Source organism: Nicotiana sylvestris, chromosome 11, assembly GCF_000393655.2.
Source record: "Nicotiana sylvestris chromosome 11, ASM39365v2, whole genome shotgun sequence".
In the NCBI taxonomy this organism is placed as follows: Eukaryota; Viridiplantae; Streptophyta; class Magnoliopsida; order Solanales; family Solanaceae; genus Nicotiana; species Nicotiana sylvestris.
Window position 1 is genome coordinate 153,596,306 of NC_091067.1, and position 72,089 is coordinate 153,668,394.

General features: G+C 37.7%; 2 protein-coding genes across 5 annotated transcripts; one reads left to right on the forward strand and one right to left on the reverse strand.

The window, feature by feature from the left end:
- Nucleotides 1-10,856: 10,856 nt before the first annotated feature.
- On the forward strand, nt 10,857-11,617 carry LOC138881874 (uncharacterized). The gene is made up of 3 exons (XM_070162162.1): nt 10,857-11,098; nt 11,143-11,209; nt 11,297-11,617. Exons 1-3 carry the CDS (start codon nt 10,857-10,859, stop codon nt 11,615-11,617), a joined length of 630 nt encoding a protein of 209 aa, XP_070018263.1.
- Nucleotides 11,618-31,188: 19,571 nt separating this feature from the next.
- LOC104217451 (uncharacterized) lies at nt 31,189-41,139 on the reverse strand. Of its 4 annotated transcripts, none has more exons than XM_009767709.2 (24): nt 38,769-41,139; nt 38,324-38,524; nt 37,507-37,611; nt 37,336-37,401; nt 37,085-37,249; nt 36,710-36,784; nt 36,456-36,626; nt 36,106-36,172; nt 35,887-35,969; nt 35,742-35,798; nt 35,010-35,195; nt 34,795-34,887; nt 34,594-34,679; nt 34,450-34,516; nt 34,296-34,362; nt 34,056-34,192; nt 33,705-33,821; nt 33,516-33,597; nt 33,199-33,314; nt 32,893-33,030; nt 32,505-32,596; nt 32,176-32,202; nt 32,013-32,079; nt 31,189-31,591 (listed from the first exon to the last, which is right to left on the reverse strand). In XM_009767709.2, exons 1-24 carry the CDS (start codon nt 40,806-40,808, stop codon nt 31,427-31,429), a joined length of 4,470 nt encoding a protein of 1,489 aa, XP_009766011.1. In that variant the 5' UTR covers nt 40,809-41,139; the 3' UTR covers nt 31,189-31,426. The 4 variants fall into 4 exon arrangements, with proteins under 4 accessions (XP_009766011.1, XP_009766009.1, XP_009766013.1 ...); XM_009767707.2 differs by having other exon boundaries at nt 35,887-36,014; XM_009767711.2 differs by lacking the exon at nt 32,893-33,030 and having other exon boundaries at nt 35,887-36,014.
- Nucleotides 41,140-72,089: the final 30,950 nt, after the last annotated feature.

A 72,089-nucleotide genomic window follows, 5' to 3' on the forward strand; every position in this document is an offset into this window, starting at 1 on the left:
CAAGAAAGATGAGCAGATAAGAGTTTTAAAAGAAGACATAGGAAAGGTAAAGCATGAACTAGACAGAACTTGCAAATGGAATTAGGTTTCTGATACACTATCCCGGCTACAAGACCATCACAGTAGCAACAAGAGAGGACTTGGCTATGGGGTACAAGCACCTATGTGGGATCCCAAAAGCAAGTACCTCACTCTTTCTGAAACAAAATCTGCACGCACTATGGCAAGACTGGTCATTACAAAAATGAATGTAGTGCAAAAGAAAAGGGCAGTCAAAAGAACAAAGCTTTTGTTCAAGAGAAAAATAGGCTGCCTGGGTGGGCTAAAAGGAATTTGATTTACCCTTTTGCCTATAGGAAGGGACCCAAACTAGTTTGGGTTCCTAAGACTAACCCCTAATTTCTGTTTGCAGGTCCAAGTGAAGGGAAGTAGCCAAATTTAGTACATGGATAGTGGCTGCTCAAAACATATGACTGGAAGCAAGAACCAGTTCCTTTCACTTGAGGACTTAAAAGGAGGTAATGTCTCCTTTGGAAATAGGAAGAAAGGTGAGATTATTGGGGTTGGAAAGGTAGGTAAGACAGACTCACACTCCATTGAGAATGTCTACTTGATAGATGGCTTGAAATATAGCCTAATTAGTGTATCACAACTGTGTGATAGATGTAATCTTGAAGCATTTACCTCTACCAAAATGCTTTGTGATTAACCTTACCACTGACAAGATTGTTTTGCAGGGAAAAAGATTTAACAATTTACATTGTAGATTTGTCCGCTCTTTTAGAAAATGAACTCACTTGCTTGAGTGTGTTGGGCAATGATCCCCTCCTGTGGCACAAAAGACTTGGTTATGCAAGTCTGAATCAACTCAATAAATTAGTCTCTACGGACTTGGTGATAAGGCTACCTAACATCAAGTTCAAGGAATACAATGTTTGTAAGGCCTGTGCAATGGGGAAGCAGGTAAGATCATCCTTTAAAAGCAAGAAAATGGTAAGTACGACCAGGACATTGGAACTGGTTCATATGGATCTCTGTGGTCCAATGAGAACATTGACCAGAAGTGGTAAGAAATATGTGATGGTACTTATTGATGATTATTTTAGGTTTACCTGGCTACTATTCTTAACATCTAAGGATGAAGCATTTGACATGTTTACTGCCTTTGTTAGAAAAACTCAGAAACAACTAGGTAATCAACTTGCATCTATAAGGTCTGATCATGGAACTAAATTTGAAAATGATAAGTTTGCTAAATTTTGTGATGAGCATGGTATAGATCATAACTTCTCTACCCAAGGACTCCTCAACAAAATGGAGTAGTTGAAAAGAAGAATAGGACTCTTGAAGATATGTCTAGGACTATGCTTCTTTCTAGTAAACTGCCTCTTAGCTTCTAGGCAGAGGCTGTCAACACTGCATGTTATTTCATAAATAGATGCATAACTAGACCTCTTGTAGATAAGACTCCCTATGAGTTACTTAAAGGAAGAAAACCAAATATATCCCATCTTAGGGCATTTGGATGCAAGTGCTTTATGCACAATAATGGAAAGGACTCTCTAGGTAAGTTTGATCCCAAAAGTGATAAGGGAGTATTCTTGGGATATTCTTCACATAGCAAAGCATATAAAGTGTTCAACAAAAGAACTTTGTATGTAGAAGAAAGTGTACATGTAGTGTTTGATGAAACTAACATTCTTTCTGAGAGACATGAACATGAAGTTGAAGCTATTGGGCTAGTAAAATATTTGAGTGAAGTCTCAGCTCAAACTAAATTGGCTCCAAAAAAAGAAACAGGTGATAGAACGGGTTCTTCCACCCAGGGCAACCTGATAGGGGGAACTAATCAAAGAGGAACTGAAACCAATCCCCTAAAGGAACCTGTTTATGACCCTGTTCCTCAGCAACAGAACATGGGAGAAACATCAAGAAGAAATCAGTTGGTTGTCAAACCTCACAAGTATCAAATTTCACTTCCTATTGAGAACATAATTACTGATCCAACCTCTGGAGTCAAAACTAGATCACAATTAAAGAATCTGTGTGCTTTTGATGCTTTCCTATATCTTATTGAACCTAAAAATGTTCTTTAGGCTTTATAGGATGCAGACTGGGTAAATGTAATGCAAGATGAACTCAATCAGTTCGAGAGAAGTCAAGTTTGGCATCTAGTTCCAAAACCCAAGGATAGATCAGTGATTGGCACAAAATGGGTCTTCAGAAAAAAGCTTGATGAAAATGGAACAGTTACAAGAAACAAGGCAAGACTGGTGGTCCAAGATTATAGTCAAGAGGAGGGTATAGATTATGATGAGACTTTTGCTCCAGTTGCAAGACTGGAAGCAATAAGACTTCTCATAGTTTTTGCAGCACACATGGAATTCACTCTTCATCAGATGGATGTCAAGAGTGCCTTCCTGAATGGCTACCTAAAAGAAGTGTTTGTTAAACAACCTTCGAGGTTTGACAGCAAGGAATGTCCTGAACATGTGTATAAATTAGATAAGGCTCTCTATGAACTCAAGCAGGCTCCTAGAGCATGGTATGAACAATTGTCCAAATTCCTGCTTGAGCATGGCTACAAAAGAGGTAAAATTGGCAGTACTCTATTCTTGAGGGAAAAAGGTAAGGATCTTCATGTGGTACAAATATATGTTGATGACATAATTTTTGGGGCAACAACTGACAAACTAAGTAAGGATTTTGCCAAATTAATGGTGAGTGAGTTTAACTTTTTCTTAGGCTTACAGATCAAATAAAGCCCAAATGGAACCATGATCCATCAGCATAAATATGCAAAGGAGCTAATCAAAAAGCTTAAAATGGATGAATCAAAGGAAATAGACACCCCTATTGCAACTGCCACTAGATTAGACATAGATGAACCTGGTTCATCGGTTGATCAGAAGTTGTATAGGGGTATGATTGGTTCACTTTTTATCTTACTGCCAGTAGACCTGACATAGTCTTTAGTGTAGGGCTTTGTGCTCGCTTTCAGGCTAATCCAAAGGAATCTCACTTGACTGTTGTCTAGAGGATACTGAGATATTTGAAAGGCACTACTGATCTGTGTCTTTGGTGCCCTAAAAGTAGTAATTTCAATCTAGTAGGGTATGTTGATATTGATTATGTAGGTTTCCCTGTGGATAGGAAAATCACCTCAGGTATGGCTCATTTTCTGGGTTCATGTCTTGTATCATGGGCCACTAAAAAGCAAAATTCAGTGGCCTTATCCACTGCTGAGGCTGAATATGTTGTTGCTGCCTCTTATTGTGCTCAATTGCTATGGATCAAATAGCAGCTGGTAGATTTTATCATTGAAGTTGGTTGCATTCCTGTCTTTTCTGATAACACTAGTGCTATAAGTATGAAAAAGAACCATGTTCATCATAAGAGGACTAAGCACATAGATGTTAGACACCACTTTCTAAGAGATAACTACGAGAAAGGATTGATCTTCGTAGAATTTTGTGCTATTGATAAACAAATTGCTGACATCTTCACTAAAGCACTGAGTAGAGAAAACTTTGGGAGGAACAGGTTAGAATTAGGTATGATTAAGATCACCTAATAGGACCAGCTCAGAATGCAAAAAAATGAAAAAATTGAAAAGGAAAAATTCTTTTGGCTAGGAAAACTGAACTTGTTTAAATATCTAGATTAATTTTTACTCAGCTTCATACTATAATTAGTATACTCATGTGATATGTGTTAATATGACTCACTGATCTCTTACAGAATTTTCTCTATTATAGCAAATTGAGACATGTTCGAGAGAATTCTAAATGAAGAACCTGATTCATCAGTATGGGTTCATCTGAAAGCTAAGGTATGTTTTCTATACTCTGCACAATTAGAAAATTAAATATTTAAATCATGAGTAGAAGTCCTACAATTGTTCAATTCCTTAGGAAATTATATCCGTTGGCTTTGAACCAGTTCCGTCAACCTTAGAACTCTAAACCACAAAAATTGCCTAAAATCTAGAGAAGCTTAACCGATCATTCAAACCTGCAATTTCAGGTTGATTAGACCTCTAATTGACCACTGTTAAAGCTGCCATTAAATGTGTATTTCTCTTTAAATACACATCATTAACTCCTGCCATCTCTATAATTCTAACCCTCAAAAATCCCTATTCACTTTCATTTGATTTCTTCTCCAAAACTCTAACTCACCAATTCTCTCAAGAAACTGGCTATCATGACAAACCCACAAGACAATCTTAGAACTCCTCCACCACCCACTCCCTCTAATTTATCTACCCCTCCTCTACCCAGTACATCTCCCAAACCCAGGCTGAGAAGGGTGAAAATGCTTGCTAGGAAAACAGTAGCGTCTGGGGCTCTCAAGAAGAAATTAAATGAGAAATTAAAGGCAAGCCAAGTCCAAGACTCTGACTCCAACTCTGATTCTGAGTCATTCAATTCTGCTAGTGGGGGGAAGGACCTGGATCTTCTGACTCTAAAAAGACTCAAGAATCCCCTTCTAAGGTAAGTTCTTCTGTGTTTGAAAATCTAGAAACTAGGTTTGTTCTGGTTAGGCCTATTAAGGATGTAGAATTACCTGAGTTACGAAGGAGTGGAGGTAAAAAAATCTGAAAAAGAAAAAGAGAGAGAGGGTGAATGTGGTGAAGAGAGGGGAAATGGGAAAAGAGTGGTTGATCATTCACCCACTACTGATTTGTCTGTGCTTGCTATCTATGGTGTTGAACAAGATAAGGTAGAAGAGGGTGGCAAAAAATGAGAGGGAAGTGGTTCTGATGAAGCTGCTGGAGGGTTAGTTCATCTAATCACACAAGAAGATGAACCTGGTTCATCTACTGAAGAGACCCTAGCAGACCTGTTGAAAAAGGTTGGGGCAAGTTATGATCCAAAAAAATGAAGAACTCCCACACCAAAAGCCCCCAGTGCTCCTAAACCCTCCAAGAAAAGAAAGGCTTCATCCCCAACAACTACTGAAATGTCATTGCTAAAGGGAAGAGCTACAAGAAACAGGGTGAAGCAGAGTGAGAGTGATCTCCAAAAGGCTCTAGCTAAGAGTAAGAAGAAAAGGATGGCTAAAGGAAAAGGGAAGGTTGTAGAGTCCTCAGAGGTTGTGGAGGTTGAGGAGATGGAACAGGTCCATCAGGAGGAAGTTCAAACAGTGGAGGTTCAGACCCTCAAGCCCAAAAAGTCCAAGACTTCTTCCAAGAAGTCTTCCTCTGTGTCTAAGGCTGATGAACCTTCATTAGCCAAGAGGACAAGGTCTGCAGTGAAAAGTAAACAAGTAAGAATTTGTAAAGATAAGGAATGGAGTGGAGAAGAAGAAGATGATGAGTCTAATGGTGAACAAGACAAGCTTGCCATGTTTGGCAAAAGAAAGATTTTGAAGGGAAGACTGCTGAAAGACCTGGTGGAACCAGGAATGATGAGACTGGTGGATGCCTTAGCTGCTCAGGGGTGGAAGGACATGGTCCTTCAGATGGATGGTAGGCTAGCCAGGAATGAGATCATTGAGTTCATGCCCAATGAAGAGGTTAAGGATGGCAAGGTTAGCAGCCTGGTGAAAGGAGTTCAAGTGTCCTTTGATGCAGAAAAACTGGGAGAGATCCTTGATATACCCTCTGAAGGGTTTGATGATTATACAAGGCAAATGTGGCCTTATCTGGACTCCCTTCCTATTGGCCTTGACATTACTAGGAGGTTCTGTGATGCTGAAGATGTGAATGAGGCTAGGGCTATTCAGAAAAGTGAAATGAGGCCTTAACACAAGGTCTTATTTGAACTTGTTAATAAGTGTCTATTGCCCAGACAAGACAGAAGGCATATTGCAAATTATATGGACCTAGTTCTTATGGAGTGCCTGGAAAGTGGAAAGCAAATTAATTGGCATGCCTTCATCATCAAGGATCATTTTGGCATTAACACTCTGATTGCTTGTGACTATTTGGTCAATGCCATCCCAAATGAACCTGGTTCATCCAAGAAGACTTCTATCAACAGTAAAATCAGGGCTCTTGTTTAGGAATGTAAAGATAAGAATGATGAGATAGCTAGGCTCAAGGCTCGTGTGGTAGAGGTGGAATCTGAGAGGGATGCTCTCAGAACTGAGCTTGCCAAGGAAAAGGAGAAGAATTATGGAATTTTTCATAATATGTTGAATCTTCTCCAAGCCCAAAACCAACCCTCTAGCTCCCCCAAGCCTTAGGAATTCTAGCTTTTATCTCCTGGACCTGTCTAGTACCTTCAGTGACCCGAATTAGGGATTTTTCTATCTTTTGCTCATGTTTTAAATGTTTTTGCTTTCTGGTTGTGGATTGTGGTAGCAACGTAACTTCTATAAATGATATTTACTGTTTTTGCTCTTGTTCAATGTTAATCTTTCCTTGATAGTTTAAATATGTTTGCTTGATTACTGATGATTAAACCATGATTGCACTTGCAGTTGCCCCATTCTGAATTAAGTGATATTTATAACCTAATTAACCTGGTCCTTGATGATAAGTGAATTTTCTAAACTTTGAATTGATAGTTAAGCTGAGTTCTAACAGGATCCAAGTAAGTAAAAAGCATAGAGTTTGTCATCATCAAAAAGGGGGATTTGTTGGCCCAAGAACAGGTAAAGTTTTGAAGATTGACAAAAGAACTCAGACATGGACCAGGTCCATCTTGCGAAGCACAAACATGCTCAATCTATACATGTGAGATGTACGTGAAGGAGATAAATATAACTGATCAATAAGAAATATCTCCTGATCTGATCGAAAAGGTTGCATTTTGGATAAGGAGCGAAAGACTCCTTACATGAAGAGAACACAGTTTAGGAAGAAGATAGTGTTAGAGTTTGAGATCACCGTGAACTCTTCTACGATAAAAGAGTAGTAATTGAATCCCAGTCAAACTATGATTACTAACCTATTAAATGTCAGTGTTGTTCTCTTTTACAGGCAATGCACATAAGAAGGAGTTAAACTTAAATTGAGAGCAAAAGAGCAAGGCGATTTTGCAAGAAATTTATGTGTGATTTGAGTGTGAAATCCTAAAGCTACTTGAATGATATAGAAGAACCAGTTCCATGTGTCTATCTTTTATTCTAGTTCAATTGTAGTATATGATTTTACATTGTACCTTTTAGCTTTCATAGAAGCAATTGTATTAGGTATATAGAGTATTCAAGTTAGAGTTAACTTGAAGTTGTCGCAACAGTTGAGTTTGTGTTCCACAACGGGATTAGAGTTATTCCTTAGGTATACAAAGAGTTTTGTAAATGCTATTTTGGCTCAGTGAATTTAGTAGAAGTTTGGGAAAATCCTACTGAGTAGTAGGTCATGATTTTTTTTTACCTTTTGAGCTAGGTGTTTTTCTCGTGAAAATCTCTGTGTTCTTTATTTTCTATATTTATTATTCCGCAAATAGTAGTAGTTAGAACACTTAGATGAACTAGGTTCTTCTATAGTTCAGTTAAGCGAAAATTGGGTACCACACAAATCACCCCCGCCCCTGTGTGGTATTGACGTTTAAAACAACAAAGGAAGAAAGAGATAGGGGAAGTGATGGTAGCCCAAAGACCAAAATCTCCACTCACATGCCAAACAGCTCCACCCACATACCATCCTTCACCTTACAAATATCCTCAACCCGCTACCGCCTACCATAGTTATAACACCCAACCAGCCTATTATCATTCACCTCCAACCCGTCAAAACTATCAAAAACCCAGACCCAATTTTGATCGCAGGCCGCCCAAACAATACACCTCTATTGCTGAGCCCATCGACCAACTATATGAAAGACTAAAATTTGCCGGATATGTCACCCTTATTCCCACTGTCACCATGGAAAACTCTTCCCAATGGGTCAACCCAAACAAAACATGTGCACACCATTCCAGCATGAAAGGGCATACTATTGATGAATTCTGCACTCTGAAAAACAAGATTTAGACCATGACTGATACCAAAGTTATACAAGCAAAGGAAGTCACACCCAATGTCCGCAACAATCCCCTCCTAGATCATAGGAGTTAAGGAGTAAATGTGATAGAAATTGATGAAGAATGGGATCCTGAAGGGTCAATTGAACTTATTTGGGAAGGTGACAACCCTAAGAAACCTGCAGCCACACTTACTCCTATTATGGTACAAATACAGCCACCGATCGAAGTTGAGGTAGCCGCATCAGCTCCATTTGAAATTGAAGTGAAAACACCTACAACTACACCTACTCCATTTGAAGTAGAAATAGCCACACCCTTCACTATGACGGTGGAATCTACACCACCCTTCAGTTCCAAAGTCGTACCTTGGGTTTATGTTGTTGAAGCTACGAGAAAAGGGAAAGGAAAAATGGAAGAGTCTGGTACTACACAAGGGATGACCAGAACTGGAAGAATCTATACACCTGAAAATTTGGGAGGAACAACCAAGGAAGTTATTGTCAAACAACCCATCATTGGTCAAGATGATCTCTGAAGGAAAGTACAGGCAAGAGAATACTCTGTTGTTGATCATCTGAACAAAACACCCGCCCAGATATCCATTTTGTCGCCGCTACAAAATTCAGAGGCGCATAGGAATGCTCTGATGAAAGTGTTGAATGAAGCGTACCTGCCCAACAATATCACCAACGAAGAAATGGCCAACATGGTGGGGCAAGTGTTGGAGAGCCACAAGATCACTTTTCATGAAGACGAGTTGTCGCCTAAGAGATTGAGCCACAACAGAGCACTGCATATCACAGTGCAATGTGAGGATAAGTTCATTGCCAGGGTTTTGATAAACGGAGGGTCAAGCCTCAATATCTATATGCTGATAACTCTGAAAAGGTTGGGCTAGGGTTTACATGAAATATGAGCAGGAACTATGAATGTGAAGGCGTTCGATGTGTCACAAAGAGCCACGATTGGGGAAACCAATTTATGTTTGCAGATGGGTCCTACTTGGTTTGATGTCAAATTTTAGGTGCTAGACATATCCGCCTCCTATAATCTGTTGTTGGGACGACCTTGGATACATGCCGCTAGGGTTGTCGCATCCACTTTGCACCAAGCTGTGAAATTTGAATGGAATCATCAAGAGGTAATCATTCATGGAGATGGGAGCAACCCCATCTACACCAATTAAATCGTTCCGGTCATAGAGAATAGAAGGAAGTTGGGTGGAGAAACTTATTACCACATCGAGCATGTCAATACAATTGAGAAAGATAAATGGCGGAGCAGCAAAATAGAAAGCATACTGGCATGGTCAGGTATGAACCCGACAAAGGGCTTTGGAAGAAACTCCAGGGCATTACCAAACCAATACAGCTAAAACGTCATGGTACGAATTTTGGGCTTAGATATCTGTATACATGGAAAGAATATAATGATTGGTCACCACCATAACATGGTCCCTATTACCCTCTTGAGTAGACAGTTCCACATCTGAGTCAGACTTTTCATCAGGCCGATACAATATGGGGATCCGAAGAAGAAGAAGCTTTGGATAGGCTAAAGAATCTGGTCTTAGAAGACGAAGATATGGATTGCAACGTGATAGTTGAGGAGGAGGAGGAAGAAGGCCTTATCATTCAGACGGTGGAGAAGGGAGTATTTCTCAGGAATTGGACTGTCATACCATCCAGGGCCAGACGAGTCCCGAGGTAGCATGGCTACTAATGTTATTTGAAAGACAAGTCTTTTGATCATTTTGTTTTAAAAACATCTTCCTTTTAGTATTTTGTTTTGGAAAACATTGTTTTGAAGTCATCTAGACGATATTTTGTTTAACATTTCAGCATTTGTCAAATAATTTGATGTTTTATTATCGTTATCTTTCATATTTTTATTTCTACAGCATTACTAGTTCTTATCATGATGAACCAACGACTGTGACATGTAATGAGGAAACGCAACATAAAGATAGTGACTCGGAAAAAGAAGATGTGATACCTAAGGAAGTTATTAGAGAAGTTTAGAATTTTGAGAATAAGCCCAAGTCCAACCTAGACGAAACCGAGATAGTCAATTTGGGAGATTATGAAACCATCAAAGAAACTCACATAAGTATTCACCTGTCACCGTCAGAGAAGGAAGAATACACTCGTTTCCTGAAAGAATATGAGGATATTTTTGTGTGGTCATATGATGACATGATTGGTCTAAGCACATCCATAGTGGCTCATAAATTGCCTACCAATCCAATGTGCAGGGTAGCTGAGTACCCAATCTGGTTATCCAACATTGTACCGGTTCCAAAGAAAGATGAGAAAGTCTAGGTGTGTGTTGACTATTGGGATTTAAACAGAGCAAGTCCCATGGACGATTTCTCACTACCAAATATACACATTCTGATCAACAATTGCACCAAGTACGAACTCTAATCCTTTGTAGATTGCTTCACGGGTTATCATCATATTTGGATGGACGAAGAAGACGCAAAGAAAATAGCTTGCATTACACCAATGGGATTGTATTACTATAAAATGATGTCATTCGGTTTGAAGAAATGTTGGGGCCACCTTTATGAGGGCCATGACGATCATTTCCATTATATGATACGTAAGGAAATAGAGGTATATGTTGATGATGTCATCATAAAATTCAAGAAAACCACAGATCACATAGCAGACTTGAGGAAGTTCTTTGACTGGCTATGGAAGTACAATTTAAAACTGAACCCCGCAAAATGCGCATTCGGAGTTCTTGCTGGAAGATTGTTGGGATTCATCATCAGCCTCCGAGGAATCGAGTTGGACTCGTCAAAGGTTAAATCTATCCAAGAGTTACCATCATCGAAGAACAAAAAGGACTTGATGAGTTTCCTGGGATGCCTTAATTACATCAGCCGCTTCATAGCATAGTCCACGGTAATATGTGAACCAATTTTCAAAATGCTGAAGAAGGATGCTGCAACCAGTTGGACCGAGGATTGTCAGAAGGCTTTTGACAAAATCAAGGAATACATGTCCACACCGCCAGTCCTAATCCCGTCAGAGCCTGGTAGACCACTGCTACTCTACCTCTCTGTATTATATGGGGCTTTCAGTTATGGTTTGGGACAACATGATGAGACGGGAAGAAAGGAGCAAGCCATATATTACTTGAGTAAGAAGTTCACTCCTTATGAAGCACGGTACTCTCTTTTGGAACGTACTTGCTGTGCTCTGACATGGATAGCTCAGAAATTGAGGAACTACTTCTGTGCCTATACCACATACCTCATATCAGGGATGGATCCTCTGAAGTACATCTTTTAGAAGCCTCTGCCTACCGGGAATCTGGCCAAGTGGAAAATATTCTGAGTGAGTTTGATATCATCTATGTAACATAGAAGACAATCAAAGGACAAGTGTTGGCAGATCATCTTGCTGAAAATCTTGTAGGAGGAGAACACGAACCACTAAAAACGTATTTTCCTGACGAAGAAGTGTCATTCATAGGAGAGGACATTGCTGAAGCCTACGACGATTGGAGATTGTTTTTCGATGGAGCTACAAATTTCAAGGGAGTCGGTATCGGATCCATCTTGGTATCGAAAACCAGTCAGCACTACCCGGTGTCCGCAAAACTCAGGTTTCCTTGCACCAATAATATGGCTGAGTATGATGCCTGCATATTAGGGTTCAATTTTGCCATTGACATGAATGTTTAGGAACTGCTGGTAATCAGTAACTCAGACCTGCTGGTGCATCAGGTACAAGGAGAGTGGGCTACGAAAAACACAAAGATACTACCATATCTACATCACGTACAAGAGATGATAAAAAGGATCACAAAGATAGAGTTCTGGCATGTCCCTAGAATCCAAAATGAATTTGCAACGCATTGGCCACCATGTCCTCAATGATACAACATTCAGACAAGAATTTCATCGATCCTATTCCGGTGAGGATCCATAATCAGTCGGCATACTGTGCTCATGTCGAATAAGAAGCCGATGGAAATCCGTGGTTCCACGACATCAACGAATATTTGGATAAAGGAGAGTACCCAAAGCAGGAAAACCATACTCAGAAACGTACACTGCGGAGGCTATCCAATTATTCTTCCAAAGCGGAGGAATTTTGTATAGAAAAATACCTGATCTAGGACTATTAAGGTCTGTTGACGCCAAAGAAACTTCAAAATTTCTCGAGGAAATACATGCTAGGAATCTGCCCTATCTCAATTCCTGCATGAGGCTAAGTCATGCCTCCCTATTCGCATAAGGCTAAGCATTGCCTTCTCTTTGCATGAGACTAAACCCTGTCTCGATTCCTTCATGAGGCTAACCCCTTCCTCCCTGTTTGCATAAGGCTAAGCATTGCCTTTTATTTTCATGGGACTAAGCCCTGTCCCAATTTCTACATGAGGTTAAGCACTACCTCTCCATTTGCATAAGTCTAAGCACTGCATTCTCATGATACTAAGCACTATCTCCCTTTGCATAAGTGTTGCTCTATTCCAAACCTTGCATTGTCCTCTTCTCTGGGGGCTAAGCTCTGCTCTCAAACAAGACTAAGCTTTATCTTGTTATTACCTCTAGCATCATGTCTTTGCACTTCATGGGTTGATGTATAGCCAACTTGTCCAAAGGCATCATAGTCCGAAGGCATCATCTTCATAGCCAGAAGACACCATGCCATCGCCTGAGGATCTCTTAATCTTGCTCATCATTATTCAAAGGCGTCATAATTCGGAGGCACCATCTTCATGGTCGAGAACATCATTTCATAGCCTGTGAATCCTTTACAGTATAATTCATGGCCCGGGACATCATGTTCTAAGGACATCATCCTCACCGTCCAAAGATAGTCTTCATGGTCCAAAGGGAATTTGCATCATGTCTAAATTTACGCAATAATCTATACATACTTGCATACAGTCATATTTTTGAGTTTGTAGGTAGTCTCAGGAGAAACCGTTCTCCTAAAAGGAGCAATCTTCACTCCAGTTTCCATCCGACGTTCATATTCTTCAAATTACTTCAAACGTAACCGATCGTAATCCGTTACCAGTCTCATTTACCCATAATCGTTTCAAACCCCAATTAATCCTATTTGGAACATCTTGTCCGTTCTTACAATAACTCCATTGGCTTACTCCACCGTTGGATCCAGAACTACACACGGCATGATTCCTGTAAACCAGGGATATGTAGGCAGCTAAGAAGCTAGATGCGGACTATATCTTCCAAATCATCCTATTCGGTCAAAATTGATCATCATTTCTTTACCCGACAACTCTTTCATCCTTCCCGGGTAAAAAGGGGCAGCTGTTGATACCCACTGTTTCCCTCATATAATTCAAATATGCATATATACTTTCACAATAGTGCATGAACATCATCAAGTATTTTTCCTAATTTTTCCATAATTTTAAAAGATTTTTTAATCAATTTATTCCCATATTTTATTGTATAAATAATCATTAATTGCATCACAAATCATTTTTATGATGATTCTATCATCTAACTTCATCATTTATATCCATATTAAGCCTTAAATATTTTTGATTTATTTATTATAATTATATTTGTATTTTTGGCTAAAATTGTATATTTTGCAATAATAGCCCTTATATACTTATGATTACTTTATTTATGCAAAAAAATAACTTTTTATGCTTTTATAGTAATAACTAACTGTTGTTAACCGTGTTTATGAACAAATAATATCTTTACTATTTTATTTATCATTTTTTACAAATTATTTTATTAATTAAATTGGGTATTTAACTAATAGCCCTAAATTCCCGTATTCCGACTTAGGCTACCCAAACCAGCCCAAATTACCTAGCCCAATACCCTAGACCAAACCAAACAACCCCTTTACCCAACCCGATCGTGACCCGCCTAAATAAACCCGACCCAACTCCCTTTAATCGTGGTCGTTGATCTCTGAGATCAACGGTCCATATCTAACCCCTCCTTTTTAACTAACCCAAACCCCTAACCCTAATCCCATTTTTGCTGAGCATCCTTAATTGTGTTTATTGCACTAGCATGAGCACTAGTGGGAAAAAAATAGGGACGTTATAGTTAAGGTTGCTTTTGAGGCTTGATGTCGAGGCACCATCGTTTCTTGGTAGCGGTGGTGAGCCAATTGAGCGCATGTCTTCATCTGCACTCTCTTGAATGTCATCATCAGTAGAATCTTCAATCCCGCATTTCTCCTCTTCATCCTCCTCATGTTGTTCATCCCATCTTCTTGATTTGCTAACAATGTCTCTCAAGGATGGTTGTACAACTGAACTGTTAAAACCAGATGTTAACATGATCTGCCCAGGTTCACCTTCAAGTTCACCACATGATTTCTCTAATTGAGATGGTACTTCAAACACGGAAGTGTTTAAAGTAACCAATGGTTGCTTTACCAGTATTGGACTCAACATCATTGCTTTCTGTGTTTCTTTGATTATTTCTTCTATGTATGGACTGCAAAATTGCAGCGTAGGTGCATTTGAACTGTGTGCTTGTGCAGCATATTGTGTACCTACCTCTGTTGGTACTACAGTTCTTCTGCCTATATCATTTGTGCTAACCAACTGATGATCTTGCTCACTGTGTAAAGCTTCAAATGAGTTAGAAAACTCATTTTGCTTCGATTGTATGATTTGCTCTTTAAGCCCATGTGATCTCCTATTTTTAGGTGATCGATGCTTGGGTGTTTGGTGTTGATTCTGTCGCTTATTTGTAGAACTTAAGCGTTGTTGTTGCTTCAACACTTTTGGAGTTACATTCTGCCTTGTAGGTGATCTCACTACCATTGTCTAATCATCTAGTGTTGTTGGGACTGTATCTGCAATTGGGACAATCCCAGCATTACCTATCATAGACTGATGCAACTGGGACTGGACCTGCTGCCCCTTAAGTTGTTCAACCACTAGAGTAGTTGTTGCTGATCCTTCTACTGATTTAAAAGGTGAAACAACACCTAAATAAGTGAAAACCATAGGTGCGGTGGGTTAGACCGTAAAAGCGGGACCACAGAAGCAGGAAATGACTGCATGTGAGGAAACCCTGGGTCAGAAGGTATATATTTCACCCTTTGCAATTTTTGGCCATTTTTATTAATATTTCATTCGGGGTGAAGCTTTTGGGAGCCATTTCAAGCGATATTTTCAGAGGGATTCATTGAGGTAAGGTCCTTGGTTCATAAGTTCGTTATTATGGTGATTTTTATCATTGTAAGCAAGAAATTTGAAGGAAAATCAGTGGTAAATTGAGGGTTAGGGCTTGGTTACTTTGAGAGCTTTGAGTGGTGATTTGAAGAACCATTTGAGGTTTGATTTTAATACTTCTGGTATGACTGAACTTGTGAGAGTGTGAGGATTCCGAATTACCCAATTCCGAGATGTAGGCCTGGGGGACATTTTGGTTATTTTTCCTAATTTCGAGTATTAGCTTAGAATTAATTAGTGGGATCAGTTACTTGAAGTTATATTTACATTATGCAATTGATTTGAATAGATTTGGGTCATTTGGAGTCGAGTACTCGTGGCAAGAGCGTGGTTTCGGGTTGATTTTGAGCTGGTTCGAGGTAAGTGGCTTGCCTAACCTTGTGTGGGAGAACTCCCCTTAGGATTTAGTATTGTTGATATTTGAAATGCCTTGTACATGAGGTGACGAGTGCGTACTTATGCTAATTGTTGAAAAATCCCGTTTTCATTAATTAACTATAATTGTGTTTCTTTTCCTGTCTATACTACTTGCAATGTAAGCTTATTGTTAGCTTAGGGAAGCATGCCTAATTGAGTTAATTGTTTTATCTGGTCAAACTGCCTTATTTGGATTTTGTGCAGCATGCTAGATTAAAAATACCTATTTTACTTGGTATGAAATTTGAATTGAATTGAGTGTTCTTCGTGTTGCTGCTGCGTGTTTACTTTGGGACTACAGGATGGTATCCCGGGAGATCCCCCTGCATGTTTACATTGGGATTACGGATTTGTATTCCGGGAGATCCTCTGCACTTTTATATTGGAACGATAGGACTGCACCTGGTAGATTCCCCCAGCATTGGATATATACATTTGGGACTACGGATCGGTATTCCGGGAGATCCCCGCGCATTATGAGTTGGACTACGGGACGATATCCCGGGAGATTCACTGGATATTTATATTTGGGACTACAGGACAGTATCATGGGAGATCCCCGGTTGTTACCTCTGTGTTGAGCTGTATTCCTTTCTGTGATTATTTTGTCTCTGTTGTAGTTGTTGTTGTTCTTTCTATCATGTGTTACTTCTTACTGTTGCACTTAATTATACTGTTTTATTCTATACTGTTATACCTTGTTTTTCATTTAAACTCAGTAGGGCCCTGACCTTCCTCGTCACTACTCGACCGAGGTTAGTCTTGGCACTTACTGAGTACCGTTGTGGTGTACTCATGCCCTTTCTGCGCATGTTTTTCATGTGCAGATCCAGGTACTTTGACTCAGCGCTATTACCCTTGAGGCGAGGCGATTCTCCGGAGACTTCGAGGTATATCTGCCGTGTCCGCAGATCGAGGATTCCCTTTTCCATTCTCTCTTAAAGTATTAGCCTTCTATATTTACTTTTGTTTAGACATTCCGGAGTAGGACACTTGTAGTTATTCAATAGCTTGTGATTTCAAGAGATTCCAGGTTTTGGGAAATGTAGTTTCAGTTTAAGAGTTGTATTGTATATGCCAAGCGGCATCTTAAACTTCATTTTGATAATTTTTTACAGTTTTGGCTAGTTTTATTCTGTTGTTTTCTTTTTCTGCAATTTGTTAGGCGTACCTAAACGTAGAGACTAGGTGCCATCACAATAGTTCACGGAGGGTGAACTTGGGTCGTGACAAGTTGGTATCAAAGCTCTAGGTTCGTAGGAGTCATGATTCACAAGCCAGTACGGAGATGTCGGTACGGAGATGTCTGTACTTATTTACGAGAGGCTATGTAACTGTTAGGAAAATTCCACTTCATTTGATTTCCTTGTCGTGCAAAATTTTAATATCACAATTCTAAATTTTTGTCTTCTATTCTCTCACAGATGGTGAGGACATGTGCTACCAGAGATGATTAGGCACTCGCTCCCCTGCTGGAGCCGTCAGAGGTCGAGGCCGGGGTAGCGGCTGAGAACGCGCATGTAGTGCAGCCAGAGCACCCACACGAGCTGCCACCGAGGTGCCACCAACAGTTCCAGCTGGAGTCCAGGCACCTGATACGCCTACTGCTACTACTACTTCAGCTCTCTAAGAGACTCTTGCACAGTTCATGAGCATGTACACCACTCTGACTCAGGAAGGGTTGCTTCCCCTTGCTGCAGCTACATCTCAGGCTAGGAGAGGAGCACAGACTCCCGCCGCCCGCACTCCTGAGCAGCAAGTGCATGTTGATCAGGTCCCAAAGATTATTCCTGTACGGCCTACAATCCCAAATCATCCCAAGGGCATGGCAGCGGCTTCCGAGGATGAGCAGATGAGGCTTGAGAGGTTCAAGAAGTACAAGCCTCCTGTATTCAATGGTCTAGCATCATATGATGCTCTGTGATTTCTAGATGAGTGCCACCATATTTTTCGTACCATGGGTATATCAGGATCGAGCGGGGTTTCTTTCACTACCTTCCAGCTTCGAGGAGACGCCTATGAGTGGTGGCGCACTTATGAGTTAGACAATTCGGATGAGGCTACTTTCCTGACTTGGACTCAGTTTTCAGATATGTTCCTGAGAGAGTATGTTCCTTAGAGCCTCAGGTATGCATGGCACGCAGAGTTTGAGCATTTGCGCCAGGGTACTATGATTGTCTCGGAGTATGATGTCTGTTACACTAGCTTGGCTAGACATGCCCTATCCTTGGTTTCTATTGTTCGCGAGAGGGTTCGCCGATTTATTGAGGGGCTTATTCCCAGCATCAAGTCTAGCATGGCTCGTGAGTTGGAGATGCATATTTATTATCAACAGGTGGTGAGCATTGCTAGGAGGATAGAGGGTATGCATGCTAGGGACAGAGAGAGAAGAGGGAGGCTAAGAGGTTTCAAGATTCGGGCCATTATTCCGGTGCCCATGCTCCAGCTGCAATTCATCATGGTAGGGGTTATATGAGTCACCCCATTCATGCAGCACTTCTAGCAGCCAGTGGTATTCCAGCTCCTCCTAGGCCTTAGAAGCCTTATTATGCACCTTCAGTATCTAGTGCCCTCCTGCGTGGGGTGCTTTCAGTGGTTAGTTCTAGGGGTGGGCATCGGTCGGTTCGGTTTGGTTTTGAACATTATCGGTTATCGGTTTACAAATATCATAACCCGATAACCAAACCGATAAGATATTGATTATCGGTTATCGGTTAATCAGTTATATATTGTTATCGGTTCGGTTATCGGTTTACCCGATATCATAAAAAACTAAAAAAAATTGCAATATATTAAACAAAGAAATCAAACTGCCAGAACGTGTAAACTGCCAACTTTTGTTGTTTCTTAACAAAAGCACGCTCCACTTCTGTGCAGTATCTACTAATGTCTGGCGGAGAACTGGTGGTGAGTCTTGCGTCTTGACTCTTGGGGCTGCGACGGAAACAAGAATGAGAACTGAGAGACAAACGACTGAAGACTGAAGAGTAAATAGGGAATTAGGAAAATAAATAACCCTAGTATATACTTAAGGGTAAATTAGTAAATTACATCATTCTTATTAGGTTATCGGTTTTTACCCAATAACAAAAATGCAAATCGAGCCCAAACCGATAACCTAAGAAAAAAATAATTTAACCCGTTACCGAACTGTTAACCCAATAACCCAATACCGATAACCTAATAAAGAATTAACGGTTCGGGTTATCGGTTTTACTCGATATATGCCCACCCCTAGTCAGTCCAGCAGACCTGGCCCGAGCCAGTCACAGCCTCCACGTCCTCCCACAGCTTGTTTTAAGTATGGTGACACACGTCATATGGTGAGGGATTGCCCTAGACTTAGGAGGGGTTCACCTCCACAGACCTCTCAGCCATCGCGTACCCTGCAGAGTTCTCATGCTATGGTTATAGCTCCAGTTGCTACCCCACCTACTCATCCAGCTAGAGGTGGAGGTCGGGGAGGTAGAGGTCGCCCTAGAAGGGGAGGCTAGGCCAGATATTATACTTTTCCTGCCCGTACTGAGGTTGTCGCCTCTGATTCTGTCATCACAGGTATTATCCTGGTTTGTCATAGAGATGCATCAATTTTATTCGATCCAGGCTCCACCTATTCTTATGTGTATTCTTATTTTGCCCCGCATTTTGGTGTACCTCGGGATTCTTTGAGTTCCCCTATTTATGTTTCTACTCTTGTGGGAGATTCTCTTGTTGTGGACCGCATTTATCGGTCGTATGTGGTTGCTTTTAGTGGTTTTAAGACCAGAGCTGATTTATTATTGCTCAGCATGGTAGATTTTGATGTTATCTTGGGCATGTACCAGTTGTCACCCCATTATGATATTCTTGATTGTCACACCAAAATCGTGATGCTGGCTATGCCAGGTGTACCATGAGTAGAGTAGAGGGGTACCTTAGATCATACTTCCAGTAGAGTTATTTCATTCCTTAAGGCTCAGCATATTGTTGAGAAGGGGTGTGACGCGTATCTAGCTTATGTGAGAGATGTCAGTATTGATACCCCTACAGTTGATTCAGTCCCAGTAATACAGGATTTTTTTGAGGTGTTTCCAGCTGATCTTCCGGGCATGCCGCCCAATAGATATATTGATTTTGGCATTGATCTGTTGCCAGGCACCTAGCCCATTTCTACTCCTCCATATCATATGGCCCCTCCTGAGTTGAAAGAGTTGAAGGATCAGTTACAGGAATTTCTTGATAAGGGCTTTATTCGGCCCAGTGTATCACCTTGGGGTGCTCTTGTCTTGTTTGTGAAGAAAAAAGATGGTTCTATGCGTATGTGCATTGATTATCGCTAGTTGAACAAAGTTACAGTGAAGAACCGGTATCCTTTGCCTCGTATTGATGATTTGTTTGACCAGTTTCAGGGTGCACGAGTATTTTCTAAGATTGACTTGCGTTTAGGTTACCATCAGTTGAATATTAAGGAGCCAGATATACCGAAGACTTCTTTCAGGACTTGGTATGGTCATTACGAGTTCCTTGTTATGTCATTTAGGCTGAACAATGAACCAGCAACCTTCATGCATTTGATACACAGTATGTTCCAGCCATATCTTGACTCGTTCGTCATTGTCTTTATTGATGATATTCTAGTGTATTCTCGGAGTCGATAAGATCATGAGCAGCACCTAAGGACAGTGCTTCAGACTTTGAGAGAAAAGAAGTTATATGCAAAGTTCTCAAAATGTGAGTTTTGGTTGGATTTCGTGGAATTCTTGGGCCACGTGGTATCGAGTGAGGGTATTCAGGTGGATCCAAAGAAAGTGGAGGCATTTCAGAGTTGGCCCAGATCGTCCTCAGCTACAGAGATCCGCAGTTTTCTTAGCTTGGCGGGTTACTACCGTCAATTTGTTGAGGGGTTTTCATCTATTGCAGCACCTATGACCAGGCTGACCCAGAAGGGTGCTCCGTTCTAGTGGACAGAAGAGAGTGTGAGGCGAGCTTTCTGAAGCTCAAGACAGCTTTGACTACAGCCCCAGTTTTGATATTGCCTGCAAGTTCGGGGTCTTATACTGTCTATTGTGATGCCTTGAGGATTGGCCTTGGAGAGGTATTGATGCAGGACGGTAGGGTGATTGCCTACACATCTAGACAGTTGAAAGTATATGGGAAGAATTATACTGTCCATGATCTCGAGTTAGCTGCTATTATTCACGCCTTGAAGATCTGGTGTCATTATTTGTATGACGTGCCTTAGATTTATACTGATCACCGGAGTTTGCAGCATCTGTTCAAGTAGAAGTATCTTAATTTGCATCAGAGGAGGTGGTTAGAGCTGTTGAAGGACTATGATATCACTATTTTGTATCACCCGGGCAAGGCCAATGTAGTGGCTGATGCTTTGAGTCGCCGGGTGGAGAGTTTGGGGAGTTTGTCTTATTTACCAGCAGCGAAGAAGCCCATGCGATGGATGTTCAGGCCTTAGCCAGCCAGTTTGTGAGATTGGATCTTTCGGAGCCCAGTCGGGTTCTAGCTTGCGTGGTTTCCTGGTCTTCCTTATTTGATCATATCTGAGAGCGTCAGTTTGATGACCCTCATTTGTTTGTCCTCAAGGACAAGGTTCAGCACGGTGATTCCAGAGATGTGACTATTGACGATGATGGGGTATTAAGGATGCAGGGTCGGATTTGTATACCTAATGTAGATGGGCTTCGGGAGTTGATTCTAGAGGAGGCCCATAGTTTGCGGTATTCCATTTATCTGGGTGCCGCGAATATGTACCAGGATTTGAGGCAGCACTATTGGTGGAGGCGGAGGGAGAAAGATATAGTTGGGTTTGTAGCTCGGTGCCTCAATCGTCAGCAGGTGAAGTATGAGCACCAGAGACCGGGTGGGTTACTTTAGCAGATAGAGATTCCAGAGTGGAAATGGGAGAGGATCACCATGGACTTCGTAGTTGGACTCCCACAGGCTTTGAGGAAGTTCGATGCCATTTGGGTGATTGTGGATCGGCTGACCAAGTCCGCACACTTCATTCCTATGTGTACTACCTATTCTTCGGAGCGGTTAGCAGAGATCTATATCTGGGAGATTATTTGTCTGCATGGTATTCTAGTTTCCATCATTTCAGATAGAGGTACTCAGTACACATCACAATTCTGGAGGGTCGTATAGCATGAGTTGGGTACTCACCCTCGGATGGACGGATAGTCCGAGCGCACTATCCAGATTCTTGAGGATATGTTCTGTGCATGTGTGATTGAGTTTGGAGAGTCTTGGGATCAGTTCTTGCCATTGGTAGAGTTTGCCTACAACAACAGCTATCAGTCCAGCATTCAGTTGGCACTGTACGAGGCTTTATATGGTAGGCAATGTAAATCCCTGGTGGGTTGATTTGAGCTGGGTGAGGCTAGATTATTGGGCACAGACTTGGTTCAGGATGATTTGGAGAAGGTTAAGGTGATTCAGGATAGACTCCGTACAGCCCAGTCCAGACAGAAGAGTTATGCGAACCGGAAGGTTTGTGATATTTCCTATATGGTTAGAGAGCAGGTTCTGCTTTGGGTTTCGCCTATGAAGGGCGTTATGAGATTTGGAAAGAAAGGGAAGTTGAGTCCGAGGTTTATTGGTCTCTTTGAGGTATTGCAGTGTGTTGTGGAGGTTGCTTATGAGCTTGCCTTACCTCCCATTTTGGCAGGAATTCATCCGGTATTTCATGTTTCGATGCTCCAGAGGTATCACGGTGATCTGTCGCACGTATTGGATTTCAGTTCAGTCCAGTTGGATAAGGATCTATCTTATGTTGAGGAGCCAATGGCGATATTGGACAGGCAGATCCAAAAGCTGAGGTCAAAGAACATTGCATCAGTAAAGGTTCAGTGGCGGGGTCAGCCGGTCGAGGAGGCTACCTGGGAGACCAAGCAGGATAAGCGTAACCATTACCCTCATCTTTTCACTACTTCAGGTATGTCTCTATGCTCGTTCGAGGATGAATGAATGTTTAAGTGTAGGAGGATGTAACGACCCGGCTGGTTGTTTTAAGAATTTATGCCTTGATCCCCTATTAACTGCTTTTCACGTGTTTGTTTCTGCTATTGTGAGTTAACGGAAGGATTTATTTGGAGTTATGGAGAGTTTTGGAACACTTAGTCCCTAATCAAGAATTTAAGTTTTAGAATTTGGACCGTAATTGGAGCAGTGTGAAGACGGCCTCGGAATGGAATTATGTCGGTTTTGTTAGCTCCGTTGGGTGATTTTGGCCTTAGGGGCATGTTCGGATTGTGTTTTGGAGGTCCGTAGCTTAATTAGGCTTAAAATGCCGAAAGTTGAATTTTTGAAGTTTCCGGTTCGATAGTAAGATTTTGATATCGGGGTCCGAATGGAATTCCAAAAGTTGAAGTAGCTCTGTAGTGTTGAATGTGACGTGTGTGCAAAGTTTCAGGTCATTCGGACGAGGTTTGATAGACTTTTTGATCGAAAGTGTAATTTGAGAGTTTTTGAAGCTCTTATGCTTGAATCCGATGTTAATTGTTTGATTCGATGTTGTTTGAGGTGTTCTAAAGATTTGTATAAGTTTGGATAGTGGTATATGACTTGTTCGTGCTTTTGGTTGAGGTCCCAGGGGCCTCGGGGTGGTTTCGGATGGTTAACGGGAGGTTTGGAGTTGAGTTTGGTAGCTGAAATTTTATGGTTGATGTCATAACCGCATCTTCGGTTGGGAGGCCGCAGGTGCGACTCCCGCAGATGCGGAAGCAAGCCACAGAAGCGGCCAAGAGGTGAGTCAGGCGGAACCACAGAAGCGGACATCTGGACGCATCTGCGATGGCGCAGGTGCGAGAGAGTGACCGCAGATGCGGTCCCAGACCTTTAAGTGAAAACCGCAGGTGCGTTAGACCGCAAAAGTGGGAGTGCAGAAGCGGGAAATGACCGCAGGTGCGGAATCCCTGGGTCAGAAGGTATATATTTCACCCTTCGCGATTTTTGGCCATTTTTCTCAATATTTCTTTCGGGGTGAAGCTTTTGGGAGCCATTTCAAGGGAGATTTTCAGAGAGATTTATTGAGGTAAGGTCCTTGGTTCCTAAGCTCGTTATTGTGGTGATTTTTATCATTGTAAGCATGAAATTTGAAGGAAAATTAGTGGTAAATTGAGGGTCAGGGCTTGGTTAATTGGAGAGTTTTGAGTGGTGATTTGAGGGACCATTTGAGGTTCGATTTTGGTACTTTTGGTATGACTGAACTTAAGAGAGTGTGAGGATTCAAAATTTGTAAATTTTACCCAATTTCGAGATGTGGGCACAGGGGCATTTTGGTTCTTTTTCCTAATTTTACGTATTAGTTTAGAATTAATTAGTAGAATCAGTTACTTGAAGTTATATTTACATTATGCAATTGATTTGAATATATTTGGGCCATTTTGGGTCGAGTACTCGTGGCAAGAGCGTGGTTTCGGGTTGATTTTGAGTCGATTCGAGGTAAGTGGCTTGCCTAACCTTGTGTGGGAGAACTCCCCTTAGGATTTGGTATTGTTGATATTTGAAATGCCTTGTATGTGAGGTGACAAGTGCGTACTTGTGCTAATTATTGAAAAATCTTGTTTTCATTAATTAACTATAATTGTGTTTCTTTTCCTATGTATAATACTTGCAATTTAAGCTTACTATTTGCTTAGGGAAGCTTGCGCAATTGACTTAATTACTTTATCTTCTCAAACTGCTTTATTTGGATTCTGTGCAGCGTGCTAGGTTAGAAATACCTGTTTTACCTTGGTATGAAATTTGAATTGAATTGAGTGTTCTTCGTGTTGTTGTTGCGTGTTTACTTTGGGACTACGGGACGGTATCTCGGGAGATCCCCCTGCATGTTTACTTTGGGACTACGCATTTGTATTCGGGGAGATCCCCTGCACTTTTATATTGGAACTACGGGACTGCACCCGGTAGATTTCCCCAACACTAGATATTTACATTTGGGACTACGGATTGGTATTCCGGGAGATCCCCGCGCATTATGAGTTGGACTACGGGACGATATCCCGGGAGATTCACTGGATATTTATATTTGGGACTACAGGACAGTATCATGGGAGATCCCCGGTTGTTACCTCTGTGTTGAGCTGTATTCCTTTCTGTGATTATTTTGTCTCTGTTGTAGTTGTTGTTGTTCTTTCTATCATGTGTTACTTCTTACTGTTGCACTTAATTATACTGTTTTATTCTATACTGTTATACCTTGTTTTTCATTTAAACTCAATAGGGCCCTGACCTTCCTCGTCACTACTCGACCGAGGTTAGTCTTGGCACTAATTGAGTACCGCTATGGTGTTCTCATACCCTCTCTGCACATGTTTTTCATGTGCATATCCAGGTACTTCGACTCAACCCTACTACACTTGAGGCGAGGCGATTCTCCAGAGACTTCGAGGTATATCTGCCGCGTCCGCAGACCGAGGAGTCCCTTTCCATTCTCTCTTAAAGTATTAGCCCTTCTGTATTTACTTTTTTTTAGACATTCTGGAGTAAGACACTTGTAGTTATTCCATAGCTTGTGATTTCATAAGATTCCGGGTTTTGGGAATTGTAGTTTCAGTTTGAGAGTTGTATTGTATATACCGAGCGACATCTTAAACACTTCATTTTGAAATTTTCTACAATTATGGCTAGTTTTATTCTGTTGTTTTCTTTTTCCGCAATTTGTTAGGCTTACCTAGTCGTAGAGACTAGGTGCCATCACGACAGTTCACGGAGGGCGAACTTGGGTCGTGACATTACACAAATGTTCTTATCCATCCGGAGTAGGTTTTCTTCCCTTAATGTGGTAAAACACAAGTCTTTGAAAAACAAACTAATCTCTGTGATGGGTTTCCGGATTCTTTCAGGAAAACCACAAAATGCAATAGGCACTAAGGTCTCCATGAAAACATGACACTCATGACTTTTCAAATGGCTCAACTTCCCTACCTCCATATCTACTTTTTTCCAAGATTCGACGCATAACCCTCAGGCATCTTCAATTTCGTAACTCAATCATAAATTTGTCGTCTTTCCTCCAAAGTGAATGTGTAACTTTCTTTGGGCTTGAACACCTTATCATTGTTTACTATCTATAAGTATAATTCAGGTCGTCTGCAATATTCTTGTAAGTCCTTTCTAGCTTTTGGGTTATCTTTTGTCTTACCTTTAACATCCATCACTGTGTTGAATAAATTGTCAAAATAATTCTTCTCGATATGCATGACATCAAGGTTGTGTCGGAGAAGATTATCCTTCCAATAAGGCAACTTCCAAAATCTACTCTATTTTGTCCAATTATGAGTAACACCATATTCGGGGAATCTATAAGGTAGAACCTCAGTAACTTTACTAAAGTTCTAGACCCTCTCCCAAATTTCCTCACCTGAAAATATCGGAGGTGGAGAATCATATTCCATTTTATTCTTTTTGAATGCATTTTTCATCCTTCTAAACTCATGATCGTGAGGCAAGAATTGACGGTGACAATAAAATCATGATTACTTTCGGCCATATTTCAAAGTGAACGTTTTATCATTTTCCATGCAGTAAGGACAAGCTAGCTTCCCAGCAGCTATCCACCTAGACAACATTCCATACGCAGAAAAATCGTTAATAGTCCACATTAAATTAGCACACAAATTGAAATTCTGTTTGGTTGATATGTCATATGTCTCAACACTATCATACCACAACTGTTTTAGCTCATCAATCAAACTTTTCAGATTATGTGGACCAGGGATAATAAAATTTAAGAATATATATAGACTAGTCATACACAACTTAGGTGGTAGATTATAAGGTGTAAGAAAGACAGGCCAGCATGATTATGGCGTCCCAGATATAGAAAAAGGCGTGAAGCTATTCGCACACAAACCTAACCGAATGTTCCTTGGTTCACTAGCAAAATCTGGATATGTCCAATCAAAGTGCTTCCAAGCTTCTCCATTTGAAGGATGATACATAACACCAGGTGGTTTTCTATTTTCAAAGTGCCATCTCATATGAGGAGCAAAACTCATCGACGCATATAACCTCTTTAACCTAGGTATAAGAGGTAAATAATACATCGCCTTGACAGCGACCATATTCTCGCTGGAAAGCCTCTTGAAACGAGGCTTTTCGCAAAATTTACATCTGTCTAAAGTTGCATCATCTTTGTAATATAACATGCAATCATCTTAACACCAATCAATTCTCATTGACTAAAGTCCTAACTTAGAAACCAATCTCTTTGCCTTATAGAAATCACCAGGTAAGACGATATTAGGGTCAACTAGTTCACTTATAAGATCAATGAAAGAGTCCATGGCTGCTTGAGAAATATTCCAATCAGATTTGATACTTAGTAATCTAACTGCAACAGACAACTCAGAGTGCGGACTTCCATCACGTAGTGGACTACTAGCTTCCTCTAACTTTTCATAAAAATATTTTGCGTCATCATTAGGAGTTTGTTCAAAATTTTCATTGGGCTCACCGCCGAAGTGCATCCCAAAAGCATCCGCAACCATATCTTGAATTCTAGAATCAAGATTTGTATTCTCCACCGAGCTACTACTTTCACCAACAATCATTTTATGAAATATTCCACGGATACCATCGACCTCTCCGTGATTAGTCCACATAAAGTAATTCTCTATAAACCCCATCTTATAAAGATGAAGCTTAACTTCCTCCGATTTTTTAAACTTCATACAAGTGCACCTGACACAAGGACACCTAATTACTTCTTCACTTTGGTATGGTGGAAGTGACATTGCATGTCTAATAAAGTCATCAACCCCTTCTACAAAATTCTCCTACAATCCTCGCCGATTAGGATATTTCCTATTGTACATCCAAGTACGATGTTCCATCTATACAAATAAAACAAGAATAAATTAATTTATTCTACAATTATAAATTAATTAAATCTTTTTTAGTTAATTCAAGATAATTATTTTTTCCTAATTACACCAAAAATTAAATTATATTAAATATAATTAATTATAAACTAAAAATTTAATTTATATCCTAAAAAGTTCAATTCATATCCAAAAGGTTCAATTCATATCCTAAAAGTTCAATTCACAAGAACAAAACCTAAAAACTAAGAGTTCAATTCATATCCTACGAGTTTAAATATAAACTAAAAGTTCAATTCATATCTTAAGAGTTTAAACATACACTAAAAATTCAATTTATATCCTAAAAATTCAACCCATACCCTAAAAGTTCGATTCACAGGAACAAATCCTAAACCCTAGATTCTAACTAAACTATTCAAAACGATACAAAGTTAATAATTCAATTCTAACTAAACTATTCAAGACAATACAAACTCAAACATTCAATTTATACCATATGTAATCAATTCAATTAAAACAAGACCTAAACCCTTGATTTCTATAAAATACAATATTAAATAATCAATTGAAACATTAATCAATTGAAACTAATCCATAGCTAATAAATAAAACATTAGATTCATACACAAAAGAAATAAGTTGAAATTCAAACCTAGAATTTTTAGGAGGTGGAGAAGGAGAGGCGCGACAGTGGCAGTGGCAGCGGCGACGGCGGCAGCTGGGTGATGGCGACACGGAGTGGGGAATGGAATTTGTGTGAGGGAAATAGAGAAGGAGAGGGGAAGGTATTGAGTGAGGAGTTAAGAGAATTTTGAGAGGAGAGGTATGAAAAAATGGGGGGAATCCCGTATATTTCAGGTCTGTTTTCAGATGTACTTACCAAAGTTGGTCGATATTTTGGTCGGTACAGTAAGTGTTGACCGTTTGACCAAAAACCAACCAACTTTGGTCGGTTATTTTTTTTAAAAAAAATTATTTCTTAAATATTATAAGCTATAAAAAATTATAATAAACTATAAAAAAAATTATTATTAACTATAAGTATTTATTTTATTTAACTATACAATTATTACAAATAATTATAAACTATAAGCATAATCTTTACAAAAAATTATATTAACTAGGTAGTTACTTTTAATAGATTATAATAGCATTTATCTAAGTAAATTTTCTAAGTTATATTTAAGTATATGAGTAATTTCACACACACATACACTATATTGTAATTGATGATCAATCTTATACATTATTACGTAGGAATAATTTATCAATTCATAAACCAATATATAATATTATTCTATTTTAGGTCGTGACGTTTGATTTTTTATATTAATCGATATAGGTCAAAACGTTTTGTTTTTAATATTCATCGATGCATCTAAATAAGTTATAAGTCGATGAATCAATTTACAAATAGATATATTTGATGATAAATTATATACAAACACACACACACACACACACACACATTTTTCATTGTAATACTTTAACTATATATATAGCTTGTTACAGTATATGTTAGTGTGTGTATATATATAACACACACGTTTTGTTGTGCTACTTTAACTACATATATAGCATGTTATAGTATATGTTAGTGTATTCATTATTTGTATTCCAAAAGTGTTTACGGATTACATTTATATTATTTAGATAGTAAATATAAAAGTGATTCAAAATTTTGACCAATGTTGACCTAATAACTGACCAACTTTGGTCGGTTATTTTCCAGAAAATAAAATATACCGATCAAAGTTAGTCGGTAAATGCTTCCCCTACATTAATCAACCAACGTTGGTAGGTAATTTTAAATATAAATTCTTTAAATTTTATAAAATATTTTAAATAATAATAATTTAAAAAATTGGGTCCACATTATCGGCCAAAGTTGGTCGATAATGTGAAAGTTTCTTTGACTAAGGATGCCTGACCAGCTCGGTTAACTTGTTGACCAATTTACCGACCAACTTTGGCTGGTATTTTTTTAAAAAAACGTAAAATATTTTTTTTCCAGTTTCCGTCAAAGCTGGACGGCTTTTGGTCGCTTTTTTTGACCGACCAACGTTGGTCGGAAAATTTTGGTCGGTTTTTTTGCGTAATTCTAGTAGTGTAATCTTAAGGAACCAGTAATTCTCGTAAGCAGTTTATTTAATTTTTTTTTTATTTCGTTAAGTACAATAACATATCCAGCTAGATGGAAGCTGAAGACATTATTCTTTTTCAGTTTGTGTTTGTACTTCAGAAAATTTTCTTTGGATGGATTCATTGCATTGACATATGAGCTTCATTTCCTTATATGACATTTCTTTGAAAGGTTTTACAATATTTGTCAGACTTGCATTGACCATACCAGTCATTGATGCAACAATTAATGGAATTTGACACAGATTATTCGCAAAAGATTATAATCTTTTAAACATATAAAGTTTGTTAATCTTGATACACCAAGAACAATAAAGAATGTGATCTAGAACATTCTTATTTTAGCCACGGATAGCATACCGTATGATCTTTAGTATAACTGACTATGGAAAATTCAGCTGTTCCTTCTGTTTTTTTGGATGATTAGGATATTATGTCCTCTCTATCTCTTAAATCGACATTAACCAGATGACTCTGAGTACCCAAAAAAAACATTTTTTGAAAAAGAACGAAACATAAACTGAAAACTAGCATTTGAGAAATTATTATTCCGAAATTTAACTGTCTACTATTTTCCGACAGAGGTGCAACTTTCTTTTTTTATCTAATTGAATATAGTGTTTTAAAAGGCGTTTTCGGGGCGAGCTCTGAGGCGAGGCGCACCAAAAATTCCGGGAGACGATGGTGGGGGCGAAAGACTCAAGAGGCTTACGCCTAGCAATTTGATGCGTATGCTAAGCCCAAAAGACTTTTTCAAATTAAAGCAAAATTTGGTGAGTAAGTCCTTAATATAATACCCAAATTCTCAAAAGACAGTTTGTAATTACTCAAAAGTCTTAAAAAGGAACTAAATTATTAAATTTAAAAGTCAAGACATTTTCATATTGTTAGAAGCTTTAATTATGCTCTTTCCCAATTCTTTATCATGTCCGCTAGTCTACTATTATCTCCCAAAAGCAACTAACAGCCAATTTTTTTCGCAAATACAACGAAAACTCCATTCTCCTCCATAGCAGCAAGTTCACAGTTCAGATTGCAGGTTAGTCATTCTTTTTGTTCCTCCATGTAGAAAATTTTATTCTTTGCAACTCAAGTTTCTTATACTTGTAAGTGATTAATTTGACTAGCTTTTTGTGGGGATGGCATACATCTATTATATAGTTTTCTTCAATTTTTAAGCAATTTTACCCATTTAACAATATTTAATGTAATTATATTATTTTATAAAATATTAAAAATTAAATACCCATCGGGCTTACGCTCCGTGCCTCGAGGCTTACGCCTCACTGAGGCATATGTAAAATGTCTCACCTTACACCCACACCTTTTAAAACACTGATTGGACATGTATGTACAAACTGCTAGGAGATGAAGGCTACAAAATCATTGATGTCAAACTAACTTTAAACACACTAACCACAATGCAAGATCTGCAAAGAAGGCCTTAAAGGTTGTTCACAGTAACAACTAAGGGTTTTCTGCAGTTGCTTATTTCAGTGTAGGAGCAGAGCAGACCTTACAACTTATGCTGTTGTCATTTGTGATGCTCTCTTTTTTTTGGCTTTAACATAATTAATTAGCAAGGGACTGGCAAAATCACATACTAATTATATTAGTGGACTTACTAGGAGCTGGTTCTCATTGTTAACACTGTAACCAGCCTTAACGACCAATGCTTAGGTAACAAAATCAAGAGTTGAATTACTTGAGATCATTTAACACAACTGTTCATGAACATATATTGGCTTCAATCAAATCAGCTTATACATGCAGGTAATTCAACTAAGCTGTAATTACCTAGCGAAGTACTAGGAACAAGAATCATGGAGATATTACATTTGAGGGACATTGACCAGCAAAAAGTTTGATCCAACAAAAGATTAGTGGTATCATTGAATTGGTTAAAAGTTAGCATCTTTCTAGGGTGATAGAATGGATTTCAATTCCATCACCTGCCGAGGCAAAAGATACGACCATGCTGATTCCCACATGGCTGGTGGTAGTGCTTGCTGAAGATGCCTCAATACGTTAATCATGCGGTGTGCAGTTTTTTCTGTAGCAAGAGCCTTCTCAGAACATAGAACCTAGAAAAGAAATAACAGTCAATTATTGATATACCAAGAATTAGCTTTCATAAAAGGCCACATTCCACAATATATGAATATATTTAAATCAAAGGGGGAAAACACAGGAATGTTATATAACATTGGATGTTGAAAAGTATATCGACGTAGCTGGACTTTTATTAACCTCTCTACTTCGATAAATTCTCTTACCTTGTTTTTTATCAGATACTTATGAGCTAGAGATCTGATAGTCATATTTATGCTTAAAAAAAATAGAACACAAACGTGTAATACAGAAAAATATAATTTGTAAAATGTCAAAAGGTTTTAATATTCTTGCAAGAATAAATAAAAGAATCATAGTTGAGAAATCTTTATGTAAATCTCAAAATGAACAGCTCATGAATCTAGCATAAAATAGTTATGATTTCAAACCAACCTCTGCAAAAACTGAAATAATCTTTGGAAGGCCCTGATAGTAGGGACCAATAAGTTCTCTGTCCAACCTGCAAGTGAGAAAATTTGGTAAAACACTGAAGAATAGGAAGGCATTAATATATGAGCTAGCAGTGGCGTATCTACAAAAGAAGTTATGGGTTCACCTGAACCCATAGTTTCGACTCGAGACCCTGTATATTTATCAGAAAACTCATTAACTACTATGTATAAATAATAGATTTTGAACCCATTAAATTAGAATTTCAAATATGAACTCATAAAGTTCAAATGCTGGATCCGCCTCTGTGAGCTAGAATTCGAAAATTATAAAATAAAAGAAAGATATACATGGAAAATATCTCTAATCAAGTATCTACATTGTAATCTTTCTTCCTAGCTTTAGTGAATAAAGTATATGAATCAAATTATAATGAAGATTTGAAATACTAATGTAAAGACCAGATAAGGATGAAAAGTGGAGCAAACTAATTACCTTTCAACCATTGAACATAGTAGGTCATGAACATATTTGGCTTCATCCAAGTCACCCTTTATCGGCAGGCAATACAACCAAATCGGAACAATCTACCAAAGAATTCGGAATAAGAATTGTGAAGAAATTATAACAATACTACCTGGTACAGTGAAGAAACATCACTTCATCTACGAAGAACAAAATCTATATGCTTGCTTTTATCTTATTTCAACATGTGAGCACATGCACAATGAAACAGATCCTTATCAGACCGGTATTAACAAAAGTTGATTGGTTCAAGTGGAACGTTCATCTCTGACGATTTCTCATCAGAGTCAATGTCGCTCTGACACCTGAAAGTAACGATGATATCAAATCAATGATCACAAGTGAATAAGTAAACAACCTTAGAACCATCTAGATGGCCGATATCTTTCATGAACTGCCTTGAGGATTCTGCGACAGGGAATGGTGGCTGAGGCGGGGGAATATAAATCACTCTCAACCTGCATTCATCAACAACACGTCCTACCTCCTTCTTGAACTACAAAAAGATCGTCACCAGTTCAACAAACTAAAATCCTATAGCCACTAATTAAATTAAAGCTGATATGATCCACCATTTAATTTAAACTTATTAAATTTTCACTCAAACACCAGCATGACAGTAAAATACAACAATGGAGATATATTAAATGGGTAGTTCTATTACCATTTCCTGGGTAAAATCTCCGGGAGTGGTGCCAGGATTTGCAACTATGCTTTGAAGTAAAAATCTGTCCTTGCATTGCATGTCAGAAGGGGCCTCCTTCTGCGCTTGCATTGTTACTACAGAAGATGCATAAATGAACACAAATGACTAACCATGACTTTAATTGCATAAAACACAAAGCTTATACTATCAAAATTCAATCTACATTTACTTAAATTTTCATCCTCAAAATTCAAAAGATCACCATAGATGACTTCACTTTCAAAAAATTCATCGCATCTCTCTTTTCCTTTTTCTTAATTAGCGGATGAAATTACCAATAAGATCACAAGTTGATCCAGGCAACACAATCCCTTTGTTGGGACGAACGCAATACTTTTTGGCATTCATCGTTTTGACCTGAAAATAATGTGTACAAGAAATCGAAATCGATACTGTAAATATACATTTTAAAAATTCAACAAAACAATTACAGAAAAGGAGAAAAATATGATTAAGGAACCAACCCTGAAAGCGACATGGTTTTCAGTCTTATTTGACAAATGAAACGAGCGACTGATCAGTTGAGGATATTCGAGGTCAAGTGGTTCGACATTCAGAAGCTCTCCACTTCTCATTTTCTCCTGAAAGCAGAAGGTCAATCAGAAGGGAAATAAATGTATCAAATAGTCAAGAGAACAACAGAAAGAGGGAGAAAAATAAAGAGATAGCGAAATAACTAGGAAGACAGAAACATGTATGCCATTACTAAATTTCATAAAGACCCTTTAAATTTCAGAATCCAACTCAAGCATATATGACCTGAAGGAATAAGAATGCACAACAAATAAACATTAGGGATTTTAAAAAGGACAAACCTGCGCCGAGCCAATGCTTTCTCGATGAAACTGACATATCGTACCAAGTGCATAAACAGCAGAATAATAAACATTTTCATTCTCAGGCTCACGAGCTCGAAAATGCATTATCACTACATTGATCCTTGAAATAGCCTCTGAATCATGCCATAAGATTTAGTAAGTACAAAAATATTATAGCACTTTTTGTCCAGTTCTCTGTGATGAGAAGGATCTCAATATCATATTTAACGATATTACCTGTAACATAAGGTTTGAAAACGGTACCACCATATTCCGCATAAAGCGCAAGTCCATAAAGAGCACACTGAACACGACAAAATGGTGTTTGGTTAAATCAAATTATGAGCAACTGAGTAAGAAAACCTCTCAGCAACCACTAAGGCACCCGAACCTGTCTAACTGTTGGGTGTTCATCATTGCTTGCATCCACAAACAAAGGTAGAAATACATCACAGTACCTAGTTGATATGGGAAATAATTTTTATCAAAACGGTGAACCCAACCATTTCAAAAAAACTCATAAACACAAACCCACTTTAGAGTCACTTCAGGGCATTCCCTTACAAGGCGAGCAAAGATATCAATTGCTGTACATCTCTCTTGAGCTGTATTTTCTTTGCCCTTGGCAGAAGCAAGAAAAAGTGAAAAAATTAAATTTAAAAAAAGGAATAAGATATAGATATAAATAAATAAGTAGAGTGTTAGAATGAAGGTGGTTATCATGTCTTCCACTTACCCACATAGGAATAAGATATGATGACAGCTCGTCAAAGAAAGGCAAGAATGCTGCCTTGAAGGTTTTGATCAATGTTTTTAATATTCGACGGAGCTGATTAAAAAAATAAACCTTTACGTTATTTGATAATAGCAATAGAACCAAAGTGAGGCTTGCATAAAGAGTACAATAGTGTGTTACTTATATCTGAGCTTCATACTTAAAATGGAACATACCTGGACAAAAATATTATCTTCTTGCTCTTTTTCCCCCCTCAGCAATTCATCTTCCTCAGCATCAAAGTCTTCTGATTTTGCTCTCTCTTTGAGTTTTCCTTTTCTGTTTGAACTTTCTGTAATGACATGCTTTACCTCATCCACTATTCTGTGAAGCTGACCTTCATTGACAAGTGGTCCACATATCTGAAATAAGAAACAGATAACTGAAAATCAGGGGTGTCCAACGGGAGGTTGGGCTAAATTTGGATGGGTTAAAATGGAACGAGTTAATAAATGGGCAGGTCAACCGCCCAAATGTTACCAGGGTCGGATTCGGTGTATGGGTGGATTTCTATGTTTTGTTTGGGTGTTAGTAATTATTTTATGTGGTTCAAAAGTCAATGTGGACTGCTAAGACAGCATTTTTCCATCGAGAAAATCAACAAATCTGGTTGAGTGATCATCAGAATGCAATAGGGATAGTTGAGTGACTTTCTTGTTACAAATAAAAGAAAAATGACTTTACTCTATAATTTCACATAGTTCAATGACCATGTGAGTAATGGACTCAAATTTAGACGGTGAAACCAAATTACTATTGATTATTGAAGGAGAAAAAATTGGAGTGATTTACTATATGGGACTGTAAAGGCCAACAGGATGATCAAGTTGGAACATAAAAAGTTCAAAAAAGACACTGCAAAGCTTGGATAAAAAATATTAAAGAAACTGTCTTAGATAGAACCAAACCTGCAGGCAACCATTCAATCTATCCAATATGAATGGACATACTTCTATCATAGGCTCCTGCTTGAGATAACAAATCAATTTTTACTTTCTCTTTATCCAATTGGACCTTAAAAGAAACAACATAAGCACTGATGTTAAGGACAACCTCATGCAAAGCTTCTAACAAAGACAGTATTATATCGTCTGACAACTTTATGAAATAGGACCCAATTCCACCTTGCGCAATCCCTTTCTCAACAGCCAGTTTAGCAGAATACAACAGGTTATACATGGCTTAAAGATGCAAAAATTAGAAAATTTGCATCAGCAAGTGGAGAACTAACATGAAAACAAAGAAACCTTATGAAATCACGAGAATTCTCACCTTCAACAGCTGTTTTCCTGACATTGTGAGTATGGAATTTCAGAAGTGGAAAAACGATCGAAACAACCTGTTTCATGCCTTAAGCCATTGATATCCCTTGTTTTAATCTGACTTCACTCAACAATACATAAAAAAGGCAGCCCGGTGCACTAAGCTCCCGTTATGCGTGGGGTGGAAAGGCCGGACCACAAGGGTCTATTGTATACAGTCTTACCCTGTATTTCTGCAAGTGACTGTTTCCACGGCTTGAACCCGTGACCTCCTGGTCACATGTTAGCAACTTTACCAGTTACACCGTGGCTCCCCAACATATGAGAAAATGAAAACGTGCAGAGATCATTCATGCCAACCTGGGGAACCCAGGGGTAGAAGTCTTCCTCTAATTTGTCAGCATAGCAGCAGATGATTAAACAGGTTGAAACAGGTTCAAGTTGAGCACATCGAATAATAAAAAAGGGCATCACTTCATTCATGTAAGGAAGAAAATCCCGTCCCAGACAAATGCAAATGTTACCACATGTCTGCAATGAAACAAAGAAAATAAAAAGAGGCCCTATCTAGAAAGAAATTTGATCTTAAAATCGAGTAATTTACACGTATATACCCTTAGCAAGTTCGAAGAAATAGGATCATCCCCCTTCGAGTGTAATCCTTGTAATGATATAAGACCTTCCATAACCTTTAATGACAAAAATAAAAAGGAAATAAATAAAAAGTAAGCTCTAAGTTGAGAAATTACCGAAGGAAAATAAGCTCACACCACCACATGCCAAGACAATAAAAAGAATGCCAAGAGAGGTGGAAAAGTAACACTGTCATTATTTTGTTGCACATAATTGTTGAAAGAAGGTGTAACCCAAGAAAAAAGTAATCTATATTATGGTTTGGCTATGATAAAGCCATGTGATAAAGCATAACAAATGAAACAAGAACGAAGCAATCTCAATCGATGGCATCAAAAACAAAGTTGGTAGAAGACCTGCGCTGCGTCTTCTCTAAATTTGTCCTTGCCACCAGCAGACCCAACAAAGCTTATGCACTGCAACGCTATGCCATGAAGTCTGTGATTAGACTTAAGATCTGTGTTTCGCAGGATAGCTTTCAAGTGTGGCATAACAGTGTCATAGTAGGTCCGGAAGTGCCCCTGTTGACGTTTAATATATCAGCCTTCATGTTTGATAATATAAGAAGAAATAGATCGGAGACAAGAATAAATGCGCCAGTTAATACCTTAACAGATAGAGAAAGACGAGACAACGCCATCAATGCTGTTTTTTGGACCATTAGTTTACCACTCTGCATTTCAAGCAACAAAAGACACGAAAACTTACATCATTAGTCCCCTTGCAGTTGTCAGCAGTGACATACCTTTGTAATTTGATGGCCTCTATATTGACACACCTGTACAAGTACAAGCAGTTTGTTAACTAATCCATCTAGGTAAGGTATCAAAGTTTCTTCCTTGTAGCACGCAAAGAATGTCCAGAGAGCTTCCGAGGCAGATTCCTTTAAAAATACCAAAAAAAGTATAAGGACCAAATTAGTTGGCATCAGCAACTGAATGGATTCACATCTACTAAATCTTTAGGCTTATGTTTTATTTTCCAAACCCCCGCTGACATTTAGTAGTAATTATTACTTCCTCTATGATCTCATTAATCATTCAGTGTTCTTGTAAGTCAGTGAGAGTGATCTTATTGCAACCCAGATAAACTCAATATTTATCGTAAGAAATTCTAGAAGAGATATACAAAAGACATCCTTAATTTGCCTCGTGTTGCAGAAAAGCAAAAACGATTGTTATGGACAAATTGGGAACAACCCTTACAGCTAAGTAAGCCATATATAGCCAAGGGACTAATCAGAGTAACTCACAATTACATCAAGCAGAATGCAATAAGATTAGTGGTCTGATAAAGAGCCAACTCTAACAGCTGTGAAATATTTGCTCTTGAACCCAAGATTCTTAGGAATCAATACTTTTTGTGGATAAAACACAATTTTATAAATTAAAGGGGTACTAAACCTAGGCAAGGTTAAAGAACTTCAGCCGTATGGTACATGATAAGACCCCTTTTTAGAGGAGGTGCAGTAAGAATAAAAGATTTTTTTGGTTGTTTCATGTATCAATGATCAATAATCTAATCTTCTTTTAGCTTGCAAGTTCTTTTGGGAATTCTGCAGCATCTACAAAAGGTACATATCACATAGGACAAACCTGCACTCGTGGATGAAGATCATCCAAAGTTGCAGCTAATGCAGGAACCACTTGGTTATGGTATTGTTTTTGATAATCTGGACAGTAGACAGTCGACAAGTGGTGAATTGCCCTGCAAGCAGCCAGTCTGACTCGAGGATGAGGATCTTGGAGACAAATTAGAGCCATATTCACTGGTTGCTCCAGATTCTTAAACATCACCTGTAATAGGAAAAAAGAAGCCATGATGGGGTAATTGCCTAAGGAATAAAAAATCAAACAGATAACTTTAAACACGTAATAAACATAGTGTAAAGCATTCTGGTAAAGAATAGGGGCAAATTATCTTAGATATTTAAGCAGTTTGCCAGCAAAAGGCACCTCTTAAATGCAAGGAGTTGACATAATATTATATCCATTATAACCAAACCAATTAGTAATACATTAAGACAGGTATTGTACATACCAGCTTTGAGCAACCTTTAGCAATATGAGCAAGTGTAACGAGAGCTGCATGGCGCTTCTCCCACTCTGGGGCAACCAAGTAAGCAGACAGCTGCTCTTTAGCAGTATGAGCAATAGACTTACCTCCTAATGCAACAGAAAACCGACCTAAACATTCCGCACCAACTTTGAAATTACTTGTTGCCCCTGTATTATCAGAGCCGGTCTCTGCACTATGCCAAGCGGGGTCATCCTCAATATCTAGTAATAAATTCAGTAACATTGTAAAACATCTGCTAATAAATGAGGGCAACTTCCTCATCATCCCAGGTGTCCTCTCCCTTTCCTCAACCAAAGTTATCAAAAATTCAACGGCCCGTTGCCTTGTCCCCTCTTTCAGTTTCTCATCCTCTGCTATCTCCATCATTGAACCCGCAACAATCACTAGCTGTCGCCTAAAGAATTTAGGCTCATTCTGAGCTAACTTTATGAAAAGATCCAGCATGTAATCTGCTGCATCCTCCTGATCCTTACTGTTGCTCAATGTGTCAGTCAAGATCCTCATAACACCTGGCAATAGATCTTGAAATCGCTCCTTTCCATTTGAACTCGATACACACTGAATGAAGGTGATCACAGCTCTCGTGGCGGAGATCCTCACGTCGAGACAAAGGGTATCATCATTCAGTGTATTAAGGAATAGTCGGTGCAAATCTTTTATGCAAGGGACTGTTGTTTCGCCTATGTGCTCAGCTAGTTCGCCAAATATTAAGAAAGCTTCCGCTCTCAAGTGGTTGCTTGAACTAGAATTAATGACGTGTTGGTACAGGCATGGCAATATTTCAGGCCAGGTGTTATCTAGGAGAAGTGAAACGGTGTCAATGAGCTTATGGATGATGAAATTTGATTCTTCTTGCTCAATACGAGCGAGGATCATACACTTGATGGTGGATCGAGTGGAGACACTCAGTTTTTGCCAAGTGCAAAAGTCGTCCTTATCTGTAAGCAACTTCTTTAGGAGGAGAGCACACACATGACGAGTACGAAGGCGATGGCAAGGGCGGCCAAGATAGCTAGCAAGCTTAATAACAAGGGAGTCTGGATGCATTTGCTTCATCATGTAAAACATCGACTGAGTTTCTGGATCTTTTACCGACATGTAATTGAAAATAAAGGTTTGAAATGGCTCTAAATCAGGCCCGAGAATTTCCCCAATCGTCCGTTCCTTTTGGAACTGAGTAAAAAACTCAACCAACAATTGACTGGACCTATTTTCCAGATACTCATCATCAATAAGCAAGAGTTCAGCACACTCTAACGCATGCTTTGCTGCCTCAATATGGATGGTCAATGCCTCAGTCAACATCCTCATTATACCTGGCAATTGATCTTGAAACTGCTCCTTTTCAGTCAACGTCCTTATTATCCTGAACACTCCTCTCACGGCTGCCATCTTCATATCGAGATCTAGGGTAGTGTCACTCAGTGTACTAAGGAATAGTGACAACAATTGTTTTATGCAAGGGACTATTGTTTTGTCGTCAGCGAGTTTGGCAAATATTAAGAAAACTGACACGCAATTTGAACCGGAACCAATGACCCATTGGTACAGGGATGGCAACAATTCAGGCCAGGTGTTATCAGGGAGAAATGAAGCAGCCAGCTTTGAAACAGTTTTACGAAGCTTTTTGATGATATAATTTGAATCTTCTACCTTCATGCAATCAAGGATCATAGACTTGATTGTGGATTGAGCGGAGACACTTAGATTGTGCCAAGTGCACAAGTCATCATCATCAGTAATCAACTTGTGAAGGAGTTTAGCACACTCTTGACGGGTATCAAGGTTGTGGGAAGGGTGGCTAAGATAGTCAACAAGCTTAAGAGCAAGGGACTCTGGATCCTTTTGCTTCATCATGTTGAAAATTGACTCAGCCTCCGAATTTATTTTATCGGAGCTGGACATGTGATCGGAAATGAAGGTTTCAAACGGAACCCTAGAACTAGGCCTCAGAATCGCCTTCATCTGGGCATTTTGGAACTGAATCAAATAGGTATCCATGACTGTATTTTTGAGAAATCTAGAGAGAGACGACTCGCAATCTATAAGACAATTTCCTCTTAGGTTTAATATTTGGTGCTAAATCATGACTCGTAGAAAAAGTCTTCTAAGATTAACACCAAAGCAAATTCTTTTTTTAATGGAAGTGAAGGTTACTAGCTTGATTATAAAAACAGCCTTCACATGGCCGAGCAAATGAAGGCAGGCTAAGGTTTGAATTGGCACCAAGTCAGCGCCTCGTCGAACTGAGTTGGAGAGAGCATTGCACCATTTTTGAAGGAGTTCCTGAAAATTAGGTATCTACCATCTGACTCTGACATACAGTATGATTATTGAAATCATTATTATAGTCCTCTGAGAAGGGAGCCTTCGATCAACTTGCAACTTGTTTTGATGGTTAGATGTAGTATCATTTAATAAGGTATGGTATTTTATTGTATTGCATTGTATTGTATTGATTGTATCGTATAGTTTTGATGTGTACAATATCGGAATAGATTGTATTGTTTATCGTTATTTCATGATGTCATGCACCAACAATACGAGTAATATACTTGTAATATTATTAAAAAAAGGTACGAGGTAGAATTATTATATAAAAAGGTATGGCAAAAGATAAAATAGGGTTATTTAATACTCCTAAGGAAGGGCAAGATGAGAGAAAAAAATTATAGAAATGATGCGACCACATCAAATCGATCGTTCCATAAAGTGCTATTTTTCGTCGTTCCGTAACGACATATTTAATGGTATGATACACAATATTATATTTAAAGTAACAATACGATACAATACAGTAGGTAAGAACTATCCAAACAAGTTGTTTAGTTGTCTTTGTGTCACCCAACCGTACTTGTATCAGGGTAGGCTGCTTATATTACCCCTTCGGGGTGTGGCCCTTCCTCGAACTCTGCATGATAGCGGATGCTTTGTACACGGAAAAATATCAGAAATAGCCAGATTTATACTTACTAATTGAAAATTAGCTACAATTTCAAAAGTAATCGAAATTTTGCCACTTTTTCATGTAAAGATAAAATATGAACAAAAATACCCTTAAAAATTCGGAAAAATTCCAGCATAATATGCTGGAGTTCGAATTTTTTATATTTGAGATTCCACCATAATAAGCTAGAATTTCATAATATGCTAGAGTTCCAACATATAGGGTGTTTGGCTAAGTTATAAGCTGGTCAAAGTGGCTTATAAGCATCTTTTGGCTTTTCTACGTGTTTGTTAATACCCAAAGTATTTATAAGCCAAGTGCTTATAAGCTAAAATCAGTCATAAGTTGGTCACCCTCATCTTATGGCTTTTCAGCTTAGAAACACTTTTTAGTTTGACCAACGCTTTTACTAGTTTATCCTTAATAATATTTTTAAATTCACAAAATATTTTTCCTAATTTTTTAACTTTTTTCTTCGTTCCATATAATTTGTTGTTCATCCTTTTCTTTACAAAGAAAAATTTTACTTTATAATCTTTTGTTAAGTTTTAAGGGTATTTTAGTCATTATAACAAAAGAATAGCTTATCAGTACTTTTCTTCCAAACACATCAATTGTTTATTATCAATTTCAGCGCGTCTATCCAAACACATAAATATTTTCCTTAATAATATTTTTAAATTCACAAAATATTTTTCCTAAAATAAATTTTTTAACTTTTTTCGTCGTTCCATATATGTTGTTCATCCTTTTCGTTACAAAGAAAAAATTTAATTTATAATCTTTTGTTAAGTTTTAAGGGTATTTTAGTTATTATAACAAAAGAATAGCTTATCGACACTTTTCTTCCAAATACATCAACTGCTTATTATCAGTTTCAGCACGTCTATCCAAACACATAAATGTTTATCCTTAATAATATTTTTAAATTCACAAAATATTTTTCCTAAAATAAATTTTTTAACTTTTTTCTTCGTTCCATATTTGTTGTTCATCCTTTTCTTTACAAAGAAAATTTTTAATTTATAATCTTTTGCTAAGTTTTAAGAGTATTATAGTCATTTTAACAAAAGAATAGTTTATCAGCACTTTTCTTCAAACGCATCAACTGCTTATTATCAGTTTCAGCACGTTTTTCCAAACACATAAATGCTTATTTAAAAAATCAGTTTCAGAACTTAAAAATACTTTTCAGCACTTCAAGCTTATTAGATATATACAATCAGCTAATCCAAACGGGCTCATAATATGCTGGAAGTTTATACAACTTCATAGACTTTGCAAATGCTGACAATTTTTTATTACTAGTCTAAAAACTGACTAGCTCATACTATTTTTAATTTTTGCACCGGGCTGCCCTTTTTTTCTTCTTCTTAATTATAGACCTTTAAGCCACCAAGTTACATTATAATATTTTTTGTAAGCTGTGACTTCCTTATATTCAATATTTAAGATGCGACAATGTTTCATTCAGATTTTAAATCTCTTGTAAAAAGTTTTCTAAAATTAATATAAATTTAGTTCTATTAAAAAGTACTCTTAATGTTGCCTAGCTACATCATTCACGCCTTGAGATTTGAGAAGAACTATTGTGTATGATTCTCTTAAAACTTCACTAAAATGTCCCGAATTGTTGCCTAGCTCCATCGTTCAATGAAGGTGTGAATAATTAACACTACTAGAAATCCGGAAAAAGCGACCACGAAAAGCGACTAAAGTTGGTCGCTTATTGACCAAAAAGCGACCAAAAGGCGACCAAACAGGCCTGGTCGATATTAAGCTGGTCCCTTTACCTTAAGGACCAAATATTCCGGGTAAAGAAAATAGCAACCAACTTTGGTCGCTATAATATTTTAATAATATAATTTTGGCGACCAAAGTTGGTCTCCACATGTAAATTACGTTTTTTTTTAATTTATTATTAGTCATAAAAAAGCGACCAACTTTGATCTGTAAAGAAAATATTATATTTTAAAATTTGAAAAATAGCGACCAAAGTTGGTCGCTTTATTATTTAATTTTTTAATTTTTTTTAAATAAGAGACCAAAGTTGGTCGCTAACGTCAAGAATTAATTTTTTTTTTTAATTATAAGCGACCAACTTTGGTCGCTATATTTCCAGAAATTATTTTTTAAATGGAATAGCGACCAAAGTTGGTCGCTTTTATGAAATCTGGGTTAAATAGCGACCAACCTTGGTCGCTATTGCCCAGAAAATTATTATTTTTTAAGGGAGAAGCGACCAACTAGCGACCAAAGTTGGTCGTTTTTCTTGGTATATTTTTGGCAGAAACTGCCTGTTTTGGCAGCTACACCACCTGCCAGCTTACCAAAATTCCTAAACATGCATTTTATGCCAACAATAACAACAACAATAAACAACAACAACAATAAAAAGAAACAACAACAATAAACAACAACAACAACAACAACATTAAAACTAACAAACTATAAAGTTCAATAGAACTAACACATTAAGCTAACCAAACTAAGTTAACTTTTATTACAAGCCCATTCGAAAATCGATTGTATTTGTCTAGTTGAAAGTGTATAAAAGTCAAGGATTGTTTTGTACATCATTATCATTATCGTCTGATGAACTTTCATCACCAAGACGGTATCCAGAAGGGTGTACTTGTCTAGGACGGGAAGAACGATCACGGGGAGGACGGGAGGAACGAGCACGGGGAAGGCGAACCTCTGGCGATGACTCACGAGACCGGGGAATCGAAAAACTGCCAGAAGCTAGGAGAGCTTTGATCTGCTCTTGCATGCTAATGTACTGAGCATCTCTAAGCTTTTCTCTTTACTTGGCGACTTCTAGCTCGGATGTGAGCTTTCTCACAGTCTCCCGCATAGAGGAGAGGCTCTCCATATCAAGTTGCTCGGCTTGCGAGGAAGTCCCTATTCCTTGCATTCCACACTTATAGCGATGAAATTTCTTAGTAGGAAGCCTGTATACCTTCCCCCATTTTGGACCGCCAGCAACTGCGTCCACATTCTTTTAGCATCCTCGTCCGAAGGTTGGATTGGGTCGCCCGACTCATTAGGTGGCTGACTGCGTATGAATTCCTCCACTTCAGCTGTGAAGCGGCCCTATAAGAAAAATTACATTGAATTAGTATTTCAAAATTTATATAAAAGTAAATCAAAATACTTAATGAAAAGTGAAAACTTACATGTACAGTCGAGGCTCGGCCCTCGACCCACCTTTCTTGATCCGTCTCTTTCTTCTTCTCTACAATATGAGTCTCCTTAAATAGCTCATCTTGGTTCATCGGACGCCCCAACTTCTTTTCGTGAAAACTCATAAATTTTAGTTAATAAACAGAATAGATATACTTTGAAAATTAAAATACATTAAGCAATTACGTACCATTCTTCTCTTTATTTTCCCTAGGCTGATCGCACCTCCAGTGTATAAGGATCCTCCCTTCTCAGATGCACGAGCTCTTTTCCTTTTTCGCTCTTCTCTAAGAACTCTGCGGTAAGCCATTGCCTTTGCAAATCCTCCCATAAATTCTGAAGCAACCAGCCAGGCTTCTGGTTCATCTTTCTAGCTTTGGAGAAACAATGCGGCAACTGCTTGCGAGCTTTGAGATGAAAATTTGCAGCCACATCCGGGCTATAGCGGTGTTCCTATACACACTTGATCTGTATTTCAAAAGTTAAGTATTATATGGAAATATCATATTTAGATGAAAATATTATAAAAGCTATATTCGATATATTATACTTAACTTTTATTAGCTAATAATTATTCAAAAGCTAAGTATTAATGCACTTAACTTTTGAATAATTATGTATTAATGCACTAAGCTTTTATCGAATATATATAAAAGCTATATTCGATATATATAAGCTATATTCGATATAATATTAGTTAATACACTAATACTTAGTGCATAATATAGTATAAGAGTGTGTGTGTGTGTGTGTATATAAGCGCTATATTCTATAATACATATTTAGATGGAAATATCATAAATATAAATAATTGTACAGCTTAAAAGAATATTTATACCTTAAATTGATTGAAAATTTGCTCATTCAGCGAGAATGGGAAATCACTCCAAGTCGCATAAGGGCCATCATAAAGCTTTCTGATGGCTTTGGTGATTATCCTTGTAGTAATATTACTAGGGATGAACCTGCAATTTAAAAAAACACATTAATATCTTAGTAAAACTGTACAAAACAATAAACGTAAAAATAACAAATAACTCTTACCCATCACCCTCAGGGACTATGATGATCCTGCCATATTGATCATAATGCACCTCCTCGTCATCATCAGCATCACCGTCCGAAACATGTATATCAGAGACATGTGTGGAAGGTGTAGGGGGTCAGAGCTAGTATCTCGCAGGCGAAGGCATGAAATAGATGGAGTCCCAGATGAAGATGGTTGCGAGCCCTGTGACTGTGAGCCCTGTGACTGCGACATAGTTGTATGGGCCGCAAGTAGACGTGCCACTAATAGCTGTGACCCGAGTGGCTGTGACCCGAGTGGCTGTGACACTGATGGCTGTGATCCATGTGGATGTGACATGGATCGATACGATCCATGCAATGCAGATGGCTGCGATCCACGTGGTCGTGCGGCAGCTAGACTGTATGTCGGACGTACAGTCTATGGCCCTATGACGAAACACCTAGTGTTTGCACGAAGGTGTAGGGCTGATAATGCTGTGGCAGCTCAGAATAGCCCTGGGGTGGAGGCAAAGACATAGGCATAGGCATCTCTGGAGGCAAAGATTGAGTATTATCTTCTACCCTCCTCTTTGGTTTCCTAGCCTTTTCTCGACCCCGAGAATTGGTAGGATCATTGTTACCTCGACCCTTGCCTGTCATCTGCATAATATAATACATATTTAGATTGAAACATATAAAGAAACTAGTTATAAACGAGAGTTATTAAAGAAACCAACTTTTTAAAGCTCATCGACGTATAGTTCCTCGTCCGAGAATTCTTCTTCCTCACTAGTTTGAGCTTCATCAGTTGATTCTTCTTCCTCGTTTTCTATAATTCTTACTTCATTTATATCAACTTCTTCCAATATGTGTTAGGATGTTCCAAATCATTTTCTAAAACTTCGTCCACTATTTGGTGAACACTGGAGATATCGTTTTGATATGCAACATCACATTCTCGACTTCCACCCTACCCACAAGCTTAGTTTTTATTACAACCCACCAATCGGACTTATTCCGCCGCAATGGATAAGGAGCATAATACACTTGCCTAACATTATGTGCAATTATGAAAGGATCATAGGGATCATACTCCCTCGTATGATTAACCTCAATTATGTTGTATTGATTGTGTACTCTTGTACCCCTTGTTGGATGTGGGTCAAACCACTTGCATCTAAAGAGTATCAATTTTTTAAATGGCCAACATGTATATTCTAGTTCTATTATTTCTTTGAGCACACCATAATAATCAATATCTCCATCTTGGTTGCCATCACCACCTTGAACCCACACCCCACTGTTGTTGCTATTTTTATTTTTAGAGCAATCCTCTGTATGAAACTTATAACCATTCACAACGTACTTAGACATTGTTGTGACCTCAAGCCCATGTCCCCAAGATATATCTTTCAAAAATTGATTTACATCATTATTTGGATCATTTACCTACATATTGTTAAAAAAATTCATAAGTTAGCATAACTTCCAAACATTGTTTACCTACATAGTGTTAGAATATTTTAAGGAGAAACTTACAAATTGTTTGAACCACGTATCAAATCTCGTATATACAGCATCATGGCCAAATTGACCCACGAAATGACTGTGACACATCAAATATTTTTAGTAGTTGCATTGAGATGTAATCACAGTAATTTTTATATTTTAATAACTACTAAATCAATACTTACTTGAGAAACGGTACAACTTCGGGACAATTTAGCAACACGTGAAGTGCAGCTGACTTGAACTCCATATCACTCAAACTTCTCTTTCTAACATCCTTAGAACATCGGCCTGGTTGATTGAATATGGACATAGGCGGATATAATGGATCATTCCTAAGGTCGACCGTGCCTGTTGGGCCTATTCCTAGCACATGCCACATTACTCTCAAAATAATAAGAACAAAAATGAGCAGTTTCCTTTGCAAGATAAGCTTCACATATAGATCCTTCAATCCTATTCCCCTGCTTAACAAATTATTTGCATTTGCCAATTGTCCTACATAATTTCAGGTTAGCCAAGAACATTCAAATAAAACAGAAAATTACATCAATAATATTACCTCTCAAAGGGATACATCCATCTGCATTGAACAGGCCTTCCAAGTCGTGCCTCGTGTACAAGGTAATGTTGTACGGTGGGCCGGGCTGGGACCGGGCCCGCGGTCCTAACGGGCTAAACGGGCCTGGCGGTCCGGTCCTTAATGATGCAAAAAGCCTGTGGCGGGCCGGGTATGGTCAAAAAGCCCACGAGCCCGGGACCGGCTGGCGGGCCTGGGTCGGTCTTACCGGGCCTAACGGCTACTTTTTTTAAAAAAAAATTAAAAAAATAGCAACGGTCAAAAATTAAATTATAGTCGTTGGGCTGCAATTTTGACCGTTTGGAAGTTTTAAAAATAGCCATTTGGCCCCCAAACTTTATTTTAACCCCAAACTTTATATAATTACACTTTTTCCCAATTCTCAACTATAAATACCCCCTCATTCTTTCATTTTTACTCACCAATTCATCAATCTCTCTACTATAATTGCTTATTTTATTGTTGAAATTTCGTGAAAAATTGTGAAGTTGGTGAATTGAAGTATTCAAGTCTTCAACGATTTTCAATTTTCAAGAAGTTGTTCGGCAATTCGGTAAACGCGTTCCAACTCTTAAGTTTTAATATTATAGTTTTGTTAGTTTTATTTAGTATAATTATAATTAATATGGCATTTTCTTTGAAAAATATTTTTGGTGGTAAGGGTAAAGCTAAAATTGGTGAAAGTAGTGGCCAACCTACTACCCTTCCCCCGGCTCCCCGACCCAGACCTGGTAGACGTCCTGCTGCTCCTATTATTCTTGATAGTGATAACCCCTGTTTTCAATTTTCCGATAGTCAATTTTGCCATAATGTTGCACCAGGTGAAAATTTAGATGATGAAACTATGAATGCTCTTTATCCTAATGAAACTATCTTTGAAAATGAGGATGAAGATGAAACCCAACCAGATTTAGATGATACACCTACTAGTCCTTTTAATAACCCAACTGATGTACCGCCCGACCCACCTGTAGAAACCCCTAGTTTTAATAGACAACCTCCTAAACGCCTAGAAACATCACTAGTTTGGAATTTTTTTACTCAAGTAAGAGAACAAAATAAGGCTAAGTGTAAAACATGTGGGAAATTACTGGCGCATAAATATACTGGAGACCGTAGCGGCACGGGTAGTTTGACTAGGCACATAAAAACACACCATGGAGATAAAGCTAGATATTTACAAATGAAAGCGCAGCTAGAAGGAACACATGTAGATTCTAATGTTAACTCTAGTACAGGTTCAAATCTAGTTCAACCAGGAATTAACACTGTGACCGGAGGTATTTTATATTACGATCCAAATAGAGATCGTGAAGAATTAGCAAAGATGGTTACCGTTATGTGCTTACCCTATTCTTTTCCCTCTAATCCTAATTGGGTGCATTATATTAGAAGAGTTTTTAATCCTACTTATAAAGGTTGGCCTCGCGCAACAGTTAAGAGCGATATTTATAAATATAAACATGAATATGAACAATATTTGCGGTATTTATTTACTCATATAAGTAATCGGATTTCTATTACTACTGATATTGGTAGAAGTGGTAATGATTGTGATTATCTAACTGTTACAAGTCATTGGATAGATGAGGAGTGGACAATGCAAAAACGCATTATTGCGTATAGAATAATTAATTCATGTCACACAGGTAAGTTTATAGCTAACACTGTTGCAGATATTTGTAGATATTTTTGCTTTAGAGATAAAATAATGGCAATTTCTATGGATAATGCTTCTAGTAACACTAGTGCTATAGGCATACTTACAACAACACTAAATCCTGCATTTAGGAATATATTCCATGTTAGATGTATTTGTCATATTTATCATTTAATTGTCGGTGATGGTATGCGAATTTTAAATTTAGAAATTGAAAAGGTTAGAATGGCTCTTAATTGGATTTTTTATTCAAACCGTAGAAGTAGACTAAGAGAATATTTTAAAAAATGTGATGAATATGGCCTTAGAGAAAGAAAAGTTCCTAAAGCTTGCCCGACTAGATGAAATTATATGTACGAAAGTTTAGTAGTTGCATATGAATATAGAAACCAATTAATGCAATATTTAATGCTCGGGTGGGTGGTGAGGATGATGATGAAATGCTTACTACTCAAGATTGGACGAATGTTAAAATTCTTATAGATTTTTTAGAACATTTTCAAATTGCTACAAATGCATTTTCTGGGCAATGTTATCCTACTATTTCAAACTGTTTAGTTTATATTGCAGCACTATGTGATTTGTTTGTTGAATTTTCGGAGGGTGGGGAAATTTATCAACTTTCTATAAATGCAATGAAAGAAAAGTTTAAAAAATATTTTTTCTCTATCCCTCCTATTTATGGTGTTGCTGCAATGTTAAATCCTACAATAAAATTAGGATGTCCTCATTTTTGGTACTCAAATATTTATAAGGCTTTAGATCTTTCAAATGAGGAATTTGCTACACTTGCAGATGCAAAAGCCTCAATTAAAATCAATGCTCAAATAATTTATAATGATTATCAACTTGCCTTAGAGCATACTAGGCCAAATGTTCCAACCCCTACTTTGTCTAGTTCACAATCGTCTAAAAGAGCTTCGGGCTTAAAAGCACTTAAATTTTGGACGGAGTTTAGGGGTTCTCAAGGTGATAATTATGATGAAACTTCACATCTAAATGAGCTTCAAGTTTATTTGTCGCAGGGACTTGAAAAGGAGAATCCAGACGACACTTTTGATCTTTTGGAATCGTGGAAGGCAAGGGAAAAACATTTTCCGGTTCTTGCAAGGATGACTCGGGATATTTTATCTATTCAAGCTTCAACTGTTGCATCAGAGAGCGCTTTCAGTCAAGCAAGACTTCAAATAGGTGATCATAGAGCGTCAATGACGGAGAGCTTGGAAAAATCTGTACTGTTCAGAGATTGGATCCGCTCGGAAAGAAGAAACTTTGGAATTGCGGAATCACAACCGGCGATAGATGAAGCTTATGAAAAAATGATGGCGGAACTTGCGGAGGATGGTGTAGATTATGGTGTACCTTGTACTTTGGCATATCTTCTTTTAGTTTTTTTCCCTTTTAATGGTGGTATTAGTACCTTGTTGTGCTCATTTCATTGGGGGAAGGAAGACTAAGAAAGATATGCCATTTTTGGTAATAAAAATTATAAGACATGCCCTTGAATATCTTTTTGCAATATTTTTTTGTCTTTAACTTGCAATTATTTATAAGCTATAATATATATACATAACATACAATATATACTACAAGAAAATATATAAGGGAATATATATACATAACATACAATATATACTACAAGAAATGACCACCAACGGCCATATTGCACAAATAGCCATTTTTTTTTCAATTTACAAAACTAACCTTCTCTAACACTATAAATACTCAATACTCATTTCTCAATCTAAATTTCTCTCAATCTCTCAATCTCCAATTTTCAAGACTTCAAGTCTCAATCTTAATTTTCAAGTTACATCATGTCTCGTTCGGAAAGAGTGCGCTTATTTGTTTCGCACTACTATGAAGTGCTTGAAGAAAATGAAGAAGGCCAAATATTAAAATGCAAGAACTGTGGAAGAGTCTTAAATTTTCGTTCAGGGTGTACCACAGGCATTTTAAGGAGGCATATAACGTATTGTGTTGATGGTATTTATCCGCAAATTCGTCTTTAAGATATTTCAACAATTTGTGTTATTTTAAAATTATTAGACGTATTTATGCTTCATGTTGTACTTTCTTATTAATTTATTATGCATGGCAATTTAGTTTTACTATTATTTTGTTATTTTACTTTTTCGTCAAGCACTTTAATAATTAGATTTCTACATATATATTACATATATATTATTTATATAGTCATGATATGGTTTACAAGAAATTGCCTTAAAAAAAATTAAAAAAAAAAACGAAAATAAAAAAGCCTGTTAGGCCCGCTAAGCCCACGAGCCCGGCCCGTTTAGCCCAGGACCATATGGGCTTAGGCCCGCCATGGGCTGGTTCCACCCGTTGAGCCCACGAAGCCCGGGACCGTGAGGCCCGGGACCGCCAGAGCCCAGGCCCGCTAAGCCCGGCCCAGAATACATCATTAGTACAAGGTGAATTGGAAGGTGTTCCATCACATAAAAAAAACACATGGAAATATCTTTTCCATCTTAGTAGAAGTTACACGAATGTTCTGATCCATCCGGAGTAGGTTTTTTTCTTCCCTTAATGTGGAAGAACACAAGTCTTTGAAAAACAAACTAATCTCTGTGATGGGTTTCCAGATTCTTTCAGGCAAACCACAAAATGCAATAGGCACTAAGGTCTCCATGAAAACATGGCAGTCATGACATTTCAAATGACTCAACTTCCCTACCTCCATATCAACATTTCCCCAAAATTCGACGCATAACCCTCAGGCATCTTCAATTTCGTTACCCAATTACAAATTTGCCGTCTTTCCTCCAAAGTGAATGTGTAACTTGCTTTGGGTTTGAACACCTTACCATTGTTTGCTGTCTGCAAGTATAATTCAGGCCGCCTGCAATATTCTTGTGAGTCCATTCTAGCCTTCGGGTTATCCTTTGTCTTACATTTAACATCCATCACTGTGTTGAACAAATTATCAAAATAGTTCTTCTCAATATGCATGACATCAAGGTTGTGAGGGAGAAGATTATCCTTCCAATAATGCAACTCCCAAAATATACTCTGTTTCGTCCAATTATGAGTAACACCGTATCCGGGGAATCTATAAGGTGGAGCTTCAGTAACTTTACTGAAGTTCTGGACCCTCTCCCAAATTTCCTCACCTAAAAGTATCGGAGGTGGAAAATCATATTCCATTTTATTCTTTTTGAATGCATTTTTCATCCTTATAAACTCATGATCAAGAGACAAGAATTGACGATGACAATCAAACCATGATTACTTTCGGCCATATTTCAAAGTGAACGCTTTACTATTTTCCATGCAGTAAGGAAAAGCTAGCTTCCCAGCAGTCATCCACCCAGACAACATTCCATACGCAGGAAAATCGTTAATTGTCCACATTAAATTAGCACGCAAATTGAAATTCTGCTTGGTTGATATGTCATATGTTTCAACACCATCGTACCACAATTGTTTTAGCTCATCAATCAAAGGTTGCAAATATACATCAATCAAACTTTTCGGATTACATGGACCAGGGATAATACAATTTAAGAATATATATAAACTAGTCATGCACAACTCGGTTGGTAGATTATAAGGTGTAAAAAAGATACGCCAACATGAATATGGTGTCACAGATACAGAAAAAGGTGTGAAGCCATCCACACACATACCTAATCGAATGTTCCTTGGTTCACTAGCAAAATCTGGATATGTCCTATCAAAGTGCTTCCAAGCTTCTCCATCTGAAGGATGATACATAACACAAGGTGGTCTTCTTTTTTCAAAGTGCCATCTCATATGAGGAGCAGAACTTGTCACACCTCCTTTTTCCGCCCCGCGAGGGGTGAAGGAGTTTTTTCCAATTAAAGGACAATCGAAACGGGATTTGTTTGTTTATTTCAGAGTCGCCACTTGGAGATTTAGGGTGTCCCAAGTCACCAATTTTAATCCCGAATCTAAGAAAAGAATGACTCTGTATTACAGTCCGCGAACCAGAAATTCGGATAAGGATTTCTGTTAACCCGGGAAAAAGTGTTAGGCATTCCCGAGTTCCGTGGTTCTAGCACGGTCGCTCAATTATTATATTCGGCTTGATTATCTGATATAATACATATTATAAACTTATGTGCAAATTTTATCCTTTAGCCGCTTTTATTATTATATTTTAAAAGAATATGAACATCGTTTAAAAACATGTCTTTGGATTGCGTCACATGAAATGCACCTGCGATCCGGAACGCATTTTTATTCAATGTTTTGGGATTTGGATTTGGGTCGCACAAATACGCACCCGAGTTTAAGAAGGTAAGATTATTAAAATGCGCGCCTAAAGCAATTAGTGTATTATTATTTCTGGGTAAGGCCGTGGAATTTTGCTAAAACGGCTCCTCCCGAAGTCTAAATAATTTTAATTACACATTTATCGAGGACTCCGCAATTTGTGTATTTTATTGGGCGAGGCTCATCTCATTTATTTTAAAAGGATGATCCTAAAGTGCCTACATTTTTTCTATTAAAATTGTCTCTACAAAATGAAAGAGAAAAAAATCTTAATTTATTTACATGCTTGAGTTGTTATATTTGGGTTTCGAATATGATTCATAAATTCTAAAAATGATGCAAGCGGGGCAATCTGTTGCCAATATGGGCCCAGGCTCAACGTGTATGGCATAAACTAGACCTGGGTCATCTTATTCACATGTTACTACCTAGTTACATTATACTAGGCATGTTCACAGTTTGTCAAATTTAAAAAAACTTAGCAATCTAATTTTAATTCTAAACCATTTACATGCTGAAATTAATCCAATAGTATTTAACTAAATAACATCCCTACAAGTTCCTAAATGGTCTATTCGTTTGATGAACTAACGTGCTTTTTGAGACATGGTAATCATCCAACAATAACGAATCAACTAGACGGAGTTACTGCACTATATAGATAGTTCGTCTGTTAAGCTATCGTCAGATGTTCCACTATATATATTAACAGCTACATGATTCTGATTAGAGTAAGCTAAATAATTTATATATACAAATAAAATTCAGAATATAATTAAAATAAATTTAGAACTTCAACTCTTCATTTTTTGTATTCATGGCGGAACTTGCGGAGGATGGTGTAGATTATGGTGTACCTTGTACTTTGGCATATCTTCTTTTAGTTTTTTTCCCTTTTAATGGTGGTATTAGTACCTTGTTGTGCTCATTTCATTGGGGGAAGGAAGACTAAGAAAGATATGCCATTTTTGGTAATAAAAATTATAAGACGTGCCCTTGAATATCTTTTTGCAATATTTTTTTATCTTTAACTTGCAATTATTTATAAGCTATAATATATATATATATATATATATATATTATACTATACTAGTATACTATATATACTACAAAACAAGATTTTTCAAAACTCAAAATGAGGGGCCCACCCTCAATGACCACCAACGGCCATATTGCACAAATAGCCATTTTTTTTTTCAATTTACAAAACTAACCTTCTCTAACACTATGAATACCCCCTCCCTCTTCTTCATTTCAATACTCAATACTCATTTCTCAATCTCCAATTTTCAAGACTTCAAGTCTCAATCTTAATTTTCAAGTTACATCATGCCTCGTTCGGAAAGAGTGCGCTTATTTGTTTCGCACTATTATGAAGTGCTTGAAGAAAATGAAGAAGGCCAAATATTAAAATGCAAGAACTGTGGAAGAGTCTTAAATTTTCGTTCAGGGTGTACCACAGGCATTTTAGCATATAACGTATTGTGTTGATGGTATTTATCCGCAAATTCGTCTTTAAGATATTTCAACAATTTGTGTTATTTTAAAATTATTAGACGTATTTATGCTTCATGTTGTACTTTCTTATTAATTTATTATGCATGGCAATTTAGTTTTACTATTATTTTGTTATTTTACTTTTTCGTCAAGCACTTTAATAATTAGATTTCTACATATATATTACATATATATTATTTATATAGTCATGATATGGTTTACAAGAAATTGCCTTAAAAAAAATTAAAAAAAAAACGAAAATAAAAAAGCCCGTTAGGCCCGCTAAGCCCACGAGCCCGGCCCGTTTAGCCCAGGACCATATGGGCTTAGGCCCGCCACGGGCTGGTTCCACCCGTTGAGCCCACGAAGCCCGGGACCGTGAGGCCCGGGACCGCCAGAGCCCAGGCCCGCTAAGCCCGGCCCAGAATACATCATTAGTACAAGGTGAATTGGAAGGTGTTCCATCACATAAAAAAACACATGGAAATATCTTTTCCATCTTAGTAGAAGTTACACGAATGTTCTGATCCATCCGGAGTAGGTTTTCTTCCCTTAATGTGGAAGAACACAAGTCTTTGAAAAACAAACTAATCTCTGTGATGGGTTTCCAGATTCTTTCAGGCAAACCACAAAATGCAATAGGCACTAAGGTCTCCATGAAAACATGACAGTCATGACTTTTCAAATGACTCAACTTCCCTACCTCCATATCAACTTTTTCCCCAAAATTCGACGCATAACCCTCAGGCATCTTCAATTTCGTTACCCAATTACAAATTTGCCGTCTTTCCTCCAAAGTGAATGTGTAACTTGCTTTGGGTTTGAACACCTTACCATTATTTGCTGTCTGCAAGTATAATTCAGGCCGCCTGCAATATTCTTGTGAGTCCATTCTAGCCTTCGGGTTATCCTTTGTCTTACATTTAACATCCATCAATGTGTTGAACAAATTGTCAAAATAGTTCTTCTCAATATGCATGAAATCAAGGTTGTGAGGGAGAAGATTATCCTTCCAATAATGCAACTCCCAAAATATACTCTGTTTCGTCCAATTATGAGTAACACCGTATCCGGGGAATCTATAAGGTGGAGCTTCAGTAACTTTACTGAAGTTCTGGACCCTCTCCCAAATTTCCTCACCTAAAAGTATCGGAGGTGGAAAATCATATTCCATTTTATTCTTTTTGAATGCATTTTTCATCCTTATAAACTCATGATCAAGAGACAAGAATTGACGATGACAATCAAACCATGATTACTTTCGGCCATATTTCAAAGTGAACGCTTTACTATTTTCCATGCAGTAAGGACAAGCTAGCTTCCCAACAGTCATCCACCCAGACAACATTCCATACGCAGGAAAATCGTTAATTGTCCACATTAAATTAGCACGCAAATTGAAATTCTGCTTGGTTGATATGTCATATGTTTCAACACCATCGTACCACAATTGTTTTAGCTCATCAATCAAAGGTTGCAAATATACATCAATCAAACTTTTCGGATTACATGGACCGGGGATAATACAATTTAAGAATATATATAAACTAGTCATGCACAACTCGGTTGGTAGATTATAAGGTGTAAGAAAGATAGGCCAACATGAATATGGTATCACAGATACAGAAAAAGGTGTGAAGCCATCCACACACATACCTAATCGAATGTTCCTTGGTTCACTAGCAAAATTTGGATATGTCCTATCAAAGTGCTTCCAAGCTTCTCCATCTGAAGGATGACACATAACACAAGGTGGTCCTCTTTTTTCAAAGTGCCATCTCATATGAGGAGCAGAACTTGTCACACCTCCTTTTTCCACCCCGCGAGGGGTGAAGGAGTTTTTTCCAATTAAAGGACAATCGAAACGGGATTTGTTTGTTTATTTCAGAGTCGCCACTTGGAGATTTAGGGTGTCCCAAGTCACCAATTTTAATCCCGAATCTAAGAAAAGAATGACTCTGTATTACAGTCCGCGAACCAGAAATTCGGATAAGGAATTCTGTTAACCCGGGAGAAGGTGTTAGGCATTCCCGAGTTCCGTGGTTCTAGCACGGTCGCTCAATTATTATATTCGGCTTGATTATCTGATATAATACATATTATAAACTTATGTGCAAATTTTATCCTTTAGCCGCTTTTATTATTATATTTTAAAAGAATATGAACATCGTTTAAAAACATGTCTTTGGATTGCGTCACATGAAATGCACCTGCGATCCGGAACGCATTTTTATTCAATGTTTTGGGATTTGGATTTGGGCGCACAAATGCGCACCCGAGTTTAAGAAGGTAAGATTATTAAAATGCGCGCCTAAAGCAATTAGTGTATTATTATTTCTGGGTAAGGCCGTGGAATTTTGCTAAAACGGCTCCTCCCGAAGTCTAAATAATTTTAATTACACATTTATCGAGGACTCCGCAATTTGTGTGTTTTATTGGGCGAGGCTCATCTCATTTATTTTAAAAGGATAATCCTAAAGTGCCTACATTTTTTCTATTAAAATTGTCTCTACAAAATGAAAGAGAAAAAAATCTTAATTTATTTACATGCTTGAGTTGTTATATTTGGGTTTCGAATATGATTCATAAATTCTAAAAATGATGCAAGCGGGGCAATTTGTTGCCAATATGGGCCCAGGCTCAACGTGTATGGCATAAACTAGACCTGGGCCATCTTATTCACATGTTACTACCTAGTTACATTATACTAGGCATGTTCACAGTTTGTCAAATTTAAAAAAACTTAGCAATCTAATTTTAATTCTAAACCATTTACATGCTGAAATTAATCCAATAGTATTTAACTAAATAACATCCCTACAAGTTCCTAAATGGTCTATTCGTTTGATGAACTAACGTGCTTTTTGAGACATGGTAATCATCCAACAATAACGAATTAACTAGATGGAGTTACTACACCATTTATTTATTTTTAGGCAATATATCGTCAGATGTTCCACTATATATATTAACAGCTACATGATTCTGATTAGAGCAAGCTAAATAATTTATATATACAAATAAAATTCAGAATATAATTAAAATAAATTTAGAACTTCAACTCTTCATTTTTTGTATTCATGCTTCATGTTTCAGTTTACAATAATCAGCGTGTCAGTTGTGTACCTGATATTGGAAGCAAAAGAAAAGGGAGATCAGTAGAAATTCAGTAGCATACAACAACAGCAACACCCAGCAACCAGTAGCAACCAGCGGCGAGAAACCAGTGGCGGATTTTAAAATCAAAACAAAAAATCCAGCAACACCAACAACAATCAACGGACAGAAGCCAAGGGAATCTTTCCAGATTTGAAAGACTAATTAATGTTCTAACCTTAATTTCTGAATCCGTATATCAGAATACTTAAATTGTATATCAGGTGTATACCACTCACTCTTTTATTTCCAGAATGTTATTATTTGTATTTTTGGAAGTCTTAATATTTTCGGATTTTTTCTCTCTCTTCAATATTCAACTCTCTCTTTTTATCTCTCTCTTCCTTCTTTTTCTCTTTTTTTCTCCTCTTTTTTCTGTCTCTCCTCCTCCTTTAAAATCTGATCAAGTCTCCTATTTATTATCATCTTTCAGCATTTTTAAACATAAAACCCACTATCTTCCCACTCATCCCCCTTTTAATCTCACTACCTAATGTTTTGTCCTCCACTACATTAAACAAATACCCCATTATATCTTGTCCCCCATGCTTATATTAAATAATTGCATTATTCCCCATCATTATATCTTGTCCCCCCATTATTGATTATTTTAATATTATTTTAATCCTAATTGACAAAGCACTCAAAATAAATAATTGTTCAGAATTTTAATTCCAAAAATACCCCTCTAACCTTACTGAAAATACCATTTTACCCCTGAACGTACTACAAATTACCAAACTACCTCCATCAGCTATAACCAATTCACTTAATCAATTTCAACCAAAATACAGCAAATATGACCAATTTCTAAACAATTTTCAACAACAAATTCAAACTAAATGATGAACAACAAAGAAACAACTAAAATTATTTTGATTGAACAATATTTTTTAACAACAAACAAACCTACTTTCAGATTCAACAACAACAACAACAAACAAGTATATTCAGATTTCTAAATTCAATAATCATTTGAACTTAAAATTAAATCTAACAACATTACAACCAACAATTTCTATATTAAAACTAAACAAGATCATGAAACAAACTGAAGAAATAATCAAAAATGATAATCAACAAACAAGAAGATCAAACTTATACTAATTTCGGATTCAAGAACAATCAAACAAAGTATGGACATAAATGAAAAGATTCAACAACAATAACAAGCAAGTTTTATTCAAATTCGAATTAAACTCGAATTAAGCTTAAACAAAACAAATAAACATATTCAAATCACTAAACTTCAAATAATCAATTGATCTTTTTAAATTAAATCCAACAAAATTATAACAAAGATACATTGAATCAAAAAATTAAAAACCAAAACATAACTTCACATTAAATCACTGAATTAAAAACGAACTTCAAACAAAAATGAACACGAATTAAATCTATATTAAACAACAAACAACGGATTCAAGCGATTTAAACTAACACTCTTCTATATTAAAATTAAATCCTTTTAAATTAATAAAACAAACTGAAAAATAATTAATTGAATCTCCAACTTAAATCTAGCAACATTATAATTAAGCTAATCAATTTCTACCTAAAAATAAACAAGAAAAATGAATGAAACAAACTGAAGAAAGATAAAAAAAACAATGAACATGAAGTTAATATCAAACATATTTGATTTCAAATCCGAAAAGTATCAAACAAATTACGGACAGAAACGAAACTTAAACCAACTAACCGGATCGGAACGACGAAGAACTTGAATGAAAACAAATCTGTCCGGAAGCGATTATCGCACCAAGACTGCCAACGACCTAACGGATCTTGAATTCAACGACAAACTCACCTTCCTTTTAACCTTGACGACCTCAAAACAACAAACGACGACCTCGACAGAAGCTCGAATAAATGAAATTGTGGAAGCAAAACAGCTGAAGCGAAACAACTACTCGTCGTGGCAGCAATACCGCATCAGAAGGGAGGCGCTAGGGGCATCGACCAACAGCCATGGGATTTGTTTGGATGTGATGGAGCTGCTGGGAAACGACTGAAGAAGATGAAGTAGTGGCAGTGTGATGGAGCAGCAGCGGGCAGCATGGTTGTCGAGCAGCAACAGCCATGGTGAACTGCCTGAAGCTGCGACTGGAAAGGAAGAAGCAACATCGATGGTGGACGCAGTAGTTGCTGTTGCTGCGTCGCCGAGCTGGAGGTCGTTTGGGACGTGAACGCTTGGGTTTTGCTCGAAGTCGACGAGGCAGCTGAGGAGGTGAAGGAGGAAGTCATGGGGTTTCGCTTGAAGCCAGGGTTTGGAAGAGTAGAAGAAGAAGAAAACGCAGCAAGGGGGTGGTCGTTTGGACGCGAGGGTGGTGGAGCTTGTTCGTTGTTGGGCGTGAGGATGCAGGCTGTTTGGAATGAGCTTGTGTTTCAGCAGAAGAAGAAGGAGGGAAGCAGGTGGTCATGGGGCTGTTGTGAAGGGGCAGCCATGGATGGAGGTTGTTTGGAGCTTGAAGAAGAAGAAAGAAAAAGAGGGTGGTGGTGGTGGATGGGTAGTGTTTTAGGTTTTGGGTTTTAGGGTTTTTAGTTTGTTTTGTGAAAATGTAAGATAGGGGGGTGTTGGGTATTTGGGTTATGGAGCGGACCGGGTCGACCCGTGTCGATATTGACCGGGTCATGGGGAAGGTTGGGTATTTTTGGGCCTGTGGCTTGAATTTGAAGAAGAGCCAATTCCGAGTTTCTTTATATTTTTTGCTCTCTTTTCTTCTTTTATTTTCTAAAACTAAATTCTAAAAATCCTTAAATTATCATATGGAACTAAATTAATTTATAAAAGCGCAAATTAACTCCCAATAACAATTAACACACAATTAAGTAATAATTAAGCATAAAATTATATAATTGGACATTAAATGCTAAAAAATGCAAAAGATGCCTATTTTTGTAATTTTTATTTTTGTAAAATAAACTTAATTACTAACAATCGTAAACTTAAATCCTAAACGCAAATGCGATGTATTTTATATTTTTATTAATTTAAACAAATAAACATGCACAGACAAAAATACAAATAATTATACAAAAATACCACAAAAATACAAAAATTGCACACAAAAGGAAAATTGTTTTATTTTAATTTTGTTTTTGGGAGTAATTCTTTCATAGGGCAAAAATCACGTGCTTACAGCTGCCCCTCTTTGCCCGAAGACACGATGGATTTTCGTGCAAAGATAAAGTGAGCGATTTTTGCCCATCCGAGTACTCCGTGTGAAGCATTTTTTGAAAAAAGTTTAACCGAACCTTTGCTTCAAAGGTTTCCTACATATCCCTGGCTAAAAGGGAATCAGGTTAATGTAGTTCGGGAAGTTTTGGTAGCTGGGACTACCGTGGAACTGCAATGTTGCTGCTGTTGCATGCTACTTTTACTTGTTTGCTGACCCCTTTATTAAACCATGCTTAAAAGAAAAATCAAAAAGTTAGGCTAGACTACGGATTACAAAATCCCATCTATCTTCCATTTATTCTTGATGCCTTGCTTTCTTGTCGGCTTGCGTCGATTCCGGTGCTTCTTTCTTCCGAGAACTGACGAGGGTGACACCGACCTTTTGCTACTCTGAATACCAATTCTCACTGTCTGGTTCGGTCCACTGGAGATATGGCTTTCTTCATTAAGCTTTGTTATGCTGGGCATAATTCAATGTTCACAGGCCGCTTCTTTCAAGATGCGTCTTTTCTCCCTTTTGACTCATGCGCTTGATTTTGCGCTGGTATCTCTTGTTGCAACCTTCCGCTTTCCGGTGCTGGGGATTTTTATTGTTTCCCGCTGGGGATTCATGTTGGATTCTTCTGCTTTACTGACTTGCAATGTATTCCTCTATTATATGGGTAAGCTCCCAACTTCAACCAAAAACTTTGAAAATAACTTCGCCATTCCTCTCTTCAGGCGGGCTCCTGACTTCATTAACAACTTTGAAAAATAAAATGCCTTTCCTTTCTTCAGGCGGGCTCCTGACTTCAATAACAACTTTGAAAATAAAGCGTCATTCCTTTCTTCAGGCGGGCTCCTGACTTCAACAACAACTTTGAAAATAAAATGTCATTCCTTTCTTTAGGCTGGCGTGATTTCAACAACTTTTAAAAATAAAACGCCTTTCCTCTCTTCAGGCGGGCTCCTGACTTCAACAACAACTTTGAAAATAAAATGTCATTCCTTTCTTTAGGCTGGCGTGATTTCAACAACTTTTAAAAATAAAACGCCTTTCCTCTCTTCAGGCGGGCTCCTGACTTCAACAACAACTTTGAAAATAAAATGTCATTCCTTTCTTTAGGCTGGCGTGATTTCAACAACTTTTAAAAATAAAACGCCTTTCCTCTCTTCAGGCGGGCTCCTGACCTCAACAACAACTTTGAAAATAAAATGCCATTCCTTTCTTTAGGCTGGCGAGATTTCAACAACTTTTAAAAATAAAACGCCTTTCCTTTCTTCAGGCGGGCTCCTGACCTCAACAACAACTTTGAAAATAAAATGTCATTCCTTTCTTTAGGCTGGCGAGATTTCAACAAATAAAACGCCTTTCCTCTTTTCAGGCGGGCTCCTGACTTCATCAACAACTTTGAAAATAAAATGCCATTCCTTTCTTTAGGCTGGCGAGATTTCAACAAATAAAACGCCTTTCCTCTCTTCAGGCGGGCTCCTAACTTTATCAACAACTTTAAAAATAAAATGTCATTCCTTTCTTTAGGCTGGCGAGATTTCAACAAATAAAACGTCTTTCCTCTCTTCAGGCGGGCTCCTGACTTCATCAACAACTTTGAAAATAAAATGTCATTCCTTTCTTTAGGCTGGCGAGATTTCAACAAATAAAACGTCTTTCCTCTTTTTAGGCGGACTCCTGACCTCAACAACAACTTTGAAAATAAAATGTCATTTCTCTCTTCAGGCTGGCGTGATTTCAACAACTTTTAAAAATAAAATGGCATTCTGTTCTTCAGGGGGGGCTCCTGACCTCATAAACAACTTTGAAAATAAAATGTCATTCCTTTCTTTAGGCTGGCGAGATTTCAACAACTTTGAAAATAAAATGTCATTGGCAATGATTTATGAAACATATATTTTGGCAATGTTCATACAATCAGGACCACTCGGGTCGAAATAAATCAAATCGTCCTTTGGAGAAAGGATTAAATTCAAAATCCTATTCGAGGGCGGATGAACCCAAAATATCCTATTTGAGGGCGGATGAACCCAAAATATCCTATTCGAGGGCGGACGAACCCAATTTCTTCAACTTAAATGTAAAGACTGAAATATATTCCCAACTTCAAAACTTGAAATTTAAATTGCCATTCTACAGGTGAAATTCAACCCAAAATATCCCTTGCGCTGCTTTGTTCCTGTTTCAACTCTCAAGCAAAGAAAAAAATTTCAGTTTTTTTTTTTTTTTTTTTAAAAAATGGTGGCCGATTTGTGGCCTTGCTGGGGGATGGTTATCTCCTTTAAAAGCTCGTGTTGTCTTTCCCCGAGACTGCTGGGGATAACACTACTGGGGAATTATTTACTTACCTGTTGGGGAATAATGTTATTGGGGAGTCTCCTTTCTTCCCCTTTTCTTCAAAGCTACTTCCTTCAAAACTTTTCTCTCTCAACATTGTTGGGGATAAAATGTTATCAGCCGGGGATAACGCTGTTGAGGATAACTTGCTGGGGGATTTTGATTCCTTCAAAACTAGTGCTTTACTCTTCTGAAGGCTGCTGGGAATGATACTGGCCTTTTGCTTTTTCCGAGCACAAGTTTCGTCCTTTTGTTTTGTCCGCTGGGGAACAACTTCTTTTATTAAAACTTGTTATGCTGGGGGTAAAATTGGTTCAAAGACCACTTTCCTTGAGACTGGTGCTATCTTTATTCTTCCCCGAATGGGTATCTGACTTTCAGAAAATTTTCTAAATGAAAGGAAAATTTTCTGCCCCAGTTTGACGGTCTCCCTTATGGCATGCCTTTCCTCCATCAATGCCATTTCCTTTTAAGATTCGACTGTGGTGGTTGGTTGTGATACTCCTACTGGGGATGGCTTTTCCCTTTCTCCTTCCCTGCTCTGCGTTCCAAAAAACTTGTTAGGGATGATATTATTTGCTGGGAATGATCCCTTTCTGCTGGGGATATCCCTCTTCTTTTGTAGCATAGTTCGGAAACTGTCATTTTCCCGACCTTTTATTCTCGTATGAATTTCTCAAATCATGCCCATTGCTCTTCTTGATTTTTCCCCGGGCCTTGGCCTTGAGGTTTATAACCTTTGATTTCGGCAAGGATATCCCTCTTGACATTTGTCAATCCTTTTGTCAATTTCCTTTTGATGGGGATATCTTTCTTAATACTGGCCTCGCACTTGTTCCTTCCTGACTTAGACCATTTGGATCTTCTAATCAGATCTGGTCTTGCCTAATTGGAAAGCTGATGGCAGATTTTGAAGTCATTTCTCACTTATTCTGACCAAACAGACTCTACTGGGGAATTTTCTATGAAAGGAGAAAGATAAACAAAAAGGGAACCGAATAAAAGACAAAGGAAAAAGATGACTCTTTAACAAGAGAAACTATAAATAAAAACCTATCAAACGCAGATACCGACTCTAATGGTCATGACATGCGCATGTGGCCTATCCTCTACCGTCAATTGTCTTTCAAGATCTTCATTTGGCGATTCCCCATCTGATTCTCAATCTTATTCGACTTGTAGTGCCCGAAGGGTTTTCACTATCAAGTCTCTCTCATTTTTTTTCTCAGCTTTCATCGCCTTATGGCGTCCGTGAAGATTTTCACCGATAAGACTCTCTCATTTGTATCACTTTCCATCTGGGGATTTGGAGTGTTGTCAGTATGATTCTCTCTGCTGGGGATTAAAGTCCCTTCTGCTGTGGAACAGAGTGTTATGTTCACCAGTAAGACTCTCATTTGTCTGACTTGGCGTCTTTTGCAGACTGATCAGAAGGTCTTTCTTTGGACCGTAATGTGGGTTTTTGGATAGGCTAGAAATAAAGGGTATTAATGGCTCAAAAACAAATCAATTTGAGGTTCAAAATTACAACCTTCGGAACCATATTTGTTTACAACAAGCTTAACCCTTGCCCCAATTTCTTTCTTGGGGATTATTTATTTATTTTTTAAATTTTTATTACACCATGACCGAGCCGTGAGGCGCCTACGTATCCTCTTTGAGGAATCAGGTTGAACATAGTTCCCAATTCCTCTGTTTTCTTCTGACTTTCTTTTGTTTTCTGTTATCATTTTTCTCTTTTCTTTTCATTTTTTTTCTTTTTTGTTGCTTTTTGTTTTTCTTTTCTCTTTGTGTTGTTTTTTTTCTTTTTCTTTTTGTGTTTTTTTTCTTTTTCTTTTTCTTTTCTTATCTTTTTATGTTTGTGTTTCTAGTCGTTGCTACTGATTCCGAACGAGGGGTATGAAAGAAAATAAATAAGGCTCAAAAGGGGTAACGAAGGATAAAGTGTTTAGGTAGCAGAACAAAATGCCTTCGTCATTCCAGTCTTCAAAACATGCCAAGTGCAAACAACACAATTAAACAAAGATTTGTAGCCTCTTCTGATGGTGATGGACTTGACAATTATATTCACACATTTGCTTTTTCATTTGTCATTTCTAAAGCACCGTTAGGCGACACTCTCACTCTCATTATCATGAAACGCGAATCTTGCTTTTAATGGTTTTCTTTGTGTTTTATTTGCCCTAGTTCCGTATGACTCGAGCTCCGAATAATCTCAAACCGTCCTTATTTCCTTTAAATGTTCTGGTCACCTTTTTGGGGTTTTATGATTAACTTTTAAGATTAGGCCCAACTGTATGCGCATGTCATGTCACTAGAATCGGCGATGAACAAAAATGATAAAAGGACTAAACAAAAAGATGACTGGAAATAATAAAAGACCGAATTTTGCATTAGACTGCCGGTGAAATGGTTTGAATAACAAAACAAACAAAAAACAAACCAGAATAAAATCCTAAAACAACCTGGACAAAACTTAAACAAACTGCTATGACAAAATGGAAAGATAAGAAAGTTTGACACAAGACAATATCCGAATTACAACCCTAATAATCCGGACAACAGAAATGACAACAAAATAAGCCACCAAAAGCTTCTCTCTTGTTAACCAAGGAACGGAGCGTCCTCCCACTTTATAAAAACTGGCATCTTAGCCACTGAGCTTCGCATCAGTATTGCCCAGACCATTACCAGCTTCAACATCATCAACCTCCATCAACAAGTTCTTGATAGGGTTCGAGTGCTCCATGTCACTGTTATTGATCACAATCCGCCCTTTTTGGATCATTTTTTCTACTTCCCTTTTCAGATTACGACAGCTCTCAATGTTGTGCCCTCTGACGTTAGAGTGGTATGCGCATCGTGCTGCCGAATCAAAGTTTCTTGCACGTGGATCTGGAGTATATGCGGGGAGCGGCTCAATCAAGCCAGCATGCCTTAGCCTTTCAAACAGACTTGCATAAGATACTCCGATAGGGGTGAGAGCCTTTCCTCATTTCAGCAACCTCTCGTTCCTAAATGCTTAATTGGGCCGGAAACCTGATCCAGGGGGCTTCCGGTAGGCTTGTGAGGATGGATAGGCCTTCTGTGGAGCTGGGTATTTGGAAAGTGAAGCATGTCTTTGGGACTCGTGGAGAGAAGTAGTGTCGAGGAGGGTAGTAGCGTTGACGAGTGATGGAGCTACTCGGGTAGCTGGGAAAGCTACCATAAATGGGTTGGGATGGAGAGTATGGGGGATCTTCCGTTATGGTATTGGGTGCTTGGGTAATGACAGAGTTCAAGAAGATTGGCGGTGGAGGGGGTGGTGCTTTCCCAGTCATCCATGCCTGATACATGTCTGCCACATCCTGTCTCAGCATTTTCACTTCTTCTACCAACCCGTTGTTCCGTTCGACCAGTTGTTTTTGGTCATCAGTACCGACCCACTTGGTTCTGAGGTTCTGAGTCATTGTCCTTTGACTTTGCTTTGCATGGAGGGGTTACCACAACCAACCACTTTTCTATATATGAACAACAGCAAAGTGAAGCCATCACGTTAGTGTTAGGGCATTTGACAGATAATCATATATCAGAGATACAATGCACCTAAGCAGTTAGACCGTTCTATCACGCATTCATGTGCGTCATTCCGGCTTCTTGTAATTGTGCCCCTTTGAAAATCTCCCACACTTTCCTTTATTTTTCTTTCTTTCTTTTTTTTTTCTTTTTCTTTTTCTTTTTTCAGTGGTGGTCGAATCTTATGGAGATTGCCTACGTATCATGACCCCGCATGAATCAGACCTTGCGTAGTTCGGACAATAAAAGATAAATAATAATAAAACATTTTTTTTCTGGAATTTTCAATTTTCAAATTAAAACAAACTTGATTACAAAAATTTAAAAACTGACCATACTAACAGACTTTGACAAAAGACAACAAACGGCCTCGAAAATCAAATAACTCGCATACTCTAATAAAAGAATTACAAACTAAAAAACAAACGGCCAGTTCCTTTCCCCGTTTGACAAATGCAACCAAACGGTTATTTTTTGCAAATGTGGCCCCTTCCAAATTTCATATGAATTTTGAGGCCGGGGAGGATTATTTTATGACACTTTACAAACTTGCCCATTCTTTTACAAAAATAACCTTTCGACAACTGAAAGATACTCTGAGGCTATTTCGGCAAGAACGGTTTAAGACGCGGCCGAAGATGGCTTGGCTTATTTTTGACTAAAAATCCAAACGGTGTTCACCTGACCGCTGACTCTTTGTTTTTTTTTTTCAAATTACAATGAAAACCTGGTGTTGCAAACACGGCCCTTCAGCGCCTCGGGGACTAAGATTTTTAAGGCTGTGTGGGTCAACTGGACCAAAATCCTAAAAAAATGACCCAAGGTGGTTGTTTATACAAAATAGCATTCCGGCGTCCCTTTCGGGAACATTCGGCTATTTTTGACAAAAACAGCATCACCCGACTTATTTATGACTCTTTTTATCATTTTTTTCAAAAATAGAAAATTCAATATTGCAAACACGGCCTTTCAACGCCTCGGGGATAAAGATTTTTAAGGCTGTGGGGGTCAACTGGACCAAATCTTAAACATGACCCAATAAGTGGCTGTTTATGCAAGGTCAGCCTTCCGGCGTCCCTTTCGGGCACATTCGGCTATGTTTTGACAAAACGGCGTCACCCGACTTCTCTATGACAAAATTAAAATTTTGACATGTTTTTTTATTTATTTGTTTGTTTTGGCTATTTTAGCAAAAAGGGAGGTTGGACCCGATGAGGGTTGCCTACGTATTTCACATCCGGTGAGAATCAAACCCGCGTAGTTCGGGATCATGAATAAAGTAAATAAACTAACATCTTTTTATTTTATTTTATTTTTTTGAAGAAAAGACTTATAAAGAAGAAAGGGAGCATTTTTGCAAAGAAATATTTCTAAAGATTTTTTTTTTTTGAATTTCGAAAGAAATACTTCTAAAGAAGAAAGAAAATATTTTTGGAATTCTACTTAAATTTTTTTTTTTGAATTTTCTTTTCAATTTTGAAAGACGAATGAAAATATTTTCGGATTTTTTTGAAGAAATTAAAAGAAAATATTTTTTTTATTATTATTATTATTTTTTAAAACAATTAAAAAGACTTTCTAAAGAAATCAATGATTGAAAATATTTTTGGATTTTTTTTTAAAAAAATTGAAGGTCTAAAAAAAACTTTTCTAGACTTTTTGGCAAGACAAATAGACTTTTTGGCAAGACAAAAAAAGATATATGTATATTTTTTTTTGGAAATAAAGAAAAACTTTTTGGATTTATATATATATATATATATATTGCAACAAATAACAAAACCACGTTCAATGCACGACTCTTTTTATTTTTTAAATTTGGCATTTTCATAAACAAATAAAAAAAACCATTTTAAAAACAAGACTCTTTTTCATGGCACGATAAACTATTTTCCTTTTCCATTTTTTTTAAAACAGAACAACGACTTTTTTTTCTTTCTATTTTTCTTTTAATTTTAATAAAACAAACTAGTAAGACATTTTTTTTCATTTTTTCAAAATTTCGGCAGAGTTTTGACAGTATTTAGGCATTGTTTTTTTTTCAAAAATAAATAATTAATTCCCTAACCGCTATTTCTTTTTTTTTTTTCCAACGTTCCCGAGATTCAAAAATCGGTCAACATGCGGGTTCGGAACAAATAAATGGACATCACAAATAGGATGCATCAAGATGGTCTTTTCATTTCAGGTTGCTAGTCCTAGACGGACCCAACCCCTGTGTTGAGTTCCCTAAGTCAAATGCAACATGATGCAAATAATCGTTCCTACTAGGGATCCGACATGAAGTTGAGTTACTCTAGGTTCAGAACCTGGGTGTTTGTTCTAGACCTGGCTTACCCGAACAGACAGCTCGAGCCGAGGGGGATGCAGCAATCCGGGAATACAGAAGCTTCGCCAGCTTTGTAACTTATCCAAACCTCGTTCTAAATTAGGATTTGACACTATACAGAAAAGAAGTCGTACGAAGTACACCCTTCTTCATGATTTAGAAGACTCAGAGAGGAGATGTGTTTCGGCACAGTTTATATACAGTTCACAAAATATCAAAGCGGTAAAAGCAGTTATTTAGCATATTATGCACAGATCATGTAACAAAATCAGATAAAACCAAATATAACAATTTATCTAAGCTCGAATTTCTAACCCTGAACCAGTGGTTCTGGGTCGAAAATACTCCCCAGCAGAGTCGCCAGAGCTGTCATACCTCCTTTTTCCGCCCCGCGAGGGGTGAAGGAGTTTTTTCCAATTAAAGGACAATCGAAACGGGATTTGTTTGTTTATTTCAGAGTCGCCACTTGGGAGATTTAGGGTGTCCCAAGTCACCAATTTTAATCCCGAATCGAGGAAAAGAATAACTCTGTATTACAGTCCGCGAACCAGAAATCCGGATAAGGAATTCTGTTAACCCGGGAAAAGGTGTTAGGCATTCCCGAGTTCCGTGGTTCTAGCACGGTCGCTCAATTGTTATATTCGGCTTGATTATCTGATATAATACATATTATAAACTTATGTGCAAATTTTATCCTTTAGTCGCTTTTATTATTATATTTTAAAAGAATATGAACATCGTTTAAAAACATGTCTTTGGATTGAGTCACATGAAATGCACCCGCGATCCGGAACACATTTTTATTCAATGTTTTGGGATTTGGATTTGGGTCGCATAAATGCGCACCCGAGTTTAAGAAGGTAAGATTATTAAAATGCGCGCCTAAGGCAATTAGCGTATTATTATTTCTGGGTAAGGCCGTAGAATTTTGCTAAAACGGCTCCTTCCGAAGTCTAAATAATTTTAATTACACATTTATCGAGGACCCGCAATTGGTGTATTTTATTGGGCGAGGCTCATCTCATTTATTTTAAAAGGATAATCCTAAAGTGCCTACATTTTTTCTATTAAAATTGTCTCTACAAAATGAAAAAGAAAAAGGTCTTAATTTATTTACATGATGAGTTGTTATATTTGGGTTTCGAATATGATTCATAAATTCTAAAAATGATGCAAGCGGGGCAATCTGTTGTCAATGCGGGCCCAGGCTCAACGTGTATGGCATAAACTAGACCTGGGCCATCTTATTCACATGTTACTACCTAGTTACATTATACTAGGCATGTTCACAGTTTGTCAAATTAAAAAAAACTTAGCAATCTAATTTTAATTCTAAATCATTTACATGCTGAAATTAATCCAATAGTATTTAACTAAATAACATCCCTACAAGTTCCTAAATGGTCTATTCGTTTGATGAACTAACGTGCTTTTTGAGACATGGTAATCATCCAACAATAACGAATTAACTAGACGGAGTTACTACACCATTTATTTATTATTAGGCAATATATCGTCAGATGTTCCACTATATATATTAACAACTACATGATTCTGATTAGAGTAAACTAAATAATTTATATATACAAATAAAATTCAGAATATAATTAAAATAAATTTAGAACTTCAACTCTTCATTTTTTGTATTCATGCTTCATGTTTCAGTTTACAATAATCAGCGTGTCAGTTGTGTACCTGATATTGGAAGCAAAAGAAAAGGGAGATCAGCAGAAATTCAGTAGCATACAACAACAGCAACACCCAACAACCAGTAACAACCAGCGACGAGAAACCAGTGACGGATTTTAAAATCAAAACAAAAAATCCAGCAACACCAACAACAATCAACGGACAGAAGCCAAGGGAATCTTTTCAGATTTGAAAGACTAATTAATATTCTAACCTTAATTTCTGAATCCGTATATCAGAATACTTAAATTGTATATCAGGTGTATACTACTCACTCTTTTAATTTCCAGAATGTTATTATTTGTATTTTTGGAAGTCTTAATATTTTCGGAATTTTTCTCTCTCTTCAATATTCAGCTCTCTCTTTTTATCTCTCTCTTCCTTCTTTTTCTCTTT

What these genes read in the sequence shown, in the direction of transcription:
- LOC104217451 (XM_009767707.2), bottom strand. Translation starts at nt 40,808, where the DNA reads ATGGATACCTATTTGATTCAGTTCCAAAATGCCCAGATGAAGGCGATT. An exon ending in CTAAAGGTTGCTCAAAGCTG is followed by an intron (nt 38,525 to 38,768) that starts GTATGTACAATA and finishes TTCCTATTACAG; the next exon opens with GTGATGTTTAAGAATCTGGA. An exon ending in AAAGCATTGGCTCGGCGCAG is followed by an intron (nt 33,822 to 34,055) that starts GTTTGTCCTTTT and finishes TTCTGCTTTCAG; the next exon opens with GAGAAAATGAGAAGTGGAGA.
- LOC138881874 (XM_070162162.1), top strand. Translation starts at nt 10,857, where the DNA reads ATGCTGAAGAAGGATGCTGCAACCAGTTGGACCGAGGATTGTCAGAAG. An exon ending in TTCACTCCTTATGAAGCACG is followed by an intron (nt 11,099 to 11,142) that starts GTACTCTCTTTT and finishes TGACATGGATAG; the next exon opens with CTCAGAAATTGAGGAACTAC. An exon ending in TCAGGGATGGATCCTCTGAA is followed by an intron (nt 11,210 to 11,296) that starts GTACATCTTTTA and finishes TATGTAACATAG; the next exon opens with AAGACAATCAAAGGACAAGT.